Raw genomic sequence first — 60948 nt, 5'->3', positions numbered from 1 at the left:
TTATCAGTAATGCTAGCCGGTATCACATTTATCTACGCTAACTATGCCATTCAAAGATGCTGTACTCCGGGGAATACCCCGATTTAGTACAAGTAGTAGGCTATAGAGACAGCAGTGCTGTATATACACACATACAACCGGCTGCGTGCTTCAAACACTGGCCAACTCAGATTTACATGATGAAAAATAACCTGTTCGGTGCTAGACGTAGTACAGTAAAAGATATAATGTGGAACGCAGGATTTCCGTGAGCTGGCTGAAAAAATGTCCGTCACTCTTTATTGGGGAAAAAATTGGTACAAGCATGTATCCATGCCAAGACGAACACATCAGGCATGAAGTCCAAGGGGGGGAAGTTTCGAGGATTTTTCAGAGCAATTTCAATTGCATTCTAATGTTATCATGTGGTCTTTGCCATGATTTAAACTACCACGGCACATGAACTTCATTCATTCAGGCATAGAACTCAATCAATTGGAAAGTTGTAGTTCATAACGTGATTTTCGTGAGTTTCAAGGTCATTGGCATTTGTATATTGCCACCAGGGGGCGTTGAATAATACAATAACTTAGTATTTCTATATTATATTTGTAACTATGCATATTTTGTTACCACAATCAATTACACAGTTGTAGCTCATGACATCGTCTAAGACTGTGGTGAGTTTTAAGGACATAAGTGATCTTATATGGTCACCAGGGGGCGTTGAATAGTAGAATAACGTAGTATTTCCTTATTTAATTGGTAACGAGACATATTTTGTTATCACAATCGATTACAAAATCGTAGCTTTAAGAATTATCCTCTCTCAGACAACTATTCGGCAATGCTCGTTCTTATAAATGTTATGAAAAGTATATCAGTCTGATGTCATGATATTTCATGGTGAAATAGATTAGTATTTTTAGATGTATGACGTACCCTAAAATCGGTAAAAGTCTCAACAGTAGTTATGTCTATCACTAAAGTATGGTGTACACTGTGGTGACTGTCAGTAAGCAGGTAGAACTTCCGCGCCTTTCAAGTACAATAATTCGTTTTCAACTCTGCGATAGTGTAATGGTTAGAGCACTCGAAACATAGACACTAGGTGTTGAGTTCTAATCCGGGTAGAGTACAATGATGTTTCTATTGTGTGCAATAAAACATGGGATGAATCCGAGAAAAAGGCATTGAAGTCTGAAGCCATTGATAATGGAACGTTTTATTACTAGTATCAAGTAAAGTTTTTAGTTTTTAGTCCCAACAGTTTCGGTGTTACACCTATGGTCCATTGGGGTTCATGACTTGACCATGACGTCGTGTGTTATCATTGTCTGGTTTTGCAATTCTGCCAATTAGCCTTGAAAGTCTATACATCCTTGATAAAACGGCCCCTAAAATGAATGAGTTGCGACCAAAAATTAATTTCAATGACTTCAAGTTTTGTTGTTTGTATTTCTCAAGTGATTGACAAACTCTCCACACACACGCGCTTACTTGGAATCTTATACATGTAGATTGATTAGTTCTCGGTACTGGTACAGATTTGTGCGTCACTAAACCTAAGACCCCCTAAACCTAGTCATGCAAATTTCATTTCGGCGTCCAATTTTGAAATCTGTCATATTCCTTTTATAGGTGTGATTATTTTACCACCATCAATGTATTTATTTCAATGTTTCTGTGGGAACTTAATTCTTGGGCTCTTTTAGTATACCGATGATTAAAGCAATTTGCATCATGTTCCAGGTAACTGTGATTAGTTAGGTCCTCGATATCGCTCCGAGAAAGAAATATTCCACTAGTTTTATTACAATGATTCTGTCTGACTCGTTTGGGTGAAATGATAAGCTATTTACTACAAAAGGGATCCGATAACCATCAGGCAGACATTTTTTGATATTGTTGGGCAAAGGGGTTAGGTGGCTTAAACATATTTTGGCAATTCGTCTAGTCAGCTACTTGGTAAACAATCAGCCAGTGTTCACGTGCCTAAGGTGCCAGGCATGAATGACTTCCACCCTGGAGATGACTGAGCTTGAAAATTTATATCTAGTCATTGTACTGTACAATACAATAAATTAACCAGTAAATCATAAGTGTTTGACTGTAGTGAATTGATATAACAAATAAAAACTCACAATATGTAGAAAAGTTTATTTTCTAACAGGTTCGGGGGTTACTTCTAAACCCCATCATCAGACAAACTAAAATGATTGTGGGTTTTTTTGTTATCATAAGTGTTTGGTGCTTTCGAAGAACGATACTACTCAGAAATCCAATGAACTGTATTACATCGCAAGGGAAAATTTGGTACATGTTCTTAATGAAAAAATGAAAGAAGTGTTGTCATATGCCTAAAGCATGACTAGTAGAAAAATATGGAAGTAGATTATAGTTTTCTGTTGGGTAAATATGATTCAGTGGTGCCCCTTGTCATTGATTACTGTGTACTGTAATGCATTTTTGAGTTTGCGGTATGAACACCTGCAATACAGTGTACATTTATGTATGAGATTATCACTTTCCATTGTGTAACTAGGCTATGTGTAACCAGGCTATGATATACACTGTCTTATTTGAATGTAGGAAAAATTACCCAAGGAAAAAATGGCCAGGAAAAAATGGCCAAGGTATTTGCATAGGAAAAAATGGCCAAGGAAAATTTATTAAAACTTGCCAATGTTATTAAAAAATTAAGCTTTCAATTTAATGACATCATATATTTTTCATGGGGTTTAAAACAATCAAAATCGGTATTAACTAGTTCAGAAATGTGATGAACTTACATTTCATGTCATTACATATGATGAATATATCAAGAACTATCATGCAAGTGGTCAATGAATAAACTTGATAGTGATAAACTTAAACTAAATAAATTAACTAAATTATTATTTCAAAACATCTATGTAAACTATTAGGGCACAGATGTTCTTAAATCATCAAAGGTAAATGCGTTGAAATTGTGTGGTAATTTATATAGCAAACAAGTGCAGGGTCTAATTCAGGAATTGGTCTAATAATGTCAAAAAGTGACATGCCAAAACATCGGAAAACATCAATGCATCAAATTTCGTGTTAGTTAATAAAATGACAGTCAGTTTTCCTTTCACTCTTCCTTGGCCTTTTCTTCCTTGGCCATTTTTTCCGTTCACCGTTTTATTTTACGTTGATGTTCATGACAAATGTATATGCAGTTGCGACGCCACTAATTACATGTGGAATTTTAGCACGTCTTGCAGGCGGTAATTTAGTAGCAACCATAGACTTTCAGTAGAGAGTGGGATGATTTGTAGAACCACAGCAAAAACAACTAAACAAAGCCTTAACGGCGAACATATTTCCAGTATATTTGAATATACTGTTGGAACTGTGGGTTTGGCCTATTTGCCCTTCTGAACAAATTCTATTTTTATTCTCGGGCTTCCAGTCTTTGTGTCTGTGTAAGTCTCTCTCTTCTTTCAGCTACTAAGGTTCATTAATAGTGGGTCGTTCTTGATGTACAAGTTTAGTATGGGTGTCTAGTAGTGCAGTGCAAATAATGGGCTAAGTGCACTACCTAGCGGCTGAATTAGGCATCAAAACTAGTTTTGAAGCGAAATTTGTCTTGACAAGTTTTAGCCATTGGCCCTAGGTACAACATATCCAAGATAATGCTATGAGAACCAACGCATAATAATTTCGGAGTTCACGTTTAAGCCTGAGGCTGAGCCCGAGAACCGTTGTCGCCTTTGGCTTGTACAATGTATATAATATACCTGATGAGGCGGCATTTAGATCAGTTAAAACGATTGAAATATTTGAGATGTATTCGCTTTAACGATGGAGTTTTTAATTGTTCGAATTATGCAGTGGTTTAGATTTTAAATATGTTCTATGACTGAGTTTTGATCCTATGTTTAGTTATGAATTAAATCTTAGGTAAAAAATAAACTAGTTGTTGAAATTAAAAAGTTTGAAGATGTTTTTTCTTTTTTGGTTAATTGATGTTGCGAGCGTTGGAGTTCTGGTAACTAGACATAGGTGATTTTACGTATACTTTTATCCACAAAAGATGTCCCTAACTAGTGAACGATGTCCATATCACAGGACCCTCCCCCCCTTTCCACAAGAGTCCAAAAAATCCACGGCTTCTTAGACGACTATAGTCGAACTAAATGAAATGAAACCGAATGTTGATTTTTCCACCGCTGGATTGACCACAGTTGCTGTAGTTCCGGTCCAGTTCCAAGATGGTCGACAATGTGAAATGCGTCACGATCAAACTGTGGTGCGTTCGGTTATTAGCTCCGCCCGCTAGTCGACTTGCTACGAAAACCGAAGTGCACCCAGGATTTGTGTTCAGAAAACAGGTTTAAAGACCTTCGGTCCAAAACCTACGTCATAAATTTGAATGACAATGAATATAATTAAAAGAAACAGTGTTATTTTAATACCTTGAAAAATGCCTTGATAGTGCTTCTGTTGTGGTATTGGTTTCTTCACCAGTGTTGTGGGTGTTGAACTCCACCTATGTTGTGGTTGGTATATCTTTCAGTGCTGAATCCTACTGTCCTACTAGCGTCGTGGTAATAATTCTTCTAGATGATGTTGCGAGGACACTCTCTCAGATCAGTTCTCCGTCCTTGGTATTGACTCTACACTGCTCCAGAAATAACCTAACAATTGATAAAGTTATCTTTCGTTTATTCTTACTAGATGTAAACAGATCATTCCCCGTAGCGCTCTCTATTCGTGCTTACAAAAACCTCCCTATTTATATTAATTTCTCTTGTGTAACGTGCGCAGGTCCTCTTCCACATATGGCTTGGAATTCATGGCTTGTGACGTATTGATACGTCACAACATTCCTCCCATCCATATATGGGCGATGACGTGTCTGCACACGTCACAAGTTTCTAAAAATATACTTTTTCACTAAACGGAGTCCATGGCCGTACCATATTTGGTTTACCTACGTAGAAACATACGTCACTTCCACACTTGTTTATTAATATACTTTCTATTTATGTTCACGCACGTATATATCCACGCAGGTTGTCTGATACTGCATACTGGCCATGAACACCAGCTTCCATGCATTACTTGTTGAGATTGTTTAAACGCTGATAACTGAACCCTACTACTATGTTCCCGAAAGCTTTATTGTTATAATTCATGAAAGCCAAATAATATTATATCCTAAACGTCTTCATAACACTTCCTTTAGCACATTCGAAATACCCGATGCCTTAAGCGGCTTATACGGTGCCTAAAGAGACGAAAACACAGACTTGTTACAACCAACACGCTGCTGTTTCGTCCTATAAATATAACCAAGTTACGCTCTTCCTAAATCTAGCTTCAAATCAGAAGCAGGAGGCAATCTCACCCCAAAACCACAACGACAGGAATCATTTTCAACTATGTCGAAGAAGTCTTCATAATGGGTCTGGAGACCTTGCCGGAAATAACTTGCTCACAAAATGTCGCGCATGTAAACTCGTCTTTTGTACCGTATTTTCACTTCGTTCACCGAATTTGAACACTTTCGTTATTCGATTAGTGCCATTTAAAACGTTACCAAACAAAGATAAAACGGTGAGAAGATGAAACTGTGAAACGTTTCAGTTACGCAGAAATTAGCAGTCAAAGTTCGGTATTTTTTCGCGAATATATGTTCCATCCGGAAAATGAATACTTTCATTCGCGGGGATCACGTGGGCTCTTTCAGCTAATCACTGCTTTTCAGTGGGGTAGGCCGCCGCCTGCGTGATTGCGTTTTTGACGTCATTGTTAGAAAGCTGCGCTCTGATTGGTTGTTAAGGGAATACCCTCAGCAGCTGCGGTATTCCCCAAACAACCAGTTTAGCTGAACTAGATATTGCACAAGGGAAACACGCCATTTTGACGTCTTGGGTAAGTGAAGATCATGTTTTTTTTGACGCCTTATAAAACGTTTCCATTATGAAACCTAAACAATGTTAACCATTCAGCGTCATTTTACAAACGACAGCCGTAAATCGATGTGCAAAACGACACAGGTCTATGTGTACACAAACAAGCTATCTGGCAAAATGTTATTGACATAGATGTAGAATGGTTTCCTGTGATTATATAATGACCTATATTTGAACGTCGAAATATTATATTGCATTGAATATCATTAGAAGACGTATTGTAATAGTAAAGGATGTATGATTATATCAGAAGCGGCAGGCATAAATAGAAATGATAAGTAAATCGGATTATTCGGTTAAATGGCGGATGTATACACGATTTGGAAGTCTGATATAAAAGTCAGACCCTGACGTGGGCATGCCGGTGGAATGACGAAGCTATCTACGATGTGTGTAGGGCCGGCGTGAATTTCATCAGCGGCTACAAGCGGTCAATATGAAAATGTGTAAACATATGATTTCAATATTCAAACGTTTTAGAAAATATGTTTGATATTAGGAGTATGCAGGTTTCGTGAGATTAGCAATTTATAATAGCATAGCTATCATATACGGCTCCGCGTCCTCTGATGGCATGTGTATTAGGTGACAATTCAATTCAATTTTTTATTGATCCTTATTACATTGAAATTTCGGGATAAAATTCCCAAATTCAATAAATACCAAATTTTAAAATAAATTGATACAACATACATGACACACGGGTAATTCATACAGAACAACATAAGCATGTTATTTTAAATGACAATGTCTACTTCAACCCACCCAGACTCAAGACTCTAGGATATCGAGTGACAGCCAAACCCGTGGCCCGGGCCGGCTGGCTAGGCCACACGATATGCTCGAAGTCATGATGAAGCAGACATCAGAAGAGCTCGTTCTTCAACCATGGAGGCAATGAAGTTGCAGACCAGCTTAGAGGCATAAGTAAATGAAGTCGGTCGCAAGTTCGCGATCAATTATTGAGAATTTTTAATAAAAAATTTAAACCACTACTAGAGTCGAAGACCCGCTGTATCATCTACCCAATCGCCAAATCTCATCATTCCCCAAATTTCTTAAAACTTCGATTTCAAATTTGCAATTCCACATTAGCTTAGCCAAGAAATTATACATTTTTTTCGCAGGCGTCAAATAATTTTCTAAAATTAATTTTCTTGTTGCTGAATATGATAGAATTATCTAATGTAAATTGTTATTAAAATGGAGAGTAAACAAGTACACAGTGAGAACAACATATCATTCTTAAATAGAATTAAAGATACTACAAATGTCAAATCTGTAGATTATAAATTAAAAAAATAACAGAATTAACTTTACTTAAGAAATATTTAATTACAAACATTGAAACAACTACTAATAGATATGGTAATAAATTAATAATTCATTTAGAATATGAAGGATTGGAAGGAAAAAAATAAATTCAGAACATTCTTAGCAGACAGATTTCATAGATTATCTAGTGAAGATATTGAAGAATTATATTCGATTTCTATTTCATATATAAGGGTAAGAATGAAAAAGGGCAACATGATATAGATTTCGAATAATATAAAATCAATTTTAATACAAAAATTTGATATTAAAATGGAAGCAAATATTTTGAAGGATCCGGTTTAATATTTGATGAAATAATATTTATGACGTTAGATGTGTATAACATAAGATATAATAAATTAACTAAATCAAAACCAATTGATGAAAATAATTTATCATATTATAAAGAACCAGATACCAGAATCAAATTATATTAAACTACCATTTAAAACTAATGCTGTTATAAATGTACAAAATTCTGATGATAAATTTTTTCTATGGACAATTATAAGTTGCTTACATCCTGTAACAGATCATATTTGCAGAGTATCAAATTATAAACGATTTGAAAATAATTATAAGATAGACAATTATCCTGTTCAAATTAAACAAATAGAAAAAAAAGAAAATGATAATAATCTGAAAATAAATGTATTTGATCAAATTACCAAATACAAAAGGTGATAGAATTGAACATTATACATTAGAACCTTTATACCCATCAAAAGATTTCGATTCAAATGGTGTTATAGATATACTATATTATGAAAATCATTATATGTGGATTAAACGAATTGATTTATTTTTTAGAACAGAAAATAATCACAAATATAGCTGCAAAGCAGCGATAACGGGTTTTCTGCACAGTCTTAGAATCCAGTTCAACGGTGGATTTCGACAAACCATTTGATAGGGTTCAACATCAGGCATTACTTACTAGGCTATTAGGAAACATCATTAATGATAGGTCGCTCAAATGGCTCAGCACTTATCTCTGAACGAAAACTTGTAGCCGAAATCAACGGTACGCCTCATCTTGGAATAAGTCAGTCTAACTAGTGGAGTCACGCAAGGTAGTATCCTTAGTCGTCTTCTGTTTAATGTCCTGGAAAATGACATACACAGTACCGGTAATCCAAAATATACCAGACCGAGTAAATTTCCAAAACGAACTTAACACGCTGTTCAACCAAAAAACTTAATGTGCCGACAAGAAAATCCTGTTCGAATGAAAACAATTCAGTTTGATCGAACAATACACTTTTTGTTTGAACCAAAACTTTTCTTCATTCTGACAAAAAAATGTGTTCCAATAAAAAGCTATGTTATTGTTGAAATGAAAAACTTTTTGTCCCGGCAAAAAAATTTATTGAGCGAAAACAATTTTTTTCGAACGAATGTTTGAATGAAAACAATTCTGTTCCAATGAACGAAATACTTAATACTTTTGGTTCGGAGAAAAAACTTTTTACAATATACTTGTTCAAACGAAATAAATAATGATCTGACAAGAAAATTCTGTTCAAATTAAAACGATTCTGAACTATTATTCGAACGAAAAATATTTCGTTTGGACAGAAAAAGTTCGTTCAACTTTGTTCTAACGATTGTTTAAAATTGGTTCAATCGAACAGAATATTACGAAAATAAAAAAAACGAAATAAATTTTGTTGCGACGAAAGAGTTTTCAAGCGAAAGGTCTTTTGAAAGAAATAAAAGATATTTCTGGGGCTCCGCAGTAACTTAAAGCCGGACGTAGGTCGGCCTTGCGACGCGATGCAATCATTGCGTTGCATCGCAAGTTTCCGTGCAAGTCGGTTGCGATACGATTGTCAGCAACTGTTCGCGACGTATTTGCCAGTCGCAAGAGCGCGAAGGTCGGTTGTGACAGTCGTGTCGCGTCGCAGAAAGTAGAACACGCGCGACTCCTTGTGACTGGCGTTGCTGACAGTCGCAACCCGTCGCAAGGGAGCGTAGGTCGATGAGTCGTTGCGACACAATCGTCGCTTGCGGTCGCAGTGAGTCACAAGCCGTCGCAAAGCCGACCTACGTCCGGCTTAAATCATTAGCAATTAATGAAATACCAGTTTCATTTATGATGAAAAAACTCAAATGAAAAGTCTGGCTTATAAAGCTGTCTGCTCAGACGAAATTTTCAAAAAAATCTTCATTTTTGGCAATAAAATTGATAATTGTGATTGATAGTTGCAAATCACAACCAGTTAATCAGTAATTAACATGCATTTTAATAAATCTGATTCCTCCTTTACAGTGAACTTAGCTTAAACCTAGTAGAGGCTACTAGCCTATATATATGCGTAGGCCTAACATCCGGACAGATTGGTCGTAGGCCTATTGAATAACAACCCACCTAAATATCGTAAATTTTGTTTTGAAGTTCAATCCAATGAGTCCGTTAATAAATGTTTGAGTCAGTAAAGGTCAGTACCGGTAGGCCTGAAGCCTTAAGGTCGCGTAAAACTCGATAACATCTTCAAGCGACACAACGAACGACCTCCTTTCCCCCACAGCGAACGCTTACTACGAATGTCAAGTGTGAGTCCAGCATACCGATAGGAGTGTGTTATATACTCGTATTTAGTAAATACCTTGTGCATTTGACAATGATCCATATGTACTGTAGGAAATATAGAGTTTTGATGGTATTGATATAGAGGTTGAAGCCCGCGGCCGAATAAAGTAATATATTCTTTTATTTTGATACCTCGTCGACATAACAGCTTTTCTCCGCTATATCTCTTCGGCGTGTTTCATTTAGGCCTACGACTCCCCGGTATACTTATGATTATCTTAGTAAATACACGGTTAATTTGGTAAAGAAAAATAGGTATTGTTAAACTAACTGCTTGAAGCCCGCAACCAAATCACTGGTAGTAATAAATTAATTTGTACTCGATTCGATTCTCATGATGAGGAGAAACTCGCAGCTGATCCCCGGAACGACGATGTAGTGACACACGTCGATTCGTCGATGTTTACGGCTCGACAGTGCTTTTAAAATCTAAAGTAGTAAATTTCCTGTATATCGGTAATATGATTTGATGAGGAAAATGGGCTATTGTTAAAATTAGTTTTTTAAAAACCGCGACAGACTGTGCAATCTCTGGGTAATAAATTTGTTAATTTATGCTTTAATTGATAATCGACGTGACAAGAAACGTGCGGTAGATTTCGTAAAGACGACTTTGAAAAACATGTCGGCTCTTTGAATGGGGCTCAATTTTCGATGTTTACGGCCCGAGAGTGCTTTTGTAGCGTTGATTCTTCAAAATTCGCACGGAGTATTTGTAGATCGAAGTGAGCTGAATGATATCAGACGGATTGTATCGGCAACAGCGGTAATGTCAAAAACCCTATGTACTTTTGACAAAAAAGTGTGGAAAAAATAATAAATATAGCTGCAAAGCAGCGATAACGGGTTTTCTGCACAGTCTTAGAATCCTGTTCAACGGTGGATTTCAACAAAGCATTTGATAAGGCACAACATCAGCCATTACTAAACAGGCTATTAGGAAACAGTATCAATGATAGGTCGCCCAAATGGCTCAGCAGTTATCTCTGAACGAAAACTTGTAGCCGAAATCAACGGAACGCCTCATCTTGGAATAAGTCGGTCAAACTAGTGGAGTCACGCAAGGTAGTATCCTAAGTTATCTTCTGTTTAATGTCCTGACAAATGACATACACAGTAATCCAACATATACCAGACCGAGTAAATTTCCGAATCGACCTTAACACGCTGTTCGACCAAAAAACTTAATGTTCCAACAAGAAAATCTTGTTCGAATGAAAATAATTCTGTTTGATCGAACAATACGCTTTTTGCTTGAACCAAAAATTTTCTTCATTCTGACAAAAAATGTGTTCGAATAAGAAGCTATGTTATTGTTGAAATGAAAAATTTTTAGTCCCGGCAAAAAAATTTGGTCGAGCAAAAACAATTTTTTCGAACGAATGTTTGAATGAAAAGAATTCTGTTCGATTGAACGAAATACTTCATACTTTCGGTTCGAAGAAAAAACTTTTTTCAATATACTTGTTCGAACGAAAAACTTAATGTTCTGACAAGAAAATTCTGTTCAAATTAAAACGATTCTGTTCAATTGAACGATTGTTCGAACGAAAAACCTTTCGTTTGGACAAAAAAAAGTTTGTTCAACTTTGTTCTAACGATTTTTTCAAATTGGTTCAATCATATAGAATATAATTGGTTCGAACGAAATTTATATAAAAATTTATATAAATTTTGATCCGACGAAAGAATTTTCAAGCGAAAAGTCTTTTTAACGAAAAAAAAAAGATATTTCTGGTGCTCCGCAGTAACTTAATGCCGGACGTAGGTTGGTCTTGTGACACGATGTGATCCTCGCGTTGCATCGCAAGTTTCGGTGCAAGTCGGTTGCAATACGATTGTGTGCGACTTGTTTCTGCCAGTCGCAAGAGCGCGTCGGTTGGTTGTGACAGTCGTGTCGCGTCGCAGAAGGTAGAACACGTACGACTCCATGTGACTGGCGTTGCTGAAAGATGAGGACGCCAGTGATATGACGACTGAGTTTCAAGTCGTCAAAACGTCACGATATGTCAACATATTTATGTTGACTCAGTCGCCATCTTATTTCGATATATCGCGATATATCGAAATAAATATGGCGACTTGTCGAGTTGGAACGCGACAACTCAAGGCCCTTCATCGCTTCCGTAGATCTTTCATTAAGTAGGGTCACTTGAATGATCGCTTTAATATCACTTTAAAAAAAAAGAATCTGCCAAAATGACCTTAATATTCGACACTATATCTACGGAAGCGATAAGGGGCCTCGAGATGTCGCGTTCCAACTCGACAAGTCGCCATAATTATGTCGACATACCGCGATATATCGCGTCAAGTCGACATGAATATGTCGATATATCGTGACGTTTTGACGACATATTTCCTTTTCTCGACCATTTTCCTCGCGACAAGTCGACATATTCATGACGACTTGAAACTCAGTCGTCATATTACTGGCGTCCTCATCTTACATTTAGACATGTCTTCAAATGACAGCTTGTCCCGTGGAAAATGAGCAAAAAAGCGAAATTTGTTGTGAAAACGTCGCGATATGTAGACATATTCATGTGGACTTGACGCGATATATCGACATAAATATGGCGACTTGTCGAGTTTGAACGCGACAACTCGAGGCCCTTTATCACTTCCGTACTATATCAGATTAATCGACTTCAAAATAGGCGAAAGCATAAGTCTTTATTACCTTATTAATTGGCCTAATTATTCAAAAGCTAATAGAGTGGGCGACAAAACCAAAAAAATTAATTGTCGCGGGCGATAAAACCAAAATAATCATTTGTCGCAGGCGATAAAACCAAAATAATCAATTGTAGCTGGCGATAAAACCAAAATATTGAATTGTCGCGAGTGACAAAACCAAAAAAATGAATTGTCGCGGGCGATAAAACCAAAATCTTGAATTGTCGCGGGCGACAAAACCAAAATATTGAAATGTCGCGACGTAACCAAATTATTGATTTGTCGCGGGTGACAAAACAAACTAGGGGTCCAGGAACACCATGCCCACTTGGGAAGTGGTTCCAAATGCTCAACAATCTAACAATTTCGATATTGAACGCCCCCTGGTGACCATATACAAAATCCAATGAACTTGATACTCACCACAATCATAGAACATGTCAGCAGCTACGATTTTGTAATTGATTGTGATAACAAAATATGCCTCATTACCAATTTAATATGCAAATACTAAGTTATTCTACTATTTAACGCCCCCTGGTGACCATATTCAAAACCCAATTACCTCGAAACTTACCACAATCATAGAACATGTCATGAACAACATGTTTTTTATTGATCATGGTAACAAAATATGCCTAGGTACCGATATAATAAGGAAATATTAAGTTATTCTGCTATTCAACGCCCCCTGGTGACCATGTAGAAAAAACTATTTTCCTTAAAACTCGCAACAATCATAGATGATGTCATGAGCTACAACTTACCAATTGATTGTGGTTACAAAATATGCATAGGTACGCATATAATATAGAAATGCTAAGATATTGCATTATTCAACGCCCCCTGGTGGCCATATACAAATTCCAATGACCTTCAAACTCACCACAATCATAGAACACGTTATGAGCTACAACTTTCTAAATAATTTTGGTAACAAAATACGCTTAGGTATCAATATAATGTGGAAAAACTTTTTCCCACTTACGAATGAGTACTGGTGACACCAAGATGGCCGCCAATTGCGTCATAATTGGCTGATGAAAAATACCTGTCTCGGGTATAAAACATCCCTTGCCAAAGAATACCCATCACAAATTGCAATGAGAAATGGTAAACCAGTAGGAAGCTACAGGACTCAGAATTCGGGCCAAAATTAACAATTTTTGCCACAAAAGGTCATAGGACGGCCATCTTGAGTCCGATCGAGGGCCCTGGAGGGATTCACATATATCCGAAAGATCAAGGTAATTGATCAAAGCGTCTTCAAAATTTCCCCATGAAAACTTCGAAAATGTTTAAAAAGTGCTGATTTTGGCAAACAACAATGGCTGCCAGTCGGCCATCTTGAATCTGACAGGGCCAGTTTTTGGGCTGACGATGTGTCTAGGGTAGATACATGTATAAACCAAATATCAAGACCTTACCTTGAAGCGTCTTCAAAACTTCCCAAAATAACTGGATTCCGTCTATGGACGGACGAAAAGTGAACACAATAGCCCGCTGGGACTAAAGTCCCAAGTGGACTGAAAAAGAATTGTCGCGGGCGACAAAACCAAACTAATGAATTGTCGCGGGCGATAAAACCAAACTAACGAATTGTCGCGGGTGATAAAACCAAAATATTGAATTTTCGCGGGCGACAAAACCAAACTAATGAATTGTCGCGGGCGATAGAACAAAACTAATGAATTGTCGCGGGCGATAAAACCGTAATAATGAATTGTCGCGGGCGATAAAACCAAAATAATGAATTTTCTCAGGCGACAAAACCAAAATAATGAATTATCGCGGGCGATAAAACCAAAATATTGAATTGTCGCAGGCGATAAAACCAAAAAAGAAAATTGTCGCGGGCGAAAAAAACAAAATATAAAACCAAAATAATGAATTGTCGCGGGTGACAAAACCAAAAAAGAAAATTGTCGCGGGCGAAAAAAACAAAATATAAAACCAAAATAATGAATTGTCGCGGGTGACAAAACCAAAAAGAACAATTGTCGCGGGCGACAAAACCAAAATAATGCATTGTCGCTGGCGATAAAACCAAAGTAATGAATTGTCGTGGGCGATAAAACCAAAATAATGAATTGTCGCGGGCGACAAAATCAAAATCATTGTTTTCTCGCGTTATTTTAGTTTTGTCGTTTTGTCGTAATGTCGCCCTCATTTGCATATTCGTGTTTAGTTATCTTATCAGCCACCATACTAAAGCTTTAAGGTCGCGTAAAACTCGATAAACACTTCAAGCGACACAGCGAACGATCTCCTTTCCCCCACAGCGAACGCTTACTCCGAATGTCAAGTGTGAGTCCAGCATACGGATAGGAGTGTGTTTTATACTTGTATTTAGTAAATACCTTGTGGATTTGACAATGACCGGTATGTACTGTAGGAAATATAGAGTATTGATGGTATTGATATGGAGGGCCGCGGCCGAATAAAGTAATATATTCTTTTATTTTGATACCTCGTCGACATAACAGCTTTTCTCCGCTATAATCTCTTCGGCGTGTTTAGTTTAGGCCTACGACTCCCCGGTACACTTATGATTTATCTTAGTAAAAACACGGTAAATTTGGTAAAGAAAAATAGGTATTGCTAAATTAACTGCTTGACGCCCGCAGCCAAATCACTGGTAGTAATAAATTAATTTGTACTCGATTTGATTCCCATGATGAGGTGAAACTCGCAGCTGATTCCCGGAACGACGATGTAGTGACACACGTCGATTTGTCGATGTTTACGGCTCGACAGTGCTTTTAAAATCTAAAGTAGTCAATTTCCTGTGTATCAGTAATATAATTTGATGAGGAAAATGGGTTACTGTTAAAATTAGTTTTTAAAAACCGCGACAGAATGTGCAATCTTTGGGTAATAAATTTGTTAATTTATGCTTGAATTGATAATTGATGTGACAAGAAACGTGCGGTAGATTTCGGAAAGAGGACTTAGAAAAACATGTCGGCTCTTTGAATGGGGCTCAATTTTCGATGTTTACGGCCCGACAGTGCTTTTGTAACGATGATTCTTCGAAATACGCATGGGGTATTTGTAGATCCAAGTGAGCTGAATGATATCAGACGGATTGTATCGACAACAGCGTCAAGGTAACAAAGCCTTTGTTCTTTTAATAAAAATAGTGTGGAAGAAAAAAATAATAAATATAGCTGCAAATCAGCGATAACGGGTTTTCTGCACAGTCTTAGAATCCTGTTCAACGGTGGATTTCAACAAAGCATTTGATAAGGCTCAACATCAGCCATTACTAAAGAGGCTATTAGGAAACAGTATCAATGATAGGTCGCCCAAATGGCTCAGCAGTTATCTCTGAACGGAAACTTGTAACCGAAATCAACGGGACGCCTCATCTTGGAATGAGACGGTCTAACTAGTGGAGTCACGCAAGGTAGTATCCTAAGTCGTCTTCTGTTTAATGTCCTGACAAATGACATACACAGTAATCCAAAATATACCAGACCGAGTAAATTTCCAAAACGACCTTAACACACTGTTCAACCAAAAAACTTAATGTTCCGACAAAACCACGGGGACAAAACTAAAATTATGAATTGTCGCGGGTGACAAAACCAAAATATTGAATTGTCACGGGCGACAAAACCAAAATAATGAATTGTCGCGGGCGATAAAACCACAATAATGAATTGTCGAGGGCGTTAAAACCAAAATATTGAATTGTCGCGGCGATAAAACCAAAATAATGAATTGTCGCGGACGACAAAAACAAAATATTGAATTGTTGCATGCGAAAAAACCAGAATAATGAATTGTCGCGGGCGACAAAACCAAACTAGGGGTCCAGGGACACCTTGCTCACTTGGGAAGTGGTTTCAAATGCTCAAAAATCTAACAATTTCAATACATAACGCCCTCTAGTGACCATATACAAAAACCAATGACCTTGAAACCCACCACAATCATAGAGCATGTGAGCAGCTATGATTTTGTAATTGATTGTGATAACAAAATATGCCTCGTTACCAATTTAATATGGAAATACTAAGTTATTCTACTATTCAACGCCCCTGGTGACCATATGCAAAACCCAATGACCTTAAAACTCACCACAATCGTAGTACATGTCATGAAATACAACTTTGCAATTGATCATAGTAACAAAATATGCCTAGGTACCAATCTAATAAGGAAATACTAAGCCATTCTACTATTCAACGCCCCCTGGTGACTATACGGAATAACTAATGTCCTTAAAAACTCACCACAATCATAGACGATGTCACGATGTCATGATCTACAACTTTGCAATGGATCATGGTAACAAACTATGCCTAGGTACCAATCTAATAAGGAAAAACTAAGCTTTTCTACTATTCAACGCCCCCTGGTGACTATATGGAATAAATAATGTCCTTAAAAACTCACCACAATCATAGACGATGTCATGAACTACAACTTAGCAATTGATCATGGTAAAAAAATATGCCTTGGTACAAATATAATATAGCAATACTAAGTTATTGTATTATTCAACGCCCCCTGATGGCCACATACTAAAACCAATGACCTTGAAACTCACGAAAATCATAGAAGACGTTATGGGCTACAACTTTCCAATTGAATATAGTAACACAATATGCTTAGGTATCAATTTAATGTGGAAAAACTTTTTCCCACCTACGAATGAGTACTGATGACACCAAAATGGCCGCCAATTGCGTCATAATTGGCTGATCAAAAATACCAGTCCCAGGTATAAAACATCCCTCTCTAAAGAATACCCATCAGCAGTTGCAATGAGAAATGGTAAACCAGTAGGAAGCCACAGGACCTAGAATTTTGGCCAAAATTTACATTTTTGGGCACTTAAAAAGGTCATAGGACGGCCATCTTGAGTCAGATCGACCCAATTTTCTTATGCTGATGGGCCTTTGGTAGATTCAAATATAAACGAAAGCTCAAGGTAATTGATCAAAGCGTCTTCAAAATTTCCCCATGAAAACTTCGAAAATGTTTAAAAAGTGCTGATTTTGGCAAACAACAATGGCTGCCAGTCGGCCATCTTGAATCTGACAGGGCCAGTTTTTGGGCTGACGATGTGTCTAAGGTAGATACATGTATAAACCAAATATCAAGACCTTACCTTGAAGCGTCTTCAAAACTTCCCAAAATAACTGGATTCCGTCTATGGACGGACGAAAAGTGAACACAATAGCCCGCTGGGACTAAAGTCCCAAGTGGACTGAAAAAGAATTGTCGCGGGCGACAAAACCAAACTAATGAATTGTCGCGGGCGATAAAACCAAACTAACGAATTGTCGCGGGTGATAAAACCAAAATATTGAATTTTCGCGGGCGACAAAACCAAACTAATGAATTGTCGCGGGCGATAGAACAAAACTAATGAATTGTCGCGGGCGATAAAACCGTAATAATGAATTGTCGCGGGCGATAAAACCAAAATAATGAATTTTCTCAGGCGACAAAACCAAAATAATGAATTATCGCGGGCGATAAAACCAAAATATTGAATTGTCGCAGGCGATAAAACCAAAATATTGAATTGTCGCGGGCGACAAAACCAAAAAAGAAAATTGTCGCGGGCGAAAAAAACAAAATATAAAACCAAAATAATGAATTGTCGCGGGTGACAAAACCAAAAAGAACAATTGTCGCGGGCGACAAAACCAAAATAATGCATTGTCGCTGGCGATAAAACCAAAGTAATGAATTTTCGTGGGCGATAAAACCAAAATAATGAATTGTCGCGGGCGACAAAATCAAAATCATTGTTTTCTCGCGTTATTTTAGTTTTGTCGTTTTGTCGTAATGTCGCCCTCATTTGCAATAATGAATTGTCGCGGGTGACAAAACCAAAATGGTGAATTGTCGCGGGCGACAAAACCAAAATAATGAATTGTCGCGGGCGATAAAACCGTAATAATGAATTGTCGCCGGCGATAAAACAAAAATAATGAATTGTATCGGGCGACAAAACCAAAATAATGAATTATCGCGGGCGATAAAACCAAAATACCGAATTGTCGCGGGCGACAAAACCAAAAAAAAAATTGTCGCGGACGACAAAAACAAAATATAAAACCAAAATAATGAATTGTCGCGGGCGACAAAACCAAAAAGAAGAATTTTCGCGGGCGACAAAACCAAAATAATGAATTGTCGCTGGCGATAAAACCAAAGTAGTGAATTGTCGTGGGCGATAAAACCAAAATATTGAATCTTCGCGGGCGACAAAACCAAAATAATGAATTGTCGCGGGCGACAAAATCAAAATCATTGTTTTCTCGCATTATTTTAGTTTTGTCATTTTGTCGTAATGTCGCCCTCATTTGCATATTCGTGTTTTTTTATCTTATCAGCCACCATACTAAAGCCTTAAGGTCGCGTAAAACTCGATAAACACTTCAAGCGACACAGCGAACGATCTCCTTTCCTCCACAGCGAACGAATTGTCGCGGGCGACAAAAACAAAATATTGAATTGTCACGTGCGACAAAACCAAAATAATGAATTGTCGCGAGCGACAAAACCAAAATAATGAATTGTCGCAGGCGACAAAACCAAGATAATGAATTGTCGCAGGCGATAAAACCAAAAAGATGAATTGTCTCGGGCGACAAAACCAAAATATTGAATTGTCGCGGGCGACAAATCCAAAAAATGAATTGTTCCGGGCGATAAAACCAAAATATTGAAGTGTCGCAGGCGATAAAACCGCGACAAAAAGAGAAAAAAATTGTCGCGGGCGATAAAACCAAAATATTGAATTGTCGTGGGCGACAAATCCAAAAAATGAATTGATAAAATAATGAATTGTCGCGGGCGATAAAACCAAAATATTGAATTGTCGTGGGCGACAAATCCAAAAAATGAATTGTCGCGGGCGATAAAACCAAAATCTTGAATTGTCGCCATTGTCGTGTGCGACAAAACCAAAATAATGAATTGTCGCGGGCGATAAAACCAAAATAATGAATTGTCGCGGGCGATAAAACCAAAATATTGAATTGTCGTGGGCGACAAAATCAAAATATTGTTTTGTCGCGGTTGAAAAAACCAAATTAATGAATTGTCGCGGGCGATAAAACCAAAATAATGAATTTTCGCGGGCGATAAAACCAAAATCTTGAATTGTTGCCATTGTCGTGTGCGACAAAACCAAAATAATGAATTGTCGCGGGCGATAAAACCAAAATAATGAATTGTCGCGGGCGATAAAACCAAAATATTGAATTGTCGCGGGCGATAAAACCAAAATATTGAATTGTCGCGGGCGACAAATCCAAAAAATGAATTGTCGCGGCAGAAAAACCAAAATCTTGAATTGTCACGGGTGAAAAAACCAAACTAATGAATTGTTGCGGGCGATAAAACCAGAATAATGAAATGCGCGGGCGATAAAACCGCGACAAAAAAAAAAATTGTCGCGGGCGATAAAACCAAAATAATGAATTTTCGCGGGCGATAAAACCAAAATATTGAATTGGCATGAGCGACAAAACCAAAATATTGATTTGTCGCGGGTGACAAAACCAAAATATTGATTTGTCGCAGGTGACAAAACCAAATTAATGAAATGTCGCGGGCGATAAAACCAAAATAATGAATTGTCGCGGGCGATAAAACCAAAATAATGAATTGTCGCGGGTGACAAAACCAAAATGGTGCGATAAAACCAAAGTAGTGAATTGTCGTGGGCGATAAAACCAAAATATTGAATCTTCGCGGGCGACAAAACCAAAATAATGAATTGTCGCGGGCGACAAAATCAAAATCATTGTTTTCTCGCATTATTTTAGTTTTGTCATTTTGTCGTAATGTCGCCCTCATTTGCATATTCGTGTTTTTTTATCTTATCAGCCACCATACTAAAGCCTTAAGGTCGCGTAAAACTCGATAAACACTTCAAGCGACACAGCGAACGATCTCCTTTCCTCCACAGCGAACGAATTGTCGCGGGCGACAAAAACAAAATATTGAATTGTCACGTGCGACAAAACCAAAATAATGAATTGTCGCGAGCGACAAAACCAAAATAATGAATTGTCGCAGGCGACAAAACCAAGATAATGAATTGTCGCAGGCGATAAAACCAAAAAGATGAATTGTCTCGGGCGACAAAACCAAAATATTGAATTGTCGCGGGCGACAAATCCAAAAAATGAATTGTTCCGGGCGATAAAACCAAAATATTGAAGTGTCGCAGGCGATAAAACCGCGACAAAAAGAGAAAAAAATTGTCGCGGGCGATAAAACCAAAATATTGAATTGTCGTGGGCGACAAATCCAAAAAATGAATTGATAAAATAATGAATTGTCGCGGGCGATAAAACCAAAATATTGAATTGTCGTGGGCGACAAATCCAAAAAATGAATTGTCGCGGGCGATAAAACCAAAATCTTGAATTGTCGCCATTGTCGTGTGCGACAAAACCAAAATAATGAATTGTCGCGGGCGATAAAACCAAAATAATGAATTGTCGCGGGCGATAAAACCAAAATATTGAATTGTCGTGGGCGACAAAATCAAAATATTGTTTTGTCGCGGTTGAAAAAACCAAATTAATGAATTGTCGCGGGCGATAAAACCAAAATAATGAATTTTCGCGGGCGATAAAACCAAAATCTTGAATTGTTGCCATTGTCGTGTGCGACAAAACCAAAATAATGAATTGTCGCGGGCGATAAAACCAAAATAATGAATTGTCGCGGGCGATAAAACCAAAATATTGAATTGTCGCGGGCGATAAAACCAAAATATTGAATTGTCGCGGGCGACAAATCCAAAAAATGAATTGTCGCGGCAGAAAAACCAAAATCTTGAATTGTCACGGGTGAAAAAACCAAACTAATGAATTGTTGCGGGCGATAAAACCAGAATAATGAAATGCGCGGGCGATAAAACCGCGACAAAAAAAAAAATTGTCGCGGGCGATAAAACCAAAATAATGAATTTTCGCGGGCGATAAAACCAAAATATTGAATTGGCATGAGCGACAAAACCAAAATATTGATTTGTCGCGGGTGACAAAACCAAAATATTGATTTGTCGCAGGTGACAAAACCAAATTAATGAAATGTCGCGGGCGATAAAACCAAAATAATGAATTGTCGCGGGCGATAAAACCAAAATAATGAATTGTCGCGGGCGACAAAACCAATATTATTTTTTTGTCGCGTTATTTTAGTTTTGTCATAATGTCGCCCTCATTTGCATATACGTGTTTTTTTTTACGCATGGCCCTTATCAGCCACCATACTAAAGCCTTACGGTCGCGTAAAACTCGATAAACACTTCAAGCGACACAGCGAACGATCTCCTTTCCCCCACAGCGAACGCTTAACCTAGTAGAGGCTACTAGCCTATGTAGGCCTATGTATATGCGTAGGCCTAACATCCGGACAGATTGGTCGTAGGCCTATTGAATTTAACAACCCACCTAAATATCGTAAATTTTGTTTTGAAGTTCAATCCAATGAGTCCGTTAATAAACGCAACAATTGTACTGTGTTTGTTTGAGACAGTAAAGCTCAGTACCGGTAGGCCTAAAGCCGCGTCAAACTCGATAAACACTTCAAGCGACACAGCGAACGATCCCTTTCCCCCACAGCGAACGCTTACTCCGAATGTCAAGTGTGAGTCCAGCATACGGAAAGGATTATGTGTTATATACTTGTATTTAGTAAATACCTTGTGCATTTGACAATGATCGGTATGTACTGTAGGAAATATAGAGTATTGATGGTATTGATATAGAGGTTGAAGCCCGCGGCCGAATAAAGTAATATATTCTTTTATTTTGATACCTCGTCGACATAACAGCTTTTCTCCGCTATATCTCTTCGGCGTGTTTAGTTTAGGCCTACGATTCCTCGGTACACTAAAGATTTATCTTAGTAAATACTCGGTTAATTCGGTAAAGAAAAATAGGTATTGTTATACTAACTCCTTGAAACCCGCAGCCAAATTACTGGTAGTAATAAATTAATTTGTACTCGATTTGATTCTCATGATGAGGAGAAACTCGCAGCTGATCCCCGGAACGACGATGTAGTAACACACGTCGATTCGTCGATGTTTACGGCTCGACAGTGCTTTTAAAATCTAAAGTAGTAAATTTCCAGTGTATCGGTAATATGATTTGATGAGGAAAATGGGCTATTGTTAAAATCACTGTTTGAAGACCGCGACTGAATTTGAAGTCTGCGGCAATAAATTAGTTCATTTATACTTGAATTGATAATCGATAAAACCAAAATATTGAATTGTCGCGGGCGACAAATCCAAAAAATGAATTGTCGCGGCAGAAAAACCAAAATCTTGAATTGTCGCGGGCGAAAAAACCAAACTAATGAATTGTTGGGGGCGTTAAAACCAAAATAATAAATTGTCGCAGGCGATAAAACCAAAAAAATGAATTGTCGCGGGCGATAAAGCCAAAATCATGAATTGTCGCGGGCGACAAAACCAAAATATTCAATTGTCGCAGGCGACAAAACCAAACTAATGAATTGTCGCAGGCGATAAAGCCAAAATAATGAATTGTCGCGGGCGATAAAACCAAAATATTGAATTGTCGTGGGCGACAAACCCAAAAAATGAATTGTCGCGAGCAATAAAACCAAAATAATGAATTGTCGCGGGCGATAAAACCAAAAAAATAATGAATTGTTGCGGGCGATAAAACCAAAATATTGAAGTGTCGCAGGCGATAAAACCGCGACAAAAAGAGAAAAAAATTGTCGCGGGCGATAAAACCAAAATAATGAATTGTCGCGGGCGATAAAACCAAAATATTGAATTGTCGTGCGCGACAAATCCAAAAAATGAATTGTCGCGGGCGATAAAACCAAAATCTTGAATTGTCGCCATTGTCGTGTGCGACAAAACCAAAATAATGAATTGTCGCGGGCGATAAAACCAAAATAATGAATTGTCGCGGGCGATAAAACCAAAATATTGAATTGTCATGGGCGACAAATCCAAAAAATGAATTGATAAAATAATGAATTGTCGCGGGCGATAAAACCAAAATATTGAATTGTCGTGGGCGACAAATCCAAAAAATGAATTGTCGCGGGCGATAAAACCAAAATAATGAATTGTCGCGGGCGATAAAACCAAAATATTGAATTGTCGTGGGCGACAAAATCAAAATATTGTTTTGTCGCGGGTGACAAAACCAAATTAATGAATTGTCGCGGGCGATAAAACCAAAATAATGAATTGTCGCAGGCGATAAAACCAAAATAATGAATTGTCGCGGGCGATAAAACCAAAATATTGAATTGTCGCGGGCGACAAATCCAAAAAATGAATTGTCGCGGCAGAAAAACCAAAATCTTGAATTGTCGCGGGTGAAAAAACCAAACTAATGAATTGTTGCGGGCGATAAAACCAAAATAATGAAATGCGCGGGTGATAAAACCGCGACAAAAAAAAAATTGTCGCGGGCGATAAAACCAAAATAATGAATTTTCGCGGGCGATAAAACCAAAATATTGAATTGGCATGAGCGACAAAACCAAAATATTGATTTGTCGCGGGTGACAAAACCAAAATATTGATTTGTCGCAGGTTGTCGCTGAACGGAAACTTGTAACCGAAATCAACGGAACGCCTCATCTTGGAATGAGACGGTCTAACTAGTGGAGTCACGCAAGGTAGTATCCTAAGTCGTCTTCTGTTTAATCTCCTGACAAATGACATACACAGTAATCCAAAATATACCAGACCGAGTAAATTTCCAAAACGACCTTAACACACTGTTCGATCAAAAAACTTAATGTTCCGACAAAACCACGGGCGACAAAACCAAAATTATGAATTGTCGCGGGTGACAAAACCAAAATATTGAATTGTAACGGGTGACAAAAGAAAAATAATGAATTGTCGCGGGCGATAAAACCAAAATAATGAATTGTCGCGGGCGATAAAACCACAATAATGAATTGTCGCGGGCGTTAAAACCAAATCATTGAATCTTCCCGGGCGATAAAACCAAAATAATGAATTGTCGCGGACGGCAAAAACAAATTAATGAATTGTTGCGTGCGACAAAACCAAAATAATGAATTGTCGCGGGCGACAAAACCAAACTAGGGGTCCAGGGACACCATGCTCACTTGGGAAGTGGTTTCAAATGCTCAACTATCTAACTATTTAAATACATAACGCCCTCTAGTGACCATATACAAAAACCAATGACCTTGAAACCCACCACAATCATAGAACATGTGAGCAGCTATGATTTTGTAATTGATTGTGATAATAAAATATGCCTCGTTACCAATTTAATATGGAAATACTAAGTTATTCTACTATTCAACGCCCTCTGGTGACCATATGCAAAACCCAATGACCTTAAAACTCACAATCGTAGTACATGTCATGAAATACAATTTTGCAATTGATCATAGTAACAAAATATAAGGAAATACTAAGCCTACTAAATAAGGAAATACTAAGCCATTCTACTATTCAGCGCCCCCTGGTGACTATATGGAATAACTAATGTCCTTAAAAACTCACCACAATCATAGACGATGTCATGAACTACAACTTAACAATGGATCATGGTAACAAACTATGCCTAGGTACCAATCTAATAAGGAAAAACTAAGCTTTTCTACTATTCAACGCCCCCTGGTGACTATATGGATTAACTAATGTCCTAAAAAACTCACCACAATCATAGACGATGTCATGAACTACAACTTTGCAATTGATCATGGTAACAAAATATGCCTTGGTACAAATATAATATAGCGATACTAAGTTATTGTATTATTCAACGCCCCCTGATGGCCACATACAAAAACCAATGACCTTGAAACTCACCAAAATCATAGAACACGTTATGGGCTACAACTTTCCAATTGAATATAGTAACACAATATCCTTAGGTATCAATTTAATGTGGAAAAACTTTTTCCCACCTACGAATGAGTACTGATGACACCAAGATGGCCGCCAATTGCGTCATAATTGGCTGATCAAAATACCTGTCCCAGGTATAAAACATCCCTCTCTAAAGAATACCCATCAGCAATTGCAATGAGAAATGGCAAACCAGCAGGAAGCTACAGGACCTAGAATTCTGGCCAAAATTGACATTTTTGGGCACTAAAAAGGTCATAGGACGGCCATCTTGAGTCAGATCGACCCAATTTTCTTATGCTGATGGGCCTTTGGTAGATTCAAATATAATCGAAAGATCAAGGTAATTGATCAAAGCGTCTTCAAAATTTCCCACGAAAACTTCGAAAATGTTTAAGAAGTGCTGATTATGGCAAACAACAATGGCTGCCAGTCGACCATCTTGAATCTGACAGGGCCGGTTTTTGGGCTGATGATGTGTCTAGGGTACCGGTAGATACATGTATAAACCAAATATCAAGACATTACCTTGAAGCGTCTTCAAAACTTCCCGAAATAACTGGATTCCGTCTATGGACGGACGGACGGACGGACGAAAAGTGAACGCAATAGCCCGCTGGGACTAAAGTCCCAAGTGGACTGAAAAAGAATTGTCGCAGGCGACAAAACCAAACTAATGAATTGTCGCGGGTGATAAAACGAAAATATTGAATTGTCACGGGCGACAAAACCAAACTAATGAATTGTCGGGGGCGATAAAACCAAACTATGAATTGTCGCGGGCGATAAAACAAAAATATTGAATTGTCGCGGGCGATAAAACCAAAATATTGAATTGTCGCGGACGAAAAAACCAAACTAATGAATTGTCGCGGGCGATAAAACCAAACTATGAATTGTCGCAGGCGATAAAACCACAATAATGAATTCTCTCGGGCGACAAAAACATAATATTTAATTGTCACGTGCGATAAAACCAAAATAATGAATTTTCGCGGGCGACAAAACCAAAATAATGAATTGCCCCGGGCGATAAAACCAAAACAATGAATTCTCTCGGGCGACAAAAACATAATATTTAATTGTCACGTGCGATAAAACCAAAATAATGAATTTTCGCGGGTGACAAAAAAAAATGAAACCAAAATAATGAATTGTCGCGGGCGACAAAAACAAAATATAGCTGCAAAGCAGCGATAACGGGTTTTCTGCACAGTCATAGAATCCTGTTTAACGGTGGATTTCGACGAGGCATTTGATAAGGCACAACATCAGCCATTACTAAACAGGCTATTAGGAAACAGTATTAATGATAGGTCGCCCAAATGGCTCAGCAGTTATCTCTGAACGAAAACTTGTCGCCGAAATCAACGGAACGCCTCATCTTGGAATAAGTCGGTCAAACTAGTGGAGTCACGCAAGGTAGTATCCTAAGTTGTCTTCTGTTTAATGTCCTGACAAACGACATACACAGTAATCCAACATATACCAGACCGAGTAAATTTCCAAAATTTCCAATTCGAATGAAAATAATTCTGTTTGATCGAACAATACGCTTTTTGCTTGAACCAAAAATTTTCTTCATTCTGACAAAAAATGTGTTCGAATAAAAAGCTATGTTATTGTTGAAATGAAAAGTTTTAAGTCCCGGCAAAAAAATTTGGTCGAGCGAAAACAATTTTTTCGAACGAATGTTTGAATGAAAAGAATTCTGTTCGATTGAACGAAATACTTCATACTTTCGGTTCGGAGAAAAAACTTTTTTCAATATACTTGTTCGAACGAAAAACTTAATGTTCTGACAAGAAAATTCTGTTCAAATTAAAAAAGATTCTGTTCAATTGAACGATTGTTCGAACGAAAAACCTTTCGTTTGGACAAAAAAAAGTTTGTTCAACTTTGTTCTTACGATTTTTTCAAATTGGTTCAATCGTATAGAATATTATTGGTTCGAACGAAATAAATTTTGTTCCGACGAAAGAATTTTCAAGCGAAAGGTCTTTTGAACGAAAAAAAAGATATTTCTGGTGCTCCGCAGTAACTTAAAGCCGGACGTAGGTCCTGTGACACGATGCGATCCTCGCGTTGCATCGCAAGTTTTTGTGCAAGTCGGTTGCAATACGATTGTGTGCGACTAGTTTCTGCCAGTCGCAAGAGCGCGTCGGTTGGTTGTGACAGTCGTGTCGCATCGCAGAAAGTAGAACACGTACGACTCCACGTGACTGGCGTTGCTGGAAGATGAGTACGCCAGTGATATGACGACTGAGTTTCAATTCGTCAAAACGTCACGATATGTCAACATATTTATGTTGACTTGATGCGATATATCGACATAAATATGGCGACTTGTCGAGTTGAAACGCGACAACTCGAGGCCCTTTATCGCTTCCGTAGATCTTTCATTAAGTAGGATCACTTGAATGATCGCTTTAATATCACTTAAAAAAAAAGAATCTGCCAAAATGACCTTATTATTCGACACTATATCTACGGAAGCGATAAGGGGCCTCGAGATGTCACGTTCCAACTCGACAAGTCGCCATATTTATGTCGACATACCGCGATATATCGCGTCAAGTCGACATGAATATGTCGATATATCGTGACGTTTTGACGACATATTTCGTTTTCTCGACCATTTTCCTCGTGACAAGTCGACATATTCATGACGACTTGAAACTCAGTCGTCATATTACTAGCGTCCTCATCTTACATATAGACATGTCTTCAAATGACGGCTTGTCCCGTGGAAAATGAGCAAAAAAGCGAAATTTGTTGTGAAAACGTCGCGATATGTAGACATATTCATGTGGACTTGACGCGATATATCGACATAAATATGGCGACTTGTCGAGTTTGAACGCGACAGCTCGAGGCCCTTTATCGCTTCCGTACTATATCAGATTAATCGACTTCAAAATAGGCGAAAGCATAAGTCTTTATTACGTTATTAATTGGCCTAATTATTCAAAAGCTAATAAAGTGGGCGACAAAACCAAAAAAATTAATTGTCGCGGGCGATAAAACCAAAATAATCATTTGTCGCAGGCGATAAAACCAAAATAATCAATTGTCGCTGGCGATAAAACCAAAATATTGAATTGTCGCGGGCGATAAAACCAAAATAATGAGATGTCACTGGTGATAAAACCAAAATATTGAATTGTCGCAGGCGATAAAACCAAAATATTGAAGTGTCGCAGGCGATAAAAACCGACAAAAAAAAATTGTCGCAGGTGATAAAACCAAAATAATGAATTGTCGCGTGCGACAAAACCAAAATAATGAACTGTCGCGGGCGATAAAACCAAAATAATGAATTGTCGCGGGCGATAAAACCAAAATAATGAATTCTCGCGGGCGACAAAACCAAACTAATGAATTGTTGCGGGCGATAAAACCAAAATAATGAATTGTCGCTGGCGATAAAACCAAAATATTGAATTGTCACAGGCGATAAAACCACGACAAAAAAAAAATTGTCGCGGGCGATAAAAGCAAAATAATGAATTGTCGCGTGCGACAACACCAAAATAATGAATTGTCGCGGGCGATAAAACCAAAATAATGAATTGTCGCGGGCGATAAAACCAAAATAATGAATTGTCGCGGGCGACAAAACCAAAATTATTGTTTTGTCGCGTTATTTTAGTTTTGTCGTTTTGTCATAATGTCGCCCTCATTTGCATATACGTGTTTTTTTTTTACGCATGGCCCTTATCAGCCACCATACTATAAAGCCTTGAGGTCGCGTAAAACTCGATAAACACTTCAAGCGACACAGCGAACGATCTCCTTTCCCCCACAGCGAACGCTTAACCTAGTAGAGGCTACTAGCCTATGTAGGCCTATGTATATGCATAGGCCTAAAATCCGGACAGATTGGTCGTAGGCCTATTGAATAACAACCTACCTAAATATCGTAAATTTTGTTTTGAAGTTCAATCCAATGAGTCCGTTAATAAACGCAACAATTATACTGTGTTTGTTTGAGACAGTAAAGCTCAGTACCGGTAGGCCTTAAGCCGCGTCAAACTCGATAAACACTTCAATCAAGCGACACAGCGAACGATCCCTTTCCCCCACAGCGAACGCTTACTCCGAATGTGAAGTGTGAGTCCAGCATACGGAAAGGATTGTGTTATATACTTGTATTTAGTAAATACCTTGTGCATTTGGCAATGATCGGTATGTACTGTAGGAAATATAGAGTATTGATGGTATTGATATAGAGGTTGAAGCCCGCGGCCAAATAAAGTAATATATTCTTTTATTTTGATACCTCGTCGACATAACAGCTTTTCTCCGCTATATCTCTTCGGCGTGTTTCGTTTAGGCCTACGATTCCTCGGTACACTAAAGATTTATCTTAGTAAATACTCGGTTAATTCGGTAAAGAAAAATAGGTATTGCTAAACTAACTGCATGACGCCCGCAGCCAAATCACTGGTAGTAATAAATTAATTTGTACTCGATTTGATTCCCATGATGAGGTGAAACTCGCAGCTGATCCCCCGAACGACGATGTAGTGACACACGATTCGTCGATGTTTACGGCTCGACAGTGCTTTTAAAATCTAAAGTATTAAATTTCCTGTATATCGGTAATACGATTTGATGAGGAAAATGGGCTATTGTTAAAATTAGTTTTTAAAAACCGCGACAGAATGGGCAATCTTTGGGTAATAAATTTGTTTATTTATGCTTGAATTGATAATTGATGTGACAAGAAACGTGCTTTCGGAATTTCGGAAGGAGAACTTAGAAAAACATGTCGGCTCTTTGAATGGGGCTCAATTTTCGATGTTTACGGCCCGACAGTACTTTTGTAACGATGATTCTTCGAAATACGCACGGGGTATTTGTAGATCGAAGTGAGCTGAATGATATCAGATGGATTGTATCGACAACAGCGTCAAGGTAACAAAGCCTTTGTTCTTTTAGTGAAAATATATATATCAATATGGCGGCTTAGAGTCAGACGCACAAATTTCGTGCTCGTTATATTTTCTCAATAATCGTTGTCCAAGTGATCGTAAGACAATGGATGCTGTGCAAGAATCGTTATTAATAAGAGAGAATTCTGTTAAATTCAGCCTCAGTCAGTTTGGGAAGCAGAGGTTAGGACATCTGGATGTAGTAAATGCGTTAGCGAAATATAAAATTGACGTGAGTAAAATCCTGTCGATTCAGTTAACTAACTCTAACTGTATAATCACAGCCACTGACAAGGAAACAAAAAATCGTTTATCAAAGCTCCAACTTGTTATCATGGATCGGCAAGTTAATTTCACCGATGTGGATGTTAATTACATTAATGTTAAGATAGTTGACGCTCCGATTGAAATGGACGACAAGGTGATCGTTGCGTTTTTATTGAAATACGGAGATTACGTGGACGGATCAATTAAAAGAGGTGTTATAAAAGGAACTCAGATATTTACAGGTACAAGGTATCTCCAGCTTCGTAACCTTGCAAACGTTATGCCGACATTTACAAAAATTGGAAACTTTCCAGTGAGATTGTATTGCGACTCTATATGTCAACTCTGTCTGAATTGTGATCACAATTCTTCAAATTGCCCGCGCCGACTGAACAATCGTTTATGTCACAACTGTAAATCGGCAGATCATTTTAAACGCGATTGTCCGTTGTTGAATGACCATGCTAAACAAGAAAGTATTGGTCACCCGGTCACTGAAAGAGCTAATCTCCCAGGACCTGAAAGCACGCAAACAAGTGTAGAATCCGATAGAAACCAATCGCCTGATGTTGTTATCATTGGAGTTTCGAACATGCGAGATCTCCAGTATCCACATAGTAGCAGCGCTGTCATCCACCATTCTGGAGCAGCCGCTGAAAATATTCAGTCGCTTTTAGAAAAAGCATCATCCCAAATACCGAATCTAGAATCCGTTAAGGAGGTCATCGTTCACATTGGCACCAATGACGTCAATCGCAACAAGTCCGATACCGATGCTATCAAAATGAACATTACCTTCGCCATCGCCAAAGTTCAGGAAAACTTTCCTTCCGCAAAAATATCACTTTCAAGTATCTTCCCTAAGAAAGGGAACTCAAACGCTGCGAGGGATTTCAATACTGCCGCCTGCGCAGTTAATTCATACATGGGGCGATTCTGCTCCAAACAGAACATCCTATTCATTGATAATGACATAATTCTGAAACCCCACGGGGCTTTAAGAGATAGGTTTTACAACATTAGTGACAAATCGGGGATTCATTTGAACGAACTCGGGAAATCAACTATTGCGAAGAACTTTGAAACGATGATCACTGCGATTACTACTGAGAACCACACTGAAGTTTTCAGTACCCCTGTGAATACAACGAAAAGAAAAGATCGATCTGAATCACAGACGCCACCAAGCGCAGGGAAAATAACCAAAAAGCCTTATATCGATGATGATCAATAACTATATTTGTACATGTTATGCATGACATTCCAGACCTGATAGATAATTGTAATTAATATTTTTCGTCCGATTTCAACTTGAAATCGCACGATGACTTATTTAGTGTGTTTCATTCTAACATCCGAAGTGCCAAGAAAAATTTCGACTCGTTAGCCGACTACCTACATTTATTAAAGTTCAAATTTTCTGTAATCGGTCTGACTGAAACGTGGACTGATACTAATCACCCAAATGAATGTTTATATAATCTGCCTGGCTATTCCGGTGTTTACCAGAGCAGGCTTAATAAAAAAGGAGGCGGAGTTGGTATTCTGGTTAATAATGCTATTCCGTTTAAACGAAGGGAAGACCTCCATTTAGCAGAATCTCTCTTTATAGAGATTCCACAAAGTAAATCATGCATGAAAACTGTTATCGGCGTTGTATATCGTGCACCTGATACAAGTATAGCGGCACTTTTATCTGATTTTGAACAATTTGTAAGCCAAGTCGACAATGAAAAGCTACGTGTTATTCTATTAGGTGACTTTAATATTGATTTCGGTAAATACGGTGATAATTCACCAAATGATTCTTTCTTTAACTATGCAATAAGTAATTCTTTTTTCCCGCATATAAATTTACCAACTCGAGTAACAGATACTACATCAACTGTTATTGACAATATATTGACCAATTTTAACGACAATTTCCAATCTCAAAGTGGTGTTTTCTTAGTTGATATATCAGACCTCTACCCAATTTTTGCTAGTTTTAACGGTATCTATAAAAGACATAAAACAAGTAATAATACTAAGTTAATCCATGATATAAATTCTAGGACCATTGAAAATTTCTCCCGTTCTTTGCTGACCAATGATTGGCAAAGTGTGTACGAGTATAGTGACCCTGAAGCGTCATGCACGGAATTTTATAAGATTATTAACAATTGTTTTGAGACGAGTTTTCCAATTAAATCTATACGTGATAAATCAAATTATAGCCATAAGCCGTGGATTACCACGGGAATAAAAAAATCGATTCGTTTCAAGGAAAAACTGTATAAACAGTACTTACGAAAACGGACTAAAGAGAGGAAAGATAAATATAATAGACATAGAAATATTCTTAATTCTGTCATCAAGAAGAGTAAATATTCATTTTATAGGGACAAATTTATAGCATGTAAATTAAACCCTAGAGAAATATGGCGAAACGTTAATTCTTTACTTAACAAAGGTAAACAAAATCCTGAGATTAACTCAGATAAAGTTCTAAAAAATGAGCAAGAAATTGCTGAAAGTTTCAATGAGTATTTTGTAAACGCTGCGCGGTCATTGGAATCTCAAATACCAATTTCCGAGAAAAACTTTAAAGATTACTTAGGTGAAAATGTATGTGAAAATTTTTTCCTCTCACCAACATGTACCCAGGAAATTGAATTAATTGTCTCTAATTTCAAGTCAAAACCTTCAAGTGGCTTTGATAACATAAGTATGAAGTTACTTAAATCGATTATTTCTATAATTTCACAACCTCTATGCCATATATTCAATTGCAGTTTCACTTCAGGGCAAGTGCCCAGTGCATTCAAAATAGCTCATGTTACTCCAATCTATAAAAGTGGAAATAATAATCTATTCAGTAATTACCGCCCTATTTCCGTCTTGCCGTCTATATCAAAAATATTGGAAAAAATCGTATATGACAGACTTAACAAATTTTTTGAAAAACTCAAACTTTTTAATCAACACCAATTTGGTTTCAGGAAAAAGTACTCAACTACACTCGCTTTATCTCTCATTACCAATAAATTATCTAGTGCCCTTGATAAGGGCCTTTTTACTGCAGGGGTATTTATTGACCTGTCAAAGGCATTTGACACCCTTAAGTTTGATATCCTGATTTCTAAACTTGAGCACTATGGAATTCGTGGCATTCCGCTAAACTGGTTTCAAAGTTATATCACAGGTCGAAAACAAGCGGTCAAGTATAAAAATACTTTATCCTTAACTGCGGATATAACATCCGGTGTTCCACAAGGTTCCATACTAGGACCTATTTTGTTTCTAGTATACATAAACGACTGTCCTAATGCTTGTAAATTATTAGACTCTATATTTTTTGCTGACGATAGCAACTTTTTTTGTAGTAACTCTAATTATAAAAAGTTAGAGGGCATTCTTAACCGAGAGTTAAATCAGCTCCTCAACTGGTTCAGAGCGAATCGCCTTTCCGTTAATATAGATAAAACAAATTACATTATTTTTGGCAACAGATTTTTTCCGGATCTAAATATACGCCTAGATGGTCAACCGATAAAAAGAGTAACAAGCACAAAATTTCTAGGCATAATTTTTGATCAAAATTTAACATGGAAGGAACACATCAATTTTGTTTGTAAAAAAGTCTCACGTGGCATTGGCATCATTAACCGGTTGAAAAATTACTTATCTCCAGACATTTTGAAAAATTTATACCATTGTTTTGTCCATTCACATTTTGATTATGCCAATGTTATATGGGGAAATGCTTGTTGTACCTATTTAAACCCTCTTTTTGTTCTCCAGAAAAGAGCAATACGTACTGTAAAGCGTTCTGACTGGTTAGAACACACGTCACCAATTTTCAAAAGACTCAAAATCCTGAAATTATGTGATATTTATAAACAACAGCTTGGAACTTTCACCTTCTGTCAAATTAATAATTTGTTACCTGACCTTTTTGAAGACTTCTTCATTTTTCGGCGTACTAGACCTAATTGGCGCAACACGCGCAGAATCAATGATCTTTTCATCGAATTTTCCAAAACTAATATAAAATCTAGAAGTATTAAAATTCAAGGTGCAAAATACTGGAACAATCTACCATCTGAATTGAAAAATCAGCCCCATTTAAGTATATTTCGTTACAGTCTCAGAAGTCTGCTCTTGTCTAATTACTAGTAACCATAATAGTGTGTTCTGACTTCAAGTCTAATTTATATTTATATCTTTTAGAGTGTCTCTAGTAACGTATGTGTGTGGTGTGCGTATGATTGCGAGAATGTGAGCGTATGTGGTGAGGGATTTCAGACTAGTTTAAGCCTTATTGGCTTTTCTTCAATTCCTCGCATAAATTATTGTTACACCGACTATATATTATGTAATAACTATTATGTTATAATCCTTGTACCAATTATTTATGCAAAATAAATCAAAAATAGTGTGGAAGAAAATAATGAAGCTGCAAAGCAGCGATAACGGGTTTTCTGCACAGTCTTAGAATCCTGTTCAACGGTGGATTTCAACAAAGCATTTGATAAGGCTCAACATCAGCCATTAGTGAACAGGCTATTAGGAAACAGTATCAATGATAGGTCGCCCAAATGGCACAGCAGTTATCTCTGAACGGAAACTTGTAACCGAAATCAACGGAACGCCTCATCTTGGAATGAGACTGTCTAACTAGTGGAGTCACGCAAGGTAGTATTCTAAGTCGTCTTCTGTTTAATGTCCTGACAAATGACATACACAGTAATCCAAAATATACCAGACCGAGTAAATTTCCAAAACAACCTTAACACACTGTTCGACCAAAAACTTAGTGTTTCGACAAAACCACGGGTGACAGAACCAAAATTATGAATTGTCGCGGGTGACAAAACCAAAATATTGAATTGTCACGGGCGACAAAACAAAAATAATGAATTGTCGGGGCGATAAAACCAAAATAATGAATTGTCGCGGGCGATAAAACCACAATAATGAATTGTCGCGGGCGACAAAACCAAAATATTGAATTGTTGCGGGCGATAAAACCAAAATAATGAATTGTCGCGGACGACAAAACAAACTATTGAATTGTTGCGTGCGACATCCCTCTCTAAAGAATATCCATCAGCAATTGCAATGAGAAATGGCAAACCAGTAGAAAGCTACAGGACCTAGAATTCTGGCCAAAATTGACATTTTTGGGCACTAAAAGGTCATAGGACGGCCATCTTGAGTCAGATTGACCCAATTTTCTTATGCTGATGGGCCTTTGGTAGATTCAAATATAAACGAAAGATCAAGGTAATTGATCAAAGCGTCTTCAAAATTTTCTTCGGGTGACAAAACCAAAATAATGAATTCTCCCGGGCGATAAAACCAAAATAATGAATTTTCACGTGCGACAAAACCAAACTAATGAATTGTCGCGGGCGACAAAACCAAAAAAAGAATTGTGGGGGCGACAAAACCAAAATAATGAATTGTCGCGGGCGACAAAACCAAAATGGTGAATTGTCCAGGCGACAAAACCAAAATGGTGAATTGTCGCGGGCGTCAAAACCAAAATAATGAATTGTCACGGGCCATAAAACCAAAATGATGAATTGTCTCGGGCGACAAAACCAAAATAATGAATTGTCGTGGGCGATAAAACCAAAATAATGAATTATCGCGGGCGATAAAACCAAAAAGAAGAATTGTCGCGGGCGACAAAACCAAAAAGAAGAATTGTCGCGGGCGACAAAACCAAAAAGAAGAATTGTCGCGGGCGACAAAACCAAAAAGAAGAATTGTCGCTGGCGACAAAACCAAAATAATGAATTGTCGCTGGAGATAAAACCAAAGTAATTAATTGTCGCAGGTGACAAAACCAAAATAATGAATTGTCGCGGGCGATAAAACCAAAATAATGACTTGTCGCGGGTGACAAAACCAAAATGGTGAATTCTCGCGGGCGACAAAACCAAAATAATGAATTGTCGCGGGTGACAAAATCAAAATGGTCAATTGTCCAGGCGACAAAACCAAAATGGTCAATTGTCGCGGGCGACAAAACCAAAATAATGAATTGTCGCGGGCGATAAAACCAAAATGATGAATTGTCGCGGGCGATAAAACCAAAATAATGAATTGTCGCGGGCGACAAAACCAAAATATTGATTAGTCGCGGTCGACAAAACCAAAAAGAAGAATTGTCGCGGGCGACAAAACCAAAATAATGAATTGTCGCTGGAGATAAAACCAAAGTAATGAATTGTCGGGGCGACAAAACTGTAATAATGAATTGTCGCCAGCGATAAAACCAAAATAATGAATTGTCTCGGGCGACAAAACCAAAATAATGAATTATCGCGGGCGATAAAACCAAAATATTGAGTTGTCGCAGGCGATAAAACCAAAATATTGAATTGTCGCAGGCGACAAAACCAAAAAAAAATTGTCGCGGGCGACAAAAACAAAATATAAAACCAAAATAATGAATTGTCGCGGGCGACCAAACCAAAAAGAATTGTCGCGGGCGACAAAACCAAAACAATGAATTGTCGCTGGTGATAAAACCAAAGTAGTGAATTGTCGTGGGCGATAAAACCAAAATATTGAATTTTCGCGGCGACAAAACCAAAATAATGAATTGTCGCAAGCGATAAAACCAAAATAATGAATTGTCGCGGGCGATAAAACCAAAATATTGAATTGTCGCGTGTGACAAAACCAAAATAATAAATTGTCGCGGGTGACAAAATCAAAATCATTGTTTTCTCGCGTTATTTTAGTTTTGTCGTTTTGTCGTAATGTCGCCCTCATTTGCATATTCGTGTTTTTTTATCTTATCAGCCACCATACTAAAGCCTTAAGGTCGCGTAAAACTCGATAAACACTTCAAGCGACACAGCGAACGATCTCCTTTTCCCCACAGCGAACGCTTACTCCGAATGTCAAGTGTGAGTCCAGCATACGGATAGGAGTGTGTTATATACTTGTATTTAGTAAATACCTTGTGCATTTGACAATGATCGGTATGTACTGTAGGAAATATAGAGTATTGATAAATGGTTGAAGCCCGCGGCCGAATAAAGTAATATATTCTTTTAATTTGATACCTCGTCGACATAACAGCTTTTCTCCGCCATATCTCTTCGGCCTGTTTAGTTTAGGCCTACGATTCCCCGGTACACTAACGATTTATCTTAGCAAATACACGGTTAATTTGGTAAAGAAAAATAGTTATTGTTAAACTAACTCCTTGAAACCCGCAGCCAAATCATTGGTAGTAATAAATTAATTTGTACTCGATTTGATTCTCATGATGAGGAGAAACTCGCAGCTGATCCCCGGAACGACACGTCGATTCGTCGATGTTTACGGCTCGACAGTGCTTTTAAAATCTAAAGTAGTAAATTTCCAGTGTATCGGTAATATGATTTGATGAGAAAAATGGGCTATTGTTAAAATCACTGTTTGAAGACCGCGACTGAATGTGAAGTCTGCGCCAATAAATTAGTTCATTTATACTTGAATTGATAATCGAAGTGACAGTCGGCCTGCGGGTTGATTTCGGGATGACGACTCGAAAAACATGTCGCCCCATTGAATGGGGCTAAATGTTCGATGTTTACAGCCCGACAGCGCTTTTGTAACGATGATTCGTGAAAAAACACGCGGGCTATTTGTAGATCTCAGTGAGCTGAACGATATTATATGGATTGTATATAAAACAGCGGTAAGGTAACAAAGCCTATGTTCTTTTGGTAAAAATAGTGTGGAAGAAAATAATAATAATAATAATCACGCGGATATCAATAGGGTTTTCTGTGAAATAACAGAAAACCCTAATAATAATCACGCGGATATCAATAGGGTTTTCTGTGATGTAACAGAAAACCCTAATAATAAGAAACACGCGAATCTCAATAGGGTTTTCTGTGATGTAACAGAAAACCCTAATTAAATATACCTATGTAGAAAATGTATAACTAAATTCAGTAATAAAAGTGCATTATTAAATCATAAACAATTATGTGATAATCATGATTATTGTAAATTAGTTTTACCGAATGAAAAAGATAAGATATAAGAATTCAAAAATTATGATTACAAGAATAAAGTACCATTTGTTATATATGGTGACTTCGAGTCATTAAATAAAGAATTAACTGATCAAGATAGAAAAGAAATATATTATAAAAGAAAGAAATTAAATTCTAATGAAAATGATTTTTCAGAAGAACCACCAAAAACAAATACTATTAAAAGAATTCATCAAAGCGCTGCAGCTTTAGGATTATATATAGAATCTGATTATCCCGAACTAATTAAAAGTGAATAAAAAGGTTTAGATTATATATTGTATCTCGTTTTTAAAATTGTTAAACTAATTCTTGTTTCACGTAATTTAAATCTAAATATTAATTTATTCAATACTGTAAACATTGAATTAGTTGAAGATATAACAGTTGATCCTTCAGTTTTAATATATTTTTTTTGCTTCAATAATGAATTCTGATTTATCATCATTTTGATTAATTGTGAGATATAAACATGGGATATTTTTAATTGTTAACATTGATAAAATGAGTAAAAAGGAGGACTCTTCAATATTTTTACTTATCCTAGATTTATATATATCCTATAAATTTGCTTGCTAATAAATCACCATAATAACAGAAATAAAAACTTTTTTCAATCAAATCATAAATACATACAGTCTGTTTTACCTCATCAAATAACGATTTAAGTTGTTAATAAGCAGGTGAATAGTAAATATTTTCTTTTTTCAAGTATTGTTATATTTTTTCCATCATTTTTGATCCCTTTTCAAATGAAATACTAGTTATTTCAATTCTAATCAATCCTGTTTCAATTGATTTTTCAAATGATTCTTCAGCCTTTCTTGATAGCAATTTATGTAACTCATTAAATTTGAACGGGAATTTATATTTACACCAGAGGATTTGAATTGACATGCTGTTTTATTATAGATGTTTATTTTATCATCCTTATGTAATGCTGAAACACAACTATTAGAAAATTCTTTTAAAACTTTACATTTTCTATTTTCGAACATTGATTTTATTTCATCCGAATTAAATGATCCTTTAAAATCTTGTGTAACATCTTACATCTTATATATTGTAATTTTTCCCATTTAATAATTTTTCAATATTATCCATTTTCTGAATTAATTCATTTAAATTTTGATTGCATAATGAAATTTTAAATACTGCAATATGATCTGTTAATTTTAATTCTTGATTAATGCCAAGTATTCTACTGGTACTGTTTTATGTATCAATTAGGTTTGCGCCGTGAAAAAATGACCCTCGGATTTGGTGGTCATACCCTCAAAAGCCCCTTAAATACTCCTCAAATTTCGTATCTGTAGGAACCATGTATACAATTACTTATGAGGGTACGCCATTTCAAAGGCAGGCATTTAAAAGATTGGCTATCTATAATGTAAACATAGTTCACAATATCAATTGTTTCTCAACCCACTGTCCTTTAGTTTATCGATTACAGATATTATTATATATATAAATACATTTCTCGAAATTTTTTAGATGCTCCCTAAATCTTTTTTATTTCTAATTACCTCTACTACTACGATTTGACCTTATCAATCACTTAATCACTTTCCTCCAACTTCTTATCGGTTTAAAGTAAATCGGGTTCTTGCTCCGTACATACCAGCTGATCTTGGGCTGGAACGAAATTTTCTTCCGATTTTACTAGCGCATTCTGTTGCTCAGCTGGAACATAAGTTTCTCTTTCACACTTTTCTCAGTGGTAATGTCATGTTTACAATCTAGAATAAACAAAACATATTCTAAAATAGAATGGAATAAAGCCTTGAATCCCCTGGGCCTATGATTCATGGCCACGTGTAGATTTACAGGGATTGTGATGAATGTGTTTGAAATATCGTTTGAAAATAATTGGAGGATATTTGCGACCTTTCCAATCTGGAACGTAAATCAAGACTTCAATGTGGAGCTATATTTATGTCTACACTACAATGGTCAAATGAAGCCAATTGACGGTGTGCCATTACAAATGCCGGGATTCAAAAGATTGCCTATTAATAAAGTAAACATAGTTCACAATATCAATTGTTTCTCAACCCACTGCATGTCCTTCAGTTTATCAATTAGTTTTTATTGACACTCCAGAAATTCTAAGATGCTCCCTAAATCGTAAATTATTTCCTTCACTACTGCAATTTGATTGACTGTCATTCACCGACCTTACATCAATCACTTAATCACTTTCCTCCAACTTCTTATCTGCTTCAAGTAAATCGGGTTCTCACTCCGTACATACCAGCTTATCCCGGGCTGGAATGAAATGTACTCCTGATTCTACTTGTGCATTTTGTTCCTCAGCAGGAACATAAGTTTCTTTTTTCGCACTCAGTGGTAATTTTATGTCAACATTCTAGAATAAACAAAAAATATTCTAAACTAGGATGAGACAAAACCTTGAATACCCTCGGCCTATGATTCATGGCCACGTGTAAAGTTACATGAATGCGTTGGAAATATCGTAGCCGGTTGGCAGGCCTGCAAGTTTGAAAAAAAATGGAGGACCTTTCCAGCCTTTAGGCTGTTTACAACATTTGCCATGTTGACACCCTGGTGGCTGAAATATGAATCAAAATCAACCCCATTTTCAATTGGTTTCTGCATTTAGTCAAACCTTGCAAGTGTATCAAGTTTGAAAAAATTGAACAACAGTCGAATAAACTATATACGTAGGCGACCTCTTGGTTGTTAATGTGGTATTCATGTCAGCCCCTGGGGTGGAAAAAAAAGAAACAAATCGGCCCCATTAACAGTAGGGTTTAGGCACAATGTGTGTACCAAGATTTAAAATCAGTTAATAATCAGTTAATAGTTGCAGCATCAAACAAAGCATTTAAATCCGTTTTCATGTCAAGCTCCTGGTGGCAATAATCATCAAATCGACCCGATTTTTGATTTCCCAAGTTATGCCCTACCAAGTACTTGTGAACCAAGTTTGAAACAATTGGTTCACAATCAGGCCTCTAGGATTTTAAAGTAAATTTTCATGTCAGCCCCCAGGTGGCCATAATTCAAATCGAATTAACCCAATCTTAGATAGGGTTCTCCTGGGCCGAGTTTCACAAAAAAGTGTAACGGTTAAGTTTGAATCGTTGGCCTCATTGAAAACATGAAGTACCCAATAGCAATTAGCCCAACAATTTGATTTTTTTGGGAAACTGGACCCTGCACTTACAATTTGACCCGCAGGGTCTATTGCAGCCAAATGACCAAGTCCCGACTGATGAACATTGCAATGAAGTGGTAAAAAAAGTTTAAATGAGGCTCTCAAAATAAAACAGATTTTAGAGGTCAAGTAATCACTTGTATACTATATCAGGCATTTGTGAATTTTACCTGCTTATAATAGGAGAATAAGATACGATATTTCCTAAGTTCTTTGGGATGCACAAAGGTTATTTTCAAATAGCCCCCATGGCAAATCCTTTGTTGGTAGAGCCTGATGAATGCAAAAACTTAACTCTTAAGCTAAACATTAAAATCAACAAAAACTAATAATTTTTTCAGGGAAAATGAAATTGAAACATAGCAATATTGACGATACCTATTACGTCATCATCAACCTGCAAAAGGAACGATTTCATAATCAACCAAAAGAATTTGAGTTCAATTGATACAAGACACGTTAACACGCGCAAAATTGACGGACATTATCGATCAGTACGTAACACAAGAATCATGAAATCCAAGAGTGAAAATTGGGAAAATACAAATTTAGAGAATAATTGTGAACTGAATGACAGATCATTGCTTTTATGGTTATTCTGACACTACTGAAACATAGTACCTCGTTTTCCCACGGATAATTTTCTAACCCATAACCATAGGTTATTCCTTCATTTACAGAAAATGCCTTCGATGTAAAAAAAAACAAAGACACAGGGTTCCATCCACACTGATAGTTTTGACAATGGCCTCCATCCACACTGATAGTTTTGACAATGGCTTTACGCCTTTTCCTGTATCCATGGTTCAAGAGCCTCCCAAGTGTCTCATCGTCTCCTGTCGCATCTAAGCTAAAGAAGTAAATTAATTCTCAGTCAAAGCTTTGACAGACAAATGGTGCAGCAAAAATGATAATAATTTGGGGTTTTGCAAAAAAACGGCCCAAAATATCAAGACAAGGATATGTCATTTCTATCCTAGTAAGGACACTCAGTATAGAAGTTCTGTAGTAATATATATATATATATATATATATATATATATATATATATATATATATATATATATATATATATATATATATATATATATATATATATATATATATATATATATATATATATATATATATACGTATGTCCTTACGTTATAAAAATGAAATCGATTAGAAACATATGCTACTACCTACTTCTAATGGACATTTGTTTTGCACGTTAATTACTCAACTAACTATTAAAACATATATCGGTTTGTTGTCAACAAGACCGCACGTCGCATTTCGGTCCAGTTAAGGGAAGATATAAAAACCGAGATGGGGTGTATATTCGCACACTTGATGATGCTTGGATTGATAATTCACTGGTCAGTGCAGACTTCGGTGGCATCTGTGAAAATGGCACACCAAATATCCTCAAAAGATCAGTATATTCCCAGTTTAGTGGAGAAATATCACCTGACAGTGAAACGTAAGTATCATTTCGGAAAATTCATTGAAACATTTTGTTATCATACTATAACCCGGTACGTTTGTCTACTTATTGTAGAAACAATATGTGAACCCATCGGGTCCCAATCTGACTTACCATTTGTGTATCTTGGCGAATGGTTTATCCTCGCAAACAAAGATTACAAGTTTAACTGTACTTGTGGAATACCATTTTGTACGCTGATCGGGAAGAACAACACGACTATGTTAACATCTGGTAAGTATAAGCATAAAAGTGGGATACCGATTAAAGATTAGCGCTAAGTTAGATTCTTTGTAGCCTATTGTTACACCGTTCTCTCCTTAATCGTTAATTGTAAAATGTAAAGATCGGGCCCTGGCGAGAGAACGTGTCCGTGGACAAACCCAAATAATAAACTATAAATGCCGAAATTCTGATTGATAATAATAATATAAATGATGTTTATTTACCTTAACCGGTTTGTTGTAATGTCCAGCCAAAAACCACAATCCAGATCCTAGCACTCAAAATGATTTCTAGTCTACACTCCTGTTTGTACCTGTCTTCCCGAACAAAACTCTCTAAACGAGGTCTTGAATAGAACCACCGAATCGAACTCTCTCTCCCAAGACTGCGGATCCCTTTTATAGAAAGAATCGGCATTCTTAAAAGTCCGACTCTCCCACTCAACTTTTGGCAAGGAGCAGCAACCTTACTGTCATGACTGTCTTGGTCATATAGAATTTAGCCTCAATGATTCGCGATCTAAGATTATTTTTAAAACTGATTTGCTAAACTAACTTTTTCTTTCCAACCCTCCTGTCATGACGCGGAATGATTTACTCACTGCTTGCTTATCATCGTTGAGAGGACAGTAATTCTCTGCGAGTTACTAACAGACGTTTACAACAACAGGATCTTTAGAGAGCTAGTCTTAACATTTTACACAAATTAATTTTCCTAAAACTTTAGCGATTATTTTGTTCTTAAATTACATCCAGATTACTCAAATTAAATATATTTTCAAAACTTTGTTTTCACCACAAATTACGTTACAGACTCATTGTTTCTTTTCGACTTATTTATAGTACTTTTGATTCGGAAATGCATTGTGATTAATTATCAACCCTTAATATCTTCCTATAGCTATTATACTAATTTTCTCTTATGATTTAACTTATTCTATTATGATACAGGATAAAGGAACACAACAATGTCTCCCTATACTTCCGTTTCTTCCTTTTATAGAAAGAAGCCGGGAGTATCAAGAAGTAACAGCGAGATCCCTTCACGAGCCACATTATTAATACACCTCATTCTACCAACCCAACCAAATATGGTCCCGTCTATTCTAAAGTTTTATAAAAAGATTCTGAATGTTTGCCAGATATCGCAGCAGAAGAACTGAGAAAGATTTATTTTTGCACCATGCTGATTTATGGTCACCGCTGATAGATCAAAGCATCGAACAGCATCAAACAACAATTTCCGTAATTCTTACTACATCGTTTGTTGTCTGACACCCATTAAGAACAACCGACGCATACACCGACGCATACAGGAAATCAACATTACATTTCTTTAGCTACTACGAAATCTTGCTGCGGATCACTATGTATTCAAAATATTCGGTTAAATCATCAATACGTGTAGGTGTACAAATATGACTGAAGCTTTTACTCACGTAAAACGATGCAGATTCTCGTTGTATAAGTTATATGATCAGCGAATTCAAAACCACATCGATATTTGAAAGTGTAGCCGATACGCGTTGAAAATATGCGTTCACATGACGCTGAGTATCGTATTTATTATGTTCCGTTCGCATGTAAGGCCACATACATGTTCGGTAATAATGATACATGTTGTAACCTTACTGCATATACCTATATTACACTTTGAGCATAGATAGTGAGACGTTATGATACCGATAATACATGCATCATGCAAATAGAAAAAAAGAGGTGAAAACTGGGACCAACGGCCTATAATATCATATGACGATATAATAAACGAGTTAATATCTTTTTGCATGGAAACAAAATTTAGTTTAATTATTATAAATTGCGATCGGTGACTGGGACCGAATAACACCATTTTAAAAAAAATCTAAGAAAACACGCGACGCGCATTATGACCGTATTAGACTTGACTCGAATATTCCACTGTTGCATCAGTCGTCAGGAAACTTATTCAAAAAATTTGTTATCAGGCCCAAATTGCAAATAACGGTGTTTACCCTGTGAAAACTGGGAAATATAGCTTTAACGCATACAGTCAACCTCGCTTTATTCGTCGTCGTTTAATTTGTTAATTCGTTATTCTACGAAATAATTCAGATATAACGTGGACGGACAAATTTTATCATAAAACCATAACCTTATCACTGGGTCGGACCTAATATTAAGGTTGCAGTATTAATCGCCAAACCACATTAATGGGTCCGACCAAATATCAACCACAAGTTCATATAACACGATTATTGGGTCCGATTCATTTCAATGATTGATTAATTTTGATAGCTAATTTTCTTTGAATTGAAGTATTAGCGGAATTTTGGGCACCGGTTTGTGTTAACAATCTCCCTACTGGGTCGGACCCCAGTATATTAACCGGTAACCATTTCTGTATCAATTGCGTAATAGAATAGATAACGCTTTCCAAGGCGCAGATAAGTGTTTTTACCGCGTGTACACAGACAGTGCATCAACAGACCCACATTCTAATTGTCGAATGGTCATGCGAAGACGTGGTGTCACATTAAAAAACGTTTTAGCCTAAATTGCTTTACTATTAACAGATATCCTATCATGAATGAAACTATTGAAAGCCGCATTCAGTTAATGAACTTGAATTCAGCAGTAACTGGCCGGCCTGGTTTAATATGTACTGCCCCGAAATTCGAAAAACTTGTATAGCAGCTCTTGATTTTGTTTGTCCACGATAGTTTATGCCAAAGTTTTAATTGGTACCGGGATCAAAATTGTCAAGTCCAAAATGCCCATAATTAATATTGCGTAACTGTCGTTCATCCAATGGTGAATATCGTTTTCCTGTTCCACTTGGTCAATCGTAAGACTAGCTATAGGCCCTCAGGGTACAGCTAGCAGTTGGCCTTAAGGTTCAGTCTGTGAACAGCTTCAAAACACTCGTGTAATCATGGATGTGAAGCTTGTACCCCATGGACTGCATGGTCATTGGCCTGTGCCATGGTTTCTTGGCGATTGTGCCGAGAGCAGACTGTATTCAGTGGTCATGGTAAGTATACTTACTGACGTGTTACCTCGAAGGATCGATTAAACATGCATCGCGTTAACACAGTTATTTCCATTCACTTTTCAAATAAATACTGAAACCCGTCATGGAAAGTTTCTTTCTGGTTAAAGAGCTAAGACATCGGTGTTGTTTAACATTGTTACATGAAATATCATACACCCGGGGACTGGGAATCGGAATGGTTCCATTGTAGACGTTAGTTAGTATCAGCTTTTAGGTTATTTGAATATTGTTATGTCTTTTCGGAATCTATCATATGTTATTGCTGACCCAATTGATACCCCACTTGTGTACCAAGTTTGAAATGAATCGGTCTACAATTGCGGCATCCCAAAAGAACAGGAATTGTTTAGTAACGAAAATAAAAAGCGACCCGGGAAATTAAAAGATGAATTAGGTGGTGATGAAATGATTGAGTTAAATGCAATTCGTTCTAAAATGTACAGTTATAGAACCAAAGATCATGAATCAAAAAAATTAAAAGGTATAAATAGGAAAACATGTTAAAAAACATATACCGGTAGAATTTGAGGATTATATAAAGTGTTTATATAATTCAATAAAAGTAGCTTAAATCCATTTGATGATAAAAGATTTATGTTATATGATGGAATAAAAACATGACCTTATGGTTATAAACTATTCATATTTTTTCATAGTTAAATGTATTTGTCAAAAATTGTCTAACGTCGACGAACGTCGGCACATTGTCTCCATTTGCTAAATCAGCAAAATAGAATCGATACGTAAAAGTAAACGGGAACCAGTCTACCTATCGGTCTCAGATTGCACCAGAATGCGCCTGCTCACACGAACCTTTCCAAAATCTTCTGAGGGAGGACGAGATTCCTATTATATATCCAAAAAACGAAAAAACAAAAAAATCCTGGGGATCCCCATGTTTCGCCATTTTCATTTCTCTTACCCGTACTGTAGTAGGAAATGTAGGATCCAAGGACTTAGCCATCTGATTAAAATATAAATCGGATTTTTGTCTGTCTTTGGTCAAGCTTATACTGACTACAGTCGGATTTTAACTTTCCGGTACCAGCAGCTGTTTTGAAGTAGGTAGCCTCGTTCGAGCCATGTGACCAAATAAACGCTGAGTAGGTGACCCTACATCCTTACTATATTCCTAGGTGTATTTCTATTGATAAGCAGACCAAGGTATAGGCATTTACCTATCAAAATACTCTTAGCAATAGCCACATTCTACGAGCCCATTAGCTTGGCAGTGTTTTGGTGACAGTGGATCAAACTTAATACCATATTCAGATAGAAGATGTTTGAATTCATACGAATTAAACGCCGGTCCATTATCACTAGTCTTGTAAACACGACTGGTATTCCATGAACACTGAACCACTTTTTATTTTGTTTTATTACTGACTGTGCCCAGGTAATACCATCCATCTCTTCGGAATCAAAGAAATTGCTATAATAATCAACAATTATCAAGCATAATTTCGGAAGAGTATCCAGATAGTTAAATAATAATAAAAACACAACTATCACAATCTTCATGATGATAATAATGAGTTTATCTACATTTTCAAACGTTTCAATCGATTTCGACACATCTCTTCGAGTCCTTTTCAAGAAATGACATGAAAAGATACAAACTATGCATAGTATACTGTTACTTATTACAGAGAATATCATGCAGGCATGAAGTGGCCTAGTTTACAAATGGATTATAAACATATCAAAATACGTTCAGTAAAAATGAAACACCATGTGTTTAAAGTTGTCTGTTAATACTTCGTTTTTTAGATTTTATATATTACTAGCTGAATACCCGTCCAATGGACGGCGCATAAATGCAGAATCCTGTTATTTTTTTGCTTACGAAAATCATTCATTAATTGGCCGGGAAATAAATCTAAATGCTTCACATGTTTTAGAGTTCTTGGAACTAACCCAACACCTCCCCTACCCCGTCTGACCTGTCAGTGGTACAAACCCATTCAAATAACTAACAGAAAATTCTGCCCGAGCCGTTTTTAGGCCCCTCCTCGTTCGATCTTTGGACTTTCTATATTGACCAAACCACCCGTACGTTCATTTGAAAAGCCCCTCCATTCGACCTACGAATTGCATGATTATGCTTAAATTGAGGGACTATTAATTGGAAATTGCCGAGATAGTCGCTCGACGATGATATTAGGATTCTGTATTTTATATTACTGTTTGACATTATTTTTTGATATCTCTCATATATACATACATTTTCTTAAGACAGCTCCTGTCAGAATAGTAGTACATTTTGTTTTGACCCACTCCCCGTACAAAGTTTTATATTTGTTTACCCTTCCCCAGAATCCGTATGTACTACATGTATTTGAAATTTACCACGAACGCACGCATCGGCAGCCCCAGAGCCATTCCGAGAGGCTGCGTTTGGGCCTCCCTATCAGCCAGTAACCTATCTGTGGTATGGAACCATTCTGAAAAACTGCGCAATGGGCCTGTCCCCCTTCAAGAACCATTCTGAGCCGCAGCGTATGGGCAGGCAACACGGTCAGAACATATCGCCAAGTCCAATCATATTAATTTTGATCCAAAGATTACGTGTGATGAATGTCTTAACCAATGTTTTTAAACAACTGAGACACAAATCAGTGTTGAGAGAACTGTGTCATGTACCGTTCTGGTGCCTCGTTGTGTATCTCAAGTCGGTCGGGTCAGTAAATTACTATAGTACTACTACAGAAGCATAGTATGGTACTTTACTGTTAGATGGCGAACACATCTTTTTAACTAAATTGTAGCCCGGGCTTAGAATGAATATTGTGACTCCCTCGGACCACCAATCTGTTTGAAACATGTAACTTGATGACGGGAAAAACTGGTATTAAGCATCAGTAAAATGACGTTTCAATACATGTATTAATATCCCTATAATGTGTCGCAGTAAATACCGTTCGTTCTGCGTATATATGCCTCTTTGATGGTGATTTCAAAGTCATTTTCTCCAGAATCAAGAAAAATTTGATGCACAATTTTTTACATGATGTTAAATGTTCCTTAATTGCTGAAGGCGAAGTTCCACGCTCCTTTACCCTTGTGGCAAAATGTCGCATTGTTTTACCAATGTATGTGTTATTTGCATCACGCAAACATTTGAATTCATAAATTACATTGGCCAGTTATTATCAAGTAATTGCGACCCTTATATGTAAAGAAGTCCTCAGCAACAGAACTCTGAGGCTCGGAAGGGACAACGGAGGGCATCAATCGCTCTTTCTAGGCATGTGACATAATACCTGATACGAGATACCAGATACGAGATACGGGATATAAAATCACGATTTCTCTACAAAATGTCAATATAAATTTATGAGTTCGCGGTATATATTCATTTGATATTATCTCAGAAGCTTCTGGTATGATTTCGTACTGAATCTAAAATTTTGAAATCAATATATATATATATATATATATATATATATATATATATATATATATATATATATATATATATATATATATATATATATATATATATATATATATATATATATATATATATATTTCAAAATTTTAGTTCAAAATTTCCATTGACTGATTGCATTTAGCCTATGTGATATCGCATTCGCTTCCGCTCCTGTATCAATTTTGAATGTCACTTTTCCATATTGTGTAAAGATGACTTTCCACTGATTACTACAACTCGACAACTCGACAGTTTATTATTACTCACCCTGTAGAGAGTCAGCTGTTCAAAATCCAGGTTGCTGTCATCAAACTGTGCGTTTGAACTATCATCGTAACTTGCATCTAGTTGAAACTCATACGATCCACTTTCCGCTTAGAACAACAATATGAATGTTATTTTGATATTAATTATTATTTATCAAGCAAACAATTGTCGGAAAGTCGTCGTGGGTGTTGGGCTTTAAACTCCGCAATTATTTATTGTACATTGACCTGAAAAAAACGAGCCAAGTGACTTGGGTTTAATGTAGCCTAAACTGAAATGTTATGATATTTGAATATTAAAATTCATTTGAATTGAATCCCAAAGAGTATAAACCTACTGGAATGTCAGGATGGACAGCCATGAGTGCCAGTGATGACAGTCTTTCTTCGCCCATTGTACTTCGAAGAAAACGCTTCAATCGACGTAAGTAGGAGAACGATCTTTCTGCCTCACACGATCCAACTGGTAATGTACACCCTGGAAATATATTTATAGTGTTTGTTCATCATTCATTTCTTATTTTTGGAGGATAAAGCATCACCTTATTTGTATTTTCTATTTACCTATTATCAATAACTCTCGGATATTTGGATAGAAGTCTTCATCTGCGTTAACAAGTGCAGCAGTTAACGAAACAGGTCTGCCAACGCTATCAGCATTTTTCCATTTTCGATACCAAGCATCAAATTCATTCTGAAAAGTGAAATGAAATTATACCCATAATCCAGAAATTGAGGCCAGAAATATTCCATGCATCCGACGAAGTTAATGCAGCTACTGTAGTATAGGGAAGATGTAAAATGTTGCCCGGGTACAGATTTGGTATGGCTCGGCTCAAAATTGCCCGAACCATTTATTGCTCTCACCGTAATGACCACACGAAACTTACTTTTAATGAACCTATATCTGGTGTATCATTTGAGTACATTTTCAATCCATCAGTGATGTCAGTAACGCCAGCAGCAGTAGCAATGTACGAAGGGACTAACTTGAATAAGTTACTTGTCATTGATGTGTCTTGTGGTGAAAACCGGCTCTGCATTTGGGCAAGCATTTGGTCAATCAGTGGTATAGCTATGGAGGGGCACCAATACGAAGATATTGAGTCCCCCGGTACGTTGGTCCTGAGCGTTTGGCGTCCGGCAGTCCGAGGCTTTGATTCAACAGTGCCAACATCATCAGCAAGTTGCAAACAAGACGAGTACCACTTCCGTAAACCTTTCATTGATGTTGTCACGTATTTCATTTAAATTGCTTTGCACGTCCTGTATCATGTTATAAGCGTGAACTATATCGATATCACGCTTCTGTAACTTTGCCGCAAGGCCTCTCATTGGATCAATACAATTCTTCAACATGACGAAGGCTACCATGTTAGGAAAGCTCTTCAAACTTCCATATAGCCCCTGTGCTTTTGTTCTGGTTTCCGAATCCCATTTACAAGAATCAACTTCCTTAATCTCTTGATGAGTTGCAGGAAACAGGATAGCCTCGAAGCAAACAACAATACACGTGTACAATTCATGAAATGTTGCTAAGGCAGTATGACGCTCCACCCAGCGAGTCTTGCAAAGACCAAGCAATTTTCGATGTTTCGTTTCAGGAGCGTGTACGGCAATTACATCGAATAAAAACGCATTCCTCTTTTGAGAGTTGTCAAAAAACTGAAAACACGAGTTTACAACAGATATCACATTCTTTATTTCTGGAATGTTAGTCGAGCTCGCGATAGTAAGGTTCAGCAGGTGTGAATTACAGGGAGCATTTGGAGAAACCTCTTTAATTCGGGCTTGGACGCCGACGTTCGCGGATGACATGCGTGAAGTAGGGTCGTATGCTTGACCTCTAATGTTTTCGATTTTCAGGTCAAGTTTCTATAAGATGACTATAATACGTGATGCCAAAGCCTCCCCCGTCACTCTTTTAGCTCACCAAATTCAAGAAATCTCTCATTAATTCTTGGTCCAATAGATTCTACTACTTTTACATATCTGACACAGACGGTGATATACCCCTTGTTACTTATAGGCCTACTGTCAGTCACTTCGTCTGCAATCACAGAAAACCACTTAATTCTTTCAATATCGCTAGTTATGTTTTTAGCAATTTGGCCACGAACGATCCCTATTATTCGATTTTGTATTGTTTTTGACGTGTAATGGCCATTTTTCTTGCAGTTGGTAAGATGGTTTCGAAGATCTTCATAATGAACTGACAGTAGATCTAACTAATCAATATAATTTCCCTTCGATGGTGAGGGCTTAAGGGCATCATCGCGATGTCCTCTTATTGGAATGTTATGTCTACCAAGATAGACCAGTCCAATTAATGAGGGATTTCAAAACGTTTTCATTTTTTTCGAAGATGTTTCCATCACACATAAGATTATCAACTCGATGCTCTGGCTATTCATGGTTGTGCAGAATATTTTCGACTGCCTCTTTTGCCATAATATGGTAGTCTGCCCTGTCATGACATGTAAGAACTCCATCTTTTTTCCAATGGCACATTTTATTTTTGTAAACGGGGTTACGACTAATACTCCTCGTTTCATATTTTTGTAACTTTCCGATGTTGCAAATAGGACGCAATATTTGCAAGAACCACCCCCTTTTACTGTCGAGTATGCCAACCACTTAAAAGTATCAAACCATTTTCTTTGCCATGACAAGGTTTTTATAATATCCCCAACCTTTACTTAAACTTTAAGGAACAAATCATCGTTTTCAGGGGCGATGGAATTGGTCAGCAACTTGTATTTCAAGCCAGTATTCATTGCAAGCCTTTCATAATCGCTTAGAGCCGCTATAGATCCAATATCTTGAATAGGAATTTCTGAAAATAACCACGGGTTTTTCTAGGAAATGTAAAATTTCAAAAATTCCAATTTCTTGCAATTCAACGTTTATCTACGTTTCAAAATACGAGTCCATTTTCTAGTAACCAAATCATTTCTTCAACGAAAAACACTAAAATTACCATCAGCATTGGTTAGAGTGGAATTAATACATTCAATACTCGTCTCATTGTTGCTCGGGGATCAGCGGTAGGCATAAACGCTGCAGCACTAGCAGTACTTGGGGATTCGACTGATGATGACCCTTGTTCATTTTTATCAGATTCATCGGCTCCACATCTGCAATAGCAGAGGTTTAACCTGACTAAACTCAAGGCATATTAAAAGAAGTTTCCTTTTGATACACAAACGAAGAAATATCTAGAAATACACAGATTACTGTACGTCGCTCGCGGATAATGTATTCGTGATTTTTTACAGCGTTTAAAGTCTGACGTCCGGTAAGCGGTTCCTGAACTTCGCTGAAAAAGCTGAAACACTGAAAAGCTGAAACGCTGAAATAAAAATGCTGAAATTTCAGGGAATTTCCGAAAAACGCCGAAATTTCAGGGAATTCCCGAAAAACGCTGAAATCGTGCTAGGTACCGACAATACACGTTTTGAAATTCTTTCAGGGCCGGTGTCCGCTGCCGAGTCCTGAACCGTTTTAGTCTCTACCTTCGGTTACAGAGACATGCCTTGAGGTCGTCGTCATGTTCGACTTGATCGATTGCGGATGCAAAAACCGTTAAGTTTCCCAAGTCTCCGTTTCTACCTAACGCATGCGCATTAGTCAGTGCTGGAATTGCTCTTAGTCGCGAAATCGGCACATTGCGCATGCGGCACTACATGTGAACTGCATGTGAACTTTAATGACTAATAGTCACTGTAGTTTCCATTAGGTTCGAATCCCGTAAAAATATTGATCTTATTTACGCTGTTCATCTTAAGCGGCGCTATCAGGTTCGAAATCCGAAAATTACTGATCGTATTTCAAGCGTTACGACATGAACTTTGATGATTAAAGTGTCGCTGGGTTATTGTTTGCCAAGGAAAAAGTTACAGCATCCCGAATATGAAACAATGAACATAAAATAGACAGGATTTACTTTTAAGTGCTATTAGGTTCGAATCCCGAATGTGTAGCAGAAAAATACATTCATCCTTTTTAATATACCGATATATATCTTAGATTTTCAGCTTATGGCAAGACCACTTGAACACCTGTCATTCCAAAAAATACAAATGATCCTCGTAAGTGACCAAACAAACTGCGCCTTCCCGCTGCGCATAAGTTCACGCAAGTTCAGTCCGTTATAGTTCTATGTTTCAGCGTTCTGACATGACCCAGTTTAGGAAAAAATACACATGTAGCGACGCATGCGCACGCGACCAGTTTCTAGACTTAGAGGATTTCCCCAACACTTCCTAATGCGCATGCGTTATAAACAGAGACTTGGGAAACTTTACGGTTTTTGCATTGCGGATTGCGTGGATTGTTAGATGTGTTTTTTGTTTTATGCGCATATACCGGTACGATCTAACAATGAAATTATCACTTCATTTGAATAAATTCTTAATTACAGTAATATTAATTCTCAATATTTTTTCTTATGTTTGGTGATTTCTTGCAACTTATCATTGCCAATTCTCATACAAAAGTAGTAGCTGAATGAAAGTACAGCTAGTTAGGCTGAACCTGATAACCCAAATTAAGTGCTAGCATGGAACTTATGACTACTTTGATTCTATTTCGGTGTGAATAAAGGTTCAACCGTCATAGTATACTGGTACTTAGCATTACTACGATTGGGTGCCATATTTCTACAATCTCTACAAGAAAGGAGTATTGAAGTGTCTTTCGTTCCCGGGTAGGCATCCTCGCTTGCCAGGAGACCAGTATTGCTCCCAAACTCGCTTCCAGCAGCCCCCTGGCCTCACGACGCGCGATTTCATTACCGGCGCTTTTGAGCATGACGTCATATATCAACACGCGACAATACTTCCCCTTCGCTACGTGTTCGCTGATTGGTCCATTTACCGGGAAATTCCACAGATGCCCAATGTCATTTGTAACAAGCGCTGTGATTGGCCCGACCTGATTCTGGTCGGCTAGTAACGACTCGTGAGGTCAAGCGGTTCGGAGAACAGCTTTAGTGTAGTGGGTTCGAATCCCTTGACAGGTGAAGATGCCGGGTAGGGTACAGGGTAAAACCTGGTTTACTTTCTCTGTCTACTTGCTGGATACTACTATCTGCAATGTATTGCATGCTTTGATTTGTCTGGCTTATGAGAGTCGAACAACGTTTTCCCATACACAGGCTTGGCTTGAGTACTAGATGAAGGCTAGGCACTACACATTGTGGATTGACTGGAACTCTAAACTCACAAAATTAAACGAGTCAACAAGAAAGATCCAATAATTGGACGTTTGTCTAACTATATCATTTAACAGCTTAAAATAATACTTAACACATTCTGCAAGAGTACACAAAAGAAATCAGTTCTTACATTATATCAGAATCAATAGTTCGCTTAACTCGGGCTTGAATTCTGGTTCCATTGCTTCATATTCTAATGAAATTCACTAGCATACCTAAGAATATTGCTTAGCTTAAGATAACAAATTTGGTACCAGGAAAACGGATAAGTAAAGTGGGTGTACTGTACATCCGCAATTGACTTATTTCTCTCTGGTTGAATCAAGTTATTACTGAAATAGCATTCAAATAGCCATTTTGTTTTTAAAAATTGTGTCGTTCAGCTATCCTGCTGTAAATTTCGCAGTTGAAGTTAACTAGTGCTATCTGATTTCTCAGTATCTCAAATTTGCACATTCTTAGCCCGAGTCTAAAAATTGAAAAAAGTGCATTTAAAGTAGGAAATAAAAGAGTAGTGGCTAATACACCCTGGAGATATAGCCTATGGGGTGGGCCTAGTTTGAAAGCACTGAGGTCCGAGGGAACAGCACTTTGTAAATAAATACTGAAACAACTTACAAAACACCCAATACTTGAGATGATGAACTGGACAAGAAGTGTGTCCAGCTAGGCAAATCAACTTTGTCTATGACTCCTCCTTTTATAGATTATCTATATCGGTATTACCGTAGTAGTCTAAAAATAAGAATCGGTAAATTTTTCTAACAGTTGGTATGTCATTTTTTCAAAAAAAAACTTATTATTATCACACCACAGCAAATAAATTACAGGTGTTGAATGGTTTGCCCGATTTAGATTAATTGGTTGACGCTAATTGGTATGACCTATAAGTAGGGGCCTACTGCATGTCATTGGCGTCAATCCATTCCATTCCACGGTGAATAAAAAAGAAATTTAGTTAGATCCCTTTTGTCCAAAAGCTGCATCATTTATATAACTAGCTGTCAAATTTAATTTACCTCCTTCAGAGAATACCATAGTCCGTCGCCCATCAACGTGTTGACAAAAGAAAAGTTGCTCATAATCCTGTTTTATACATGAATGAACGTTACGTCTTGCAGAAGTAAACCATATTCTTGGAATATTGAGCATAGTGTTTAAGTTGGCTTGCACGGTTTGTGAATGGGTTTTCCTCATCATGCTGCCTGTATGCATTAAAAATCCGGATTTCAAGCGAATTAATTTGTCCAACAAGTGGCCCTCTAGAAGTATACTCCACACATACTGCCCATGCAAAACACGGTTCAGGACTCGGCAGCGGACACCGGCCCGGAAAATATTTCAAAACGAGTATTGTCGGTACCTAGCACGATTTCAGCGTTTTTCGGGAATTCCCTGAAATTTCGGCGTTTTTCGGAAATTCCCTGAAATTTCAGCGTTTTTATTTCAGCGATTCAGCGTTTCAGTGTTTCAGCTTTTTCAGCGAAGTTCAGGAACCGGTCCAGCAAGGGCAATCAGTCGCAGCTCACTAGTGCATAATTTTTGTGATTAGAAAACTTTCTTATTAATTGTAACAAACTGAAACTTTCAGTATTATCTCAGCTCACAATCAGTAATATTGTGTCCAAATTTCATCAAAATCGAACAAAAATCGGAAAATTTGCTAAAACAGATTTTTTTTGTAAAATCCTTTATTAATGGGGCAATTTTCATCAAAAAACACCTACAGAATCAGCATACTGTAATTATGAAGAATACTATGTTAAAAATATAATTTAAGAAATATGAAAAAAAGTTTTCTTATTTCGTCAACTGTGATACTATGTGAAACTAGTGTCAGCCAGATGTTCACGTAAACATTATAAACCAAACAACTGACTGTGGGATGTGACCTACACTGGAAATCTCAGGTGCTATACCACCGGATTTTAGGTGCCTTTGAACGTCGGCCTTTTGAGGGAAATGCTACAAGTCGAGACCGGACTAAGTCTCCTCTGCGTATCTTGACTCACAAGTTACGTAGAGGAGAAGGCATATTATCGATTCATTGTTTTAAGAAACTAGGTAAAAAAAAAATTTTCAACGAAAAAGACAGGGGCATCCCAAAAGGGAAGGCAGGGGTCCGGACCCCTTAGACCCCCTAGATCCGCCCCTGCCACATGCACCACAACTAGTACGACTCAGGGTTTGCTTCGTACCACGATATGATTCTCTCTGCCGCCCTTGGTAACGACTATTCTGTTACTTTTACTGTGCCTGTGGTCTCAGCGAAGCGTGGCTTCGGCTTACCGTCCACCGTAGTTGCTACGACCACGGATGTAATTAATTCACCGTTGTTGGTGTGGATTAATCTGAATATAGTTCTTAGTTCTCGCTGTTGTTAATATAACAGGGCCTTTTTGATTATATTTTCTAATGACAAATCTTCATTCCAAAGCTTGTCTCGTAGTCTTGAGTCCGTGACGCGGTTAATAAAAGTGACACTGAGTTGTGTAGAGTCTGGTCCTTCAAAGTCATATGATTCGGCAAGTTCTTTCACAGATGTTATATATTCAAGAATTGTCTCACATTCGTTTAGTTTCCGTTTTTTTTGAAAAATTATTATATATCCATTTTCAGCGTGTGTTGCACGAAAATAAGGCTCCATAAACCTTATCGTAGTTGTTTTGGTCTTCTTCTGTCAAACCAAATGTATTGAACACTTTCGGATATTCTCGACCGAGAGTATACTATAAGAGTCTGATTATCTGTTTGGCGCATGCATAGATCTTGCCCGATGCCACGAGGTAAATTTCGAATTCTTCTTTGAGTGGTATTATACTGGTAATGATTGGAGGTGTACCGCCTATCGTCAAAGAGGTATGCCAGCCTCACTAACTCAGGCGTGGTGTGACCACAAAGTTAGACTGGGTCTGTTACCACTTTCCTGACACTATGTTTTGCCAGTCTCACTGGCAGGTTCGCTCTATCAATACCAAACATCTGATTCGCTAGATATATAGTGGTCACTTAGAAGCAACCTGTTTACCCAAAGAATCGTTGACTGGAGTAAAACCCCAGTAACGTTCTGGGGACAGATTTTGTGTTGGTGTGAGTTTCAACAGGGAGCAACTATATTTGAATCAACGTGTATTTAATAAGTCTAATTTGAGTGAGAACATAATTCCGGGTGGGATAGGCGTACAAAAGCAGTCACGGCACTGTTGGGAACCGATAGATTCAGGATGACATCTCTGTAAAATACCCAATCCGAACATTTCCTGCGAACAATGTCTTATTAATGAAACAACATGGCGGATCATTTTCGGCGCAAATTTATCACGTGTTTAAAAACGCCCTAAAATGAGGCAATTGATTAATTCTATTCGTAAATCACTTTACGTTGGCTACTATTTCCTGAAGATCTCTGGCTCAAATCAATGTAATATGGACAGAAATGGTAGGAATTCCCATACGGAATTTTACTTCCGCGTTCACTTGACGACTCGGATTGATGACATCGACAGCAGAGTTTATGTAAGTTAAGGTGAGAATCCGTTAACCAGGGAATGTTTTACGTTATTTCTTTATAATATTAGTACATATGGTAGCAAATGATTACTCCGTGAAGCAATGATCGTTGTTGGCTAGCTACTTTACCTAACCTTTTTGGGGGATACGCCAAGAACAGATAGATTTAGGCCCTTAATGTAGTGTTTAGAGCCAGTGGTAGGTAGTAAGGGGCAGATTAACGCTTATATTTACAACTTTTTATTTCGATTACTTTCTTTCCAGCTATTATTCGTGGAATGAACTGGTCACAACGGTCTTTTATTCCTTTGTGGATTCTTGCAGCTGGTGGAAATAAATTTAAACCACAGTGTGCAAGGGTACGTTCCTTATCAAGCTTTTTCATCATAGTCTTAAGTTAAGTGCAACTGTATCAGATGCTGTAAGTACTTGGTAGATCAATTTACCTGATGAAAAGAAATTATTCCCGAAATTGGTTGCGTCTATTTCTTGTTATAGCGCATTTTTAGCGTATGAACCGATTAAGATGTGATTGACAAGCGCAGCTTCGCACCTCAATTCGTCGATGGTGGTTGATATAAACGATAACATTACCACGTTCGCAATGCAAACTGACAAATTAAGAAAAACTATTTTAATACTTCTATGTATCTGAATAGGCGTAACGGATATTCCTCTGACTTTTGATTAACTACTTCAACGAAAGCCAGCTAGTGAATGGAATAATTCAATAGCACCGACATTTTATTCAACAATGTCTCAAACAATTTCTGTCTTCAAAGTCTACCTTTGATATCCCGCGCATAATATTTTATGTTTCTTTATTTTTAGGATATGAAGAGCTTTAAAGAAATATTTGACAGAGACTTCACGGTTTATCACACCTGGATTGATATTTCATCGCTTCTGTTTGTAACTCAGCATTCCTGAGAAGATGAGTATCAGTATATGGTTGAAATTTTGAAAAGAACTGCCAGTTCAAGGAAACGTTTTCGTACTTAATTTTTCATGAATATTATGGGATTATCGTTATACTATAGTCACCACACGGTGTTTTATCAACCGTGTCAGGTGGCTACGTTCGATTAACTAATAAATGTTTTCACGGTTTTAAGTTTTCCATTGGTTATTACTGGGTTGGCTGTTTTATTTTTGCATTGTCAAAACCCCAACCGATGATAACACTTTAAACTGACTCCTAAAATGGAATAATCAACTCCTACTAACTACAAAGTACTATTCACATATCTATTAGATGTATTATTATATTTACAAACCATTCATTTTTTCATAGTTTACCTATCGATGTGCCTATTTGTACGGGACTCTTCGGGACTTAAAGTCCTCTTGCTGTAGGGAACTCGAATCCTATTGAGTCGAAAATCCGAGATATTTGAAAATTTAGATGCATTTAGTTCCATTCTGGGTAGTTCTCTAAACTCGGAAAACTGAATGACGGAGGGAGTATGTATGAGGACTGAATGGTGAAAAAGCCTAACATTCTGTTGCGGATCAATGCAGAAAATATGGCCAAGAATTGTTGTAATAAATATGAAAACAAATAGATTTAAGATATTGTGATTAATTGTATCAAAGGCTTTTGATACATCTATGAAAACACCAGCGGTTATAAGACCATTATCTAAAGAGTTTTCTTTCTTATCAGTGATGTACGTTAATCCTGAGGAAGTTGAATACTTAGTCCTGAAACCAAACTGCCGATCATTTAAGATTTAATATTTTATTTTTATTGAAATAGCGGAAATAATTGATTTTAGTAATTTGTGGCTGATATTGTCACACCCACAAGATTGATTACTTTGGAATTTAGACACAATTTCCTCAACTTCTGAGGGGTAGGTAGGTGAAAGAAAAAAGTTTTCGTCGGTTTTCTCGCCGAGATATTGCTTAAAATCGTGAATGGAATTTTGGAATTTTAGACAAAAGAGATGAAGCAATATTTTCAAAATAATCATCTAACTGT

At 37.2% G+C, this 60948-nt stretch overlaps 1 long non-coding RNA gene across 1 annotated transcript; it reads right to left on the bottom strand.

Annotated features, from left to right (window-relative positions):
• Positions 1-1190: 1190 nt before the first annotated feature.
• LOC141899643 (uncharacterized) lies at positions 1191-22122 on the bottom strand. The gene is made up of 3 exons (XR_012618639.1): positions 22052-22122; positions 4422-4643; positions 1191-1376 (listed from the first exon to the last, which is right to left on the bottom strand). It is a non-coding gene; the product is annotated as an uncharacterized LOC141899643 (long non-coding RNA).
• Positions 22123-60948: the final 38826 nt, after the last annotated feature.

This window comes from Tubulanus polymorphus, chromosome 2, assembly GCF_964204645.1.
Source record: "Tubulanus polymorphus chromosome 2, tnTubPoly1.2, whole genome shotgun sequence".
NCBI classification, from domain to species: Eukaryota; Metazoa; Nemertea; class Palaeonemertea; order Tubulaniformes; family Tubulanidae; genus Tubulanus; species Tubulanus polymorphus.
This window is presented reverse-complemented; position numbering and strand designations above follow the sequence as displayed.